Here is a 71,343-nt window from a genome sequence, read left to right on the forward strand (position 1 = left end):
GCCCTCTCTTTGTACTTATGGACCCTCCTGTTATTTGGATGCATTTATGAATCCCTAGGTAGAATTCCTTTTGTTTGCTCAAGCATCAGGTGTACACTGTGTTCTTGTTGCTAAAGTTTTGATTTAATCAACCCGTCTACACAGATCACTGACATTTTGTGAGTTCCTAGCCTTAGCTATGTGCGTTTTCTTTTAAACCTCACTCACCAACTTCATTTTCTCATCTCTCTCCCTTGCCTGTCTTCTGGTGTGACAAGGTGTGAATTGGGACTTATTATCTTGGAATTCCAGCTAGAGCTCATAGGACAAAAGATATTACTCCCACATTCTAAAGAAAGGACCTAGATAGTCTAAGTGGGACTTGATTAAAGACAACAACTGGTCTAGAGACCTTCTCTCCCAACAGCCCAAGAGGTCAAAAATTTGAAAGGAAATTCATAGAAAGGAATTCAAAGAGAATGTTTTGCTTCCTTTTATGAGGAAGGAGGTGCTTCCCTTCCCCAAGCCAATTCAGACTCTATTTAAACAGATAAAGGATTTTTTTCTCACATAACAGGAAGTCCGAGAGAGACAGCCGATACTTTCAGTTACCTGCACTTTTCTTGACCTTTCTCCCCTAGTCGCAAGATGGCTGCCCCAGCTCAAGCCAGAATGAAAAGGAGAAGGGCTTATCACAAGGGCATAGGTCCCTTTTACCAAGGAAACCACGTTGTTTTCATTGACTTGTCTATTTTTTTTGCCTATACCACACTGTATTGATTACCATAGTTGTAAAGTAAGTCTTGAAGTCGAGTAGTGTCAGACCTCCAACTTTGTTCTTCACTTTGTTTTCAGAAACACGTAAACAGATTTCTTTAGTGTCATTTGCCAATATTCACATGGCCACCCTGTGCTGAGAGGCTGGAAAAACCGTATTTAATGTTTTAACCCAACAGGCAGAGTTGGATATCCTCATTGGGTTAGCCATTTGATGGTATCTGCCATAACTGTAGATGTGGGGAAATGTTGCTATCCAGAGGTCCATGACATCATCGTGGTACCCACAAAGGTACCCTATGAATGATTCAGCACTGGACTTGCCATAGTAAAGAATATCAATAGTCAAAACAAAAGCAGAAACCCTAACCAACACTTGCTAACTAGAAGGCTTTTTGTTCCTCTTCTTTAATTTCTCTGCCTACTGTTTTGACCCTTCAGGACATAGAAGATGGAAGGTGCAGAAAATGAGGAGAGGCTGAAAGACCACGCCATGCCCCTTTCCCCCATTGCAAGTCTCTGGACTAGGCAGATCTGGATTGATGAAAGGGGAGAAGCTCTGAATTAGATGTAAGACTGACATTTTAACTGGACTGTACTTTTAATTTTTTATTTAGCTTTGTTTTTAGTATCTTAAACGATGAGGAAGCTGGTGGGATCTTAAATGGCATCTGCTGAGATTATGTTAAAGGATGAGAAGGGGAGATCTGACATAGGATCATGTTGGGGGCTTTGTCTACAGGAAGACAAATCCACTTCTTGATTGTACCTCACTGAGCTCAGCCCCTTCAGCAAACTGGTTATACTGGACACTACACATTCCTTTAATCCTGACTGTTGACCCATAGCTGACTCCTAGTGGGTCTTCTCGGCTCTCATCTGGTGGCCTTTCCATTGCTGTAGGGATGCGGGATCTGTCAGTAAAGTACAACTTTAGAAGTATTTGTGGTCTGAGGGACAGGAGAAAGCCCAGCAGGAGTACTTAGGGGAGAGTGATTGTAACAGGATAATAGCAAATCCTGGCCTGTCACTGACTGCCTTCGTGACCTCTCTAGCCCTGAGTTTCCTCCTCTGAATTAAACAGGCTAAAGAAAATGATTGTAATAGACACATCTTGTGATGGCTGCCTGGCTCCCTCCTTTCTCAGGACATTGCCTCTGATACCAAGGGATGCTGTGGGTCCATGTGCTGTGGGTGCCAGAGCTGAGTAACCAGGAGAGGACATCTAGCCCAGGCCAGGGCAGGCTCTATTTCCTGGCTGTAGGGAATGGGGGACACAGAGACTGAACAATGTTGACAGTGACTATTATTAGTGACTGAGAGCAGCCCACACTCACCGGCTGCTGCTGGCCCCAGAAATGCCCGGTTTCTTGCTCTTGGGCCTTGGGGGCTCAACTCTCCCTTGGCTTTCACGAGATTCCCCAAGAATCTTTCAGTAAATCCCTCACATTGCTTAAGCTGCCAAGAACAGTTTTCTATGATGTGCAATCCATGACACTTTTTTTAAAAGGGCCCATTCAATGTCCACAATTCTATTATTCTTTGATTTAATGGTGCCTGTTACTCTTGAACAGAGATGAATTGTAACCTTGAGTGTTGCTAACCACAGACACTTGGCAGCTATGGCACTGGTGAGCGACGGCAGTTGGGGCAGTCCTGACACTGATGAATACCAGACATATTCCAATTAATAACATCAGATTTTTAATTAGGTAAATTTGCACTTGTTACACATGGAAAACATTTTTGGTTTAACAGTTTATAGTACAGGTATAAGTGATGTTTATTGAAAAGGAGCTTAGTTTCCAGTTCAAGAAATAAGTGAGTCAAGTGAGATTTTGCAAGTCACCATATCGAAGGCACTCTTATTAGATACACACTGAGTCTAAAGAGTTGACTGTACACTTGAATTTGTTTATCACTTAAATCCGTGCACCAGCATCTCATTGCACTGATTGAATTCAGTGGGTTTTTTGAGGGCAATTGCTGCTCTCTAGTTAATTCTCTTTGATAAAGCTGAACATTTAAAAAGTTGAATTCAAATTAAACATACTTTTCTTAAATGTCACATATTGTTAAGCTATAATTTAATATGATCTAGTTATCAAATACCTATCAAAATAGCATTAGAATGGAAATGCCTAATGAGAATACTAAAGCTTAGAGGGGTAATTGGTCTCTTTAATGTGAAACTTCCTAGTCATAGACTCTTTACAGTCCTTTAAAAAGTTACTCTTATTGATTTCCCAAAGTGAAGGGCATGCAATTCAGTGGATAGAAAGCAGTATTGCAGAGAAGAAATAATTAGGATTGCATTTGTGACACTGGGTTTCAGGACATTGCCAACTTGAACCAGAGGATGGATGAACAAGCTGAGACTAAGAAGGGTTATGTGAGTTGTTTTAGAATTAACTTGATGATTAATATTAGTGGCAGGACCATAATGTTTATACAAATAGAGGCATATGCTGCTGAAAAAATAATTTATTCATTTATGACAGTAGTTCTGAACCAAGGGTGTTTTTGCCCATCCCGGGGGACGTTTGGCAATATCTGGAGACATTTTAGGTTGTCACAATCGGGGTGTGTGTGTGTGCGCATGCACACATGCATACGGATGCGTGTGTTACTGCATCTAATGGGTAGAGGCCAGAGATGCTGCTAAACATCCTATAATGCATAAAACAGTCCCCCATAGCAAAGAATTGTTCAGCCCAAAACGTCAATAGTATTGCTGCTGAGAAACTTGGTTTATAAAAATTAGTTTCACATGTTTTTGAACTCAATGCTTTGAACACGTTTAGACAAAACTCTTTTTTAGATGTTCATAAAATCAGACCAGTTTTGTTTTCTAATGGATAAGCACTGATTTGAATTCATTTTATCTGCAATAATTATGTAACTTTGTAAACCGCTTCCAAAAGTCAGGAAAAGTTTTAATTTTCACACGTAATTTCCCCAAATGTTGCCTTTCCCTGTTACCAATTCAAAGCCTTCCCTCTTTTCATTCACCATTTCCTGCTACTTGGCTCATTTCGTCACACTAAATAACTGAAGTGCTGACTAGAGGCAAATACAGTGAGCACATTTAAAATTCAGATAAAACTTGTGTTTTTGTGAGGTTACTATTTCATTTACCTTAGATTTTTTTTTTTTTTTAATTTCTTTAGGCTCTTGGTAGATAGGGACCCAGCTTATTCCTACAGTTTTGAAATGACACAAATTTCAGATTACTTACAGAGTCTGAGAGGATTAATTCCTTTCTCTGGAATTAATCTGTTTAGGTTAAGTAAGATGTTTGATTTACCTTTTAAAAAAAATCTCTGATGCTTTTCACTATTGCCCTATTGGTGTTAATAATAAATTTACTTATACCCCAGAATGATACTGGCATAGACATATGACTTAGAGATGTTGTAAAGATTACTTCATGTTTCATATTTTTTTAAGTCCAAGGACAAAACATATATTTTGTGGAATTTAAGATTGTTAAAATGTAAAGCCTTTTGGGAAATAATATCCAAGTTCTGCCTCTAAATTCATAACTCTATAATTCCAAGAATAAGGGAATGTTTAAAAAGTATGGAAAGAACCACTGAAATGTGAAAGTATAAATAATCACAGGTGTTGTTTATTCCTTTAGCTTTGCCAGAGGTCTAAAAACCTTCCTTTACTAGGAAGTGCTTCCTTAGAAAACCGCATACGAAGAGTATTTTAGCAAGTCTATTCTTTCTTGATAAGTAACGAAATGTGGAGATTTACTATAATTTCCCAACCTTTTGAACACTTAGTGTTTAGGGTGGGGCCTCTGACATCCAGCAAAATGTCTGGTACACAGCAGGCACCCAAAGTACATTTGTTGACTGAATTAAAATCCATGGATAAATATTCAGATAAAAAAATCAATGAAAGTCTCCCTTTGCAGTGCGTATTCCATATAGCGCTTACCTATCTAGCAACTCCTTATGTATTTCCAATTTCCTGGTGCCAGCATGATGTATTGACACATCAAATAAAAAGTGTACCAAGCTAAACTTGTGTTTTTCTCACCCAAACCTGCTTCTCCTTCTTGTTTGCTACTTCTCTGAATACAACCATAATCCTCCTACTCACCTATTCCCCATATCCTCCTTTGACAGGATGAGTTGACATCCAGCCTATTCTGCTTCTGTTGCATCTTTCCCCATCTGGTCCCAGCTTCTATTGTCCTCGCCTGCACTACCTTTTGCTTGGACCAGTGAGTACGGTCTGATTTCCCTGTCTCTAGTCTTCTCTTCTCACCAATCTGTTCCTAATCTTGTTGCTTGATTGCACCTTCTCCCAAATCCCCCTCAAAAACAAAAACCCAGCGTAGCATAATGCATGGTTAAAAGAGTGGATTCTGGTTCTGATTTGCCTGAGCAACCGGTAGTAATCAAGAGGTTAGATTCTAGAGCCAAACCGCCTGGTTTATGGTCTGCCAAAGACTTCTTTTCCAACTTCATTTCTCACTTCCTAGTCTAGCCCAAATACCTCCCTCCATCTCTCACACAGCTTTTAAAGGCCAGTTCACCTTATCGCTTCCCGGAAATAGTTTTCTCCTCGGAAATGCCTTGGCACGGCGCCTACACTGTTCACTACCTGCTTTGTACAAACTGTGTACGTCCTTTTAAAAAAAGATTTTACTCTCTCCTCGGAAAATACAAGTTTCTTGAGGGCAGGATATTATCGTATTCTTTTTTCTATCTTCAATGAGTCATGGTTTGATTTGCACACTGTGGTTGCTGGAGAAATGTTAGGTGAATGACATCAATTTACAGAAATAAATCTGATACTGAGCGTCTCCCCTTCCAGACTGAGTGTGTTTATCCAACATCACATAACTTTACAAAGGGGAATAAAATGTATGTAAATAAAACCTTTAAAAAAGCCGACACAAAATTTCTTGAGGACTCCCAGAGCGTCCTTCAGACTTACGTGGGTTACGTGTCAATACTTAGCATATTAGAAATTATAACTGAGAAAAATTTAAAATACTTTTTATGTATTCGTTTTAAAAATAATAAATGCACTACATGTTAACATAAATAGTGTATTTTTTATTCATGATTTATGTTTCCTTCATCCGCCCCTTCTCCCGGGTCTGGCGCAGCTGCGAGCACGGAGTTGGCGCCGGACCCTTATCAGGAGAAGCAGAGGACAGCCGGGAACTCGCTCGCCCCGCCTACCTGCCAACCGCCCGCGCGCCTGCGGCTCCCAGGCTCGCGGCCCCGCCCCTCGGCGCGCCGGCCCCAGGAGCTAGGGCGCATGCGCAGCCTCCTCCAGGCCGCGCCGGAGGGCGCGCGGCCGCGGTTGCCTCCGCCTCCGCCTCCGCCGCTGTCGGCTCTCGCCGGGAGCCCGTCGTCGCGGCTTCCTGGGCCGCTGTGGTGGCTCGTCGTCATGGAGTCCGAGTGGGAGAGGCTGACCCTTGCCTTTTCTCGCACGTCTATGTTCCCCTTTTTTGACATCGCCCACTACCTGGTGTCGGTGATGGCGATGAAGCGTCAGCCAGGTGAGTGCGGCGCCGGGACTGGCCCCTCGGAGGTCCCCGCTCCGGGCGAGGACGGCGGCGCCGGGTGACCGCCGAGCTGGAGGGGCGCCCAGAGATACAGCTCGTCCGACCCCTCGAGGACAGATGGGGAAACCGAGGCCGGGAGGGAGGTGGTCCGGGTACTCGTCAAAGGAGGCGCGACCTGGGGTCCGCAACGCCGCCTCGGGGGGTGGGGACCTGCCCTGCAGCCACGGGAAGGCCCCCGGGACAGGGGACAGGGAGGCCGGTGCCCGCCAGGATTTGCGCGGTCTCCTGGCGGTGCCGGCGCTTCCTTGGAAAGTAGTTAAGTCACTTGGGAACAGAGGTCCCTGAGACGCGAGTTTGACTCGGGCGCGTGGGGTCGTGAATGGCCGTGGACTGCTGTCCGCTTAGGAAAATTGTATAAACGCTTAAGCAAAATGCCTCCAGGCGACCCACCAGTCTTCCCCTCAACGCCTGTTCTGTCACCTTGCTTCGCACGGTCGACAGAATGATTGTTGAGAAGAGAGTGGCTTCCCGTTTTCCGTCCTGCGGGTGACACTGTGCAAGAGTCGTGGGGCAGTTTCACTCTCTGGTTGGGGGTCTAGTCGTATACAGCGTCGTGGGTTCTTTTACGTATGCGATCAACCAGCAAGACTTGTATTTCCCGTTCAAGATATGTTTGCGCTATATTGCTTTACTTTTGCAGTTCTTTTCCCCGCCTGTAGTTTTATGGGTCTCCTCTTTCTCGGAAGTCAGGCATTTTCTTTGTCTACTTTCTGTGTGTTCGTGCTGCCTTTAATCCGCCTGGTCCTGCGCAGAGCTAATGAGTGAGGGCTGGAGGATGCTGCCGTACCTCTATGGACTACTGGTCTTTTAAACCCTTGGCCCTCAGAAATATTTTTCGTTTACATTGCAAGTTTGTAAGTCAGTCTCAATTATTGTTTGGTAGAAGTTTTGACCTGGATAAGGAGAATATTATTGTATTAAATCAGGACAGGTAATCTGCATAACATGCAGCTTCCTTGATTTGAAAACAAGTATATTTTATTATTATGCCATATTCAGTATTTGATTTTCTTGTATAGGCTCAATCAGATGTTCTCAAAGTGTGATCCAGGAACCCCGGGGTTCCTGACACTTGCAGGTCAAAATTGTTTTCATAATAATGTGCAGAGGTTGTTTGTCTTTTTCACACTCGTTTTCTCACAAGTGTGTGGTGGAGTTTTCCAGAGGCTACGTGACCTGCGATACTGTAACAGATTGAATGCAGAAGCAGATATGAGAATCCAGCGGTTTTCTGTTTGAAGCCAGATGTTAAAGAGATTTGCTAAAATAGAAAAGTGTGACTTTTCTCACTAAGTGTTTTTTGCTTGGGAAAATTAACTATTTTTCATAAAAATACGTTGTTTTTGTTAACATTTAGTGCATTTATTATTTTTTTATTGAGGTTATGATATTTTACAACATTGTGAAATTTCAGTTGCATTATTATTTGTCAGTCACTGTATAGGTGCACCTCTTCACCTTTTGTGCCCAACCCCCAACTCCCTTTCCTCCTGGTAACTACTAAATAGTTCTCTTTGTCTGTGTGTTTATGTTCCACATATGAGTGAAATCGTACGGTATTTGTCGTTATCTGATTTATTTTGCTTAACATAATACCCTCAAGATCCATCCATGTTCTTGTGAATGGGATGATTTTGTCATTTTTTTATGGCTGAGTAGTATTCCATTGTATATATATACCACATCTTCTTTATCCAGTCATCAGTCTGTGGGCGCTTAGGTTGCTTCCACGTCTTGGCTATTGTGAATAATGCTGCAATGAACACAGGGGTGCGTAAGTCTCTTTGAATTGCTGATTTCAAGTTGTTTGGGTAGATACGCAGTAGTAGGATAGCTGGGTCATATGTTATTTCTATTTTTACTTTTTTGAGAAATCGCCATACTGTTTTCCATAGTGGCTGAACCAGTTTGCATTCCCGCCAGCTGTGTATGAGGGTTCCTTTTTCTCTACAACCTCTCCAACGCTTATTTTTTGTCTTGGTGATTATAGCCATTCTAACGGGTGTAAGGTGGTATCTTAGGGTAGTTTTGATTTGCATTTCCCTGATGATCAGTGATGTTGAACATCTTTTCATGTGCCTCTTGGCCATCTGTATATCTTCTTTGGAAAAATGTCTGTTCATATCCTCTGCCCATTTTTTGATCAGGTTGTTTGATTTTTTTGTTGTTGAGATGTATGAGTTCTTTATATACTATGGAGATTAACCCGTTGTTGGATATATGGTTTGCAAATATTTTTTCCCAGTTGATAGGTTGTCTTTTCGTTTCCGTCCTGGTTTCCCTTGCCTTGTAAAGCTCTTTAGTCTGATAAAGTCCCACTTGTTATTTTTTCTTTTGTTTCCTTTGTCCGAGAAGACATAGTGTCTGAAAATATCCTTTTAAGACTGATGTCAGAGTATACTTCCTATATTTTCTTTTAGAAGTTTTATTGTTTCAGGTCTTACCTTCAAGTCTTTGATCCATTTTGAGTTTATTTTTGTGAATGGTGTAAGAGAATGGTCTACTTTCCTTCTTTTACATGTGGCTGTCCAGTTTTCCCAACACCGTTTACTGAAGAGACTTTCCTTTCTCCATTGTATGTTCTTGGCTCCTTTTTTGAAGGTTAACTGTCCGTAGATGTGTGGTTTTATTTCTGGGCTTTCAATTCTGTTTACGTTGATCTGTGTGCCTGTTTTTGTACCAGTCCCATGCTGTTTTGATTACTGTAGCTTTGTAGTATGTTTTGAAATCAGGGATTGTGATGCCTCCAGCTTTGTTCTTTTTTCTCAGGATTGCTTTGGCTATTTGGGGCCTTTTGTTGTTCCATATAAATTTTAGGATTCTTTCTTCCAGTTCTGTGAAGGATGTCATTGGGATTCTGATTAGGATTGCATTGAATCTGTCAATTTCTTTCAGCAAAGTCTTGTAGTCTTTCATTGTATTGGTCTTTCTCTTCCTTGGTTAAATTTATTTCAAGATATTTTATTCCTTTTATTGTGATTGTGCATGGGATTGTGTTCATGAGTTCTCTTTCCGTTAGTTTGTTTATTAGAGTAGAGAAAAGGAGCTGAATTTTGTAAGTTGATTTTGTACTCTGCAACTTTGCTGTAATCGTTGATCATTTCTGATTGCTTTCTGAGCATTTATTGTTTTTAAAATGAATACATAAATAACTTTTAAAGTTTTCTCAGTTATGATTTCTAACATGCTAAGTATTGATACATGTAACCCATAGAAACAAAAACTCTTCAGAGTCATGAATTTTTTTTAAGTCGAGCTTTTTAAAGGTTTAATTTACATGCATACATTATATTCACCCTTTTCAAATATAAAGTTCTGTGAGTTTGAACAAACACATACAGTCATGTAACTACCACCACAATCAAGATATAGAACAATTTCATCACCCACCCCGTATTCCCTCTTGCCTCTTTGTAGACAGCCCTCCCCCAGCCCCTAGCTCACTAATTTTTAGGGATGCAGAGGAGTCCTGAGACCAAAATATTTGAGAACCACTGAACTAATTGAATGCTAATACACATGGTGTGAAAAATATTTTACATTCCAGTACCAGTACTTGTAAATAGGTAAAAATGATAGAATTTACATGAAAGAGTGTACCTATTTAAGCTTTTACCACAAGTGTGTTAGACTCCCTGTTTCCTTTGACAGTATTGGCTGTTATTGGTCTTAAATATCTTGTCATTCTAATAATCAGAAAACATAGTTTTCATTTGCATCTGTCATGGTTACTAAGGAGTTTGTGCTTAAGTTTATTGGCCATTTGTACATTTGTGTTTTTACTCCTATAAATCTGTTGAGTTGATCATATTGTTTTTCCTATTTAAAATGTAATACATTTTTAAAAACGATGAATCATCCTTGTATTCTTGGAATAAGCTCTACTTGTTTGATGTATTATTTTAAATCATTAGGGATTTTGATTTGCCAATACTGTTACCTGCCACATACATACATTCTTTACCTGCCACACAAGAGGGGCCAAATAAAACTGGAACACCAGGCTTATGTCAAGGAAGGGGTTTTCTGTTTTGGGTGATATCACCTGGGAGACGAGAGTGAGCCCTCAAATTCGTCTCATCTCCCTGAAAGATGGGAGGCCAGGGGTTTTAAATCTTACAAGGAATGTGGCTGCTTGGAGGGAGAGGGGAGCCTGTTGCCTTGCTAGCTGGCGTTTTCCTGCCAGCCTGCATTTGGCCTTGTGAGGCTGCTTTCAGGGAGGAGAATAGCAAGATACGGGAATCCGGAGGTGGATGTCCTGGGTTTTCTGCCTCCATGGTGGATGGTGGATTCTGGTGCCAGGAAGCCGAGGAGTAAGTAGGGAAAGGGGGTGAGTGTTTTGATTTTAACCCCATATATGCTGGGTTTAATGTAGGGGAACTGATATCAGGGCTGATATCAAGACTTTATATACATTTTTACCTAATTGGCAACTTTTCTGTGCCCCCCCAGTGACTGATTCTCTGAAACTCAGATGTGTAGTACAATAAAACTGCAATTCATCTATGTACTGTGACCAGGGTTCTTGTCTTTTCCTTTCAAACATGTTACTCCTTGAGACTCTGACTTTTGGAATGTACTCTACCACTGTCAATACCTCATTCCTGCTCTCCCACCACTTATGTCTTGTGATTTGTGGTCTTTGTCTAGATCCTAAAACATGCCAGTGGAGGCAAGAGGGTGAAGGAAATTGATTCTGTCTTTGGTCTGGATAAAGATAGCATCCCTTTTTTGTTTGGTTTAGGTTGTAAGCCTTCAAATCTCAGGAAAGATGATGGTCTGCCCTATCCCTTCCCTTTTCCATGTGACTTGTTTTTCTTAAGCAAAGGCATCAGGGTATTTAATAAGTTGGATTGTTTTTTATTTCTTAGTTTACCTCCATTTGTCTTATAATAAGCTTTAGTTTCTCCAGAACCCTGACATCTGATTATCTATAGTTTTTAGTTTTGGCTAGTAATGCAGGGTTTTTCCCCTTCTTTCTTGGGCATTTTGTTAGGAAATTGGAAAATGCTGCTTTCAGAGCTGTTAGAAACCATTTTAGCAGAAAATTTACATCATCAATTTTAATCTCTCTTATCTTAACATTTTAAATCAGTCTGCTCTGTCTCTTTTCTATTTAAATCTTTGTTAAGATAAACACATTTCTTCAATCCTACATTCATATCCAATTGTTTTTTTCTGGAAAACTTTCTGAAAATTTAATCTACAATTATTTCTACTTGATTTTTATACACAAAATCTGTTATTTTGCTCTTAATTCTCCCACCACTATCTTGCTAACCTCTCTCAAATCACGTGTAGTTCAATTAATAAAATATTCATTGACACTCTATTGCGTATGTTGAGGATACCAAGATGAAAGATACTGTTACAGCCCTAAGGAAACTCAACTGTGCTGTTTTTTGTTTGTTTTGGTAGTGTCACATCAGGTTGCACTACCTTTCCTGCACAATAATAATATTCATTCGTTTCAGATTTCAGATACATGCATCAGTATCTTAATTCTGATCCTCACAAATCCTTTTAAGGTAGGTATTATTGAACTCATTTTACAGATCAGGAATAGTCTTACAGGAATAAAATAACCTTTGTTAAGTCACATAGTTTCATAAATTATGGGGCAAGTTCTTGGATTAATTGCAAAGTTCTCAACTATTCTGTGCTCTCTCTTTGTAGGTCCATTTAATGTTCCTAGTTTCTCAGTGTTTAGTAATTTTTCAATAAGTTGTCATTTGACATGGTTATTTTCCCTCATGATTTCTGTCTTTTCCATATCACCAATCAGTTTCTCCTTTGCTTTCAGGAATTAAATCCAGCAATAAAGTTTGTCATATTCCTTCCTCTAATTTGTGGGAGATGAAAGGATTAGTAAGTCAGGAATTTATCAGTTCTGGGGATTCTGGAAAGGTGGCAGCATAGTTTTGCTGTCTTTCTGAATCCCCACATAAAAACATATGGAAAAGTAAAAAATTATAAATGTACAGCTCAATACATTTTCAGAATGAATACATCTATGTAATCGACATCTGGATAAAAATAGAACATTCATGATACCCCAAAAGCCCCCTATGTTATATGATGCTTTAAAAATCCAGAACAGGTTCTGCCCAGTGTGGGATGGAAAAGATATCTCAGAAATGACAATCTGTAATTTACTACTGTGAGTTTAGGGAATCTTATTTAAATATCTTATGTGTGTGTGTGTGTGTGTGTGTGTGTGTGTGTGTGTGTGTATATATAAAAATAAATAAATATATATATAAATTTTTTCTCCCCAAAGTCCCACTAAATAGTTGTGTATTCTGGTTGTAAGTCCTTCTAGTTCTTCTATGTGAGTCGCTGCAACAGCATGGCTACTGACAGATGAGTGGTGTGGTTCTGCAGCCAGAACTGAACCTGGGCCACTGAAGCAGAGTATGCTGAACTTTAACCATCAGTGCTGGTTCTAATATTTTTTTAAGTGAAAGGAAAGTTAGAATATTGAGTGGCTTGACGTAAAATATTGGTCAGGGAGCGTAGTGTGAGAGAAAGAGCTCATAAAGTCAGGAGACCAGTGTTTAGTTCAAACTCTACCACTGCCTGGGTGGTTTAGGATAAGAACTTAAATCTCAATATTTTATTTGTGCAGGAAGTGAGCTGGATTAGAACTCCAGCTGAGCAGTGTCCCCTCCTCAGGAGTCTCAGTTTTGGCTCTAAAGAGCTTTTCCTCCAAGCTTCTAAGTTTAAATAATTTCAGCCTATCTTTTGTTCCTCCAGCTGTGGTAATTGCTTTCTGCAGTTGATACCTCTGTGATAGCATAGTATTTACTTTTTACCTTTTCAACAATTAACAGTTTTATACCTACTTACTTCTCTATATTAAATTCTCTCTGTTAAAATAATTATGTATTTTCTGTTACCTGACAACTCTGACTGGTACAGAAACCAACAAGTGGGGTTTAATTTCTCTTTCTAGTTTGCATGTGTCATATTAAGATAGCTAAAGTTCTGGCTACTTCCTGCCCATAGATCCTGTCAGTATAATGTCTCCAGTGTAGTGGGCCAGTGTGATCTTGTGTGGACTCAGTAGGATCAAAATCTTTGTGGCCTTTTTGGAGAGCAGGAGAATTGACATAGATCTGAGGCAAGACGGTGATAGTATACTGTTAACCTTGCCAAGTACGATCAAAGTGTTTCTGGGATTCTTTGCAAATTAATATGGAGAAAAAAGCATTTGCTTACCAAGTTACAGGGGTTCTGTTGATTTGTTCCAGTAAAAATATGGTGTCTTCAATACCAGCTGCAATTGGAATCATTACCAGTCTGCATTTATGATAACCCACAGTCTCCAAGATCCATCTGCCTATGTATAGACCAAACAGGAAAGTTAAATGGGATGTGATAACCATCACCACCTTTTCATCTTTCGTGTTTTTGGTTATGGCACCCGTTTCTGTGGTATTGCATTTTAAAAATGTCTTAGTGAGGAGAAGAAACTCTAGGGGCTTCTACTTGACCATTCCTACCAGAATGACCCTTACTTCATGGATCAGAGAATCAAAATGGGGATTGTGCCAGTCGTCAGAAGTGTCTGTTCTAGTTATACGTTAAGGAACTGGGGAAATAACCACAGAGTGGGTCTTAGATTTACTTGGCCCACTGTGATTCAAACTTGATCCAAAGCTCCCTGAATTATGTCACAGATAATCTCTAAGCCTCTGTTGCCTACATGATTATTTTTTAATAATTTTGATGAAAAAGCATACTTGAGGCATATAAGATAGATATGTTGTTAATTTTTCTCTTTTTCTTTTTAAGGAGATAAATCTATAAGGGGAAATACTAGGGCAAAGTTTTACTAATACAGTCGCGTGCTGCGTAATGACACTTAGGTCAACGACAGACTGCATATACGATGGTGGTCCCATAGGATTAGTACCACATAGCCTAGGTGTGTGGTAGTCTATACCATCTAGATTTTGGTAAGTACACTCTGTGATGTTTGCACAACAACAAAATTGCCTAACGACACATTTCTCAGAACGTATCCCCATGGTTAATGACACATGACTGTGTGGGATTTAAAAATACTTTAACTTTTAGAAGGCTAGAACATTCCTCTGCTGCTTTCTGGAAGTCATATCTACTGCCAGCAAGCTGAATGTTAACTGTTTTGAAAATAGCTACAGTGTAACTAGTTCTTAAAAATAGGGACACACTGCAGAACTAAAATAGACTAAGTGCATCAAAATAAAGAAGTCATGTATGCAGTACATCAAAAGATATCTTTCCAACCTTTGTTATAACCAAGTCAACGCAACTATTTGAAACATCGTTTAATGACTCATTTTGGCCAGAGTGTGAAATTATTCTTATTTTTTTTTCCAGTAATTTTATTGAGATCATAATGGTTTGTAACGTTGCATAATTTTAGGTGTACATTATTATTTATCAGTTTCTTAATAGACTTCATTATGCTCACCACTAGTAGTCTAAATTTTATCCATCACTGTACATATGTGCTCCTTTAGCCTTTTCACCCGCCTCAACCCCTTCCCCTCTAGAGACTACTAATCTGTTCTCTTTATCCATGTGTTTGTTATCTTCCACATATGAGTGAAATCATGCAGTGTACGTCTTTCTATGTCTTGCTTATTTTGCTTAACATAATATCCGTAAGGTCCCTCCATGTTGTTGCAAATGGGATGATTTTGTCTTTTCTTATGGCTGAGTAGTATTCCATTGTATATATATATATATACCACATCTTCTTTATCCATTCATCCATAGAAAGGCACTAAGGTTGCTTCCATGTCTTGGCTATTGTGAATAATGCTGCAGTGATCATAGGGGTGCATAAATCTCTTTGGATCATTGATTTCAAGTTCTTTTGATAAATACCCAGTAGTGGGATAGCTGGATTATATGCTATTTATATTTTTAATTTTTTAAGAAATCTCCATACTGTTTTCCATAGTGGCTGCACCAGTTTGCATTTCCATCAGCAGTGTATGAGGGTTCCTTTTTCTCCACATCCTCTCCAACTTTTGTTGTTTTTTGTCTTAGTAATTATAGCCATTCCGACCCGTATAAGGTGATATCTTACAGTTTTGATTGGTATTTCCCTAATAATTAGTGATGTTGAACATTCTTTCACGTGTCTCTTGGCCATCTGTATATCTTCTTTGGAAAAGTGTCTGTTCATATCCTCTGCCCATTTTTCAATCAGGTTGTTTTTTTGTTGTTGAGTTTTTTATATATTTTGGAGATGAACCCCTTGTGGGATAAATGATTTGCAAATATTTTCTCCCAGTTGGTGGGTTGTCTTTTCATTCTGTCCATGGTTTCCTTTGTTTTGCAGAAGCTTTTTAGTCTGATGTAGTCCCATTTGTTAGCTTTTACTTTTGATTCTTTTGCCTGAATAGAAATGGTATTTGAAAAATCCTGCTAAGACCAATGTCAAATAGTGTACTGCCTATATTTTCTTCTAGGAGTTTTATGGTTTCGGGTCTTACATTCAAATCTTTAGTCTATTTTGAGTTTATTTTTGATTATGGTGAAAAATAATGGTCTACTTTCATTCTTTTGCATGTGGTTGTCCAGTTTTCATAACGCCATTTGTTGAAGAGACTTTCCTTTCTCCATTGTATGTTCTTGGCTCCTTTGTTGAAGGTAACTGTCCATAGATGTGTGGTCTTATTTCTGGGATTTCAATTCTATTCCAGTGATCTGTGTGTTTGTTTTTGTGCTAGTACCATGCTGTTTTTTTAAAGATTTTATTTTTTTCCTTTTTCTCCCCGAAGCCCCCTGGTACAGAGTTGTGTATTCTGAGTTGTGGGTCCTTCTAGTTGTGGCATGTGGGGTGCCACCTCAGCATGGCCTGACGTGTGGTGCCATGTCTGCACCCAGGATTTGAACTGGCGAAACCCTGGGCCACGACAGCGGAGCGCGCGAACTTAACCACTCAGCCATGGGGCCGACCCCCATGCTGTTCTGATTACTATAGCTTTGTAATATATTTTGAAGTCAGGGATTGTGATGTCTCCAGCTTTGTTCTTTTTTATCAGGATTGCTTTGGCTATTTGGGGCCTTCTGTTGTTCCATATAAATTTTGGAATTCTTTCTTCTATTTCTATGAAGCATGTCATTGGGATTCTGATTAGGATTGCATTGAATCTGTAGCTTGCTTTAGGTAGTATGGACATTTTAACTATGTTTATTCTTCCGACCCATGAGCATGGAATATCTTTCCATTTCTTTATATTGTCTTAAATTTCTTTCAATAATGTCTTACAGTTTCCAGTGTATAGATCTTTCACTTCTTTGGTTAAGTTTATTCCTCGATATTTTATTCTTTTTGTTGCGATTGTAAATAGGATTGTATTCTTGATTTCCTTTTCTGCCATTTCATTATTAGTGTATAGAAATGGAACTAATTTCTTAAAATTGGTCTTGTACCCTGCAATTTTGCTGTAGTTTTTGGTTATTTCTAATAGTTTTCTGATGGATTCTTTAGGGTTTTCTATATATAGAATCATATGTCACCAACAGCAAGAGTTTCACTTCTTCCTTTCCAATTTGGATTCCTTTTCTTTCTTTTTCTTACCTAATTGCTCTGGCCAGATGGCCAGAACCTACAGTACTATGTTGAATAGGAAGGGTAAGAGTGGGCACTGTTGTCTTGTCCCTGTTCTCAGAGGGATGGCTTTCAGTTTTTCACCATTAAGTATGTTGTTGGCTGTGGGTTTGTCATATATCGCCTTTACTATGTTAAGGTACTTTCCTTCTATACCTATTTTGTTAAGAGAGTTTTAATGATAAATTGATGTTGGATCTTGTCAAATGCTTTCTCTGCTTCTGTTGAGATGATCATGTAATTCTTATTCCTCATTTTGTTAATGTGGTGTATCACATTGATTGATTTGTGGATGTTGAACCGTCTCTGTGTCCCTTGTGTAAATCCCACTTTATCATGGTGTATAATCCTTTTAATGTATTGCTGTATTTGGTTTGCCGATATTTTGTTGAGCATTTTTGCATCTATGTTCATCAGTGATATTCGCCTATAATTTTCCTTCTTTGTGTTGTCCTTGTCTGGTTTTGGTATCAGGGTAATGTTGGCCTCATAGTATGATTTAGGAAGCATTCCATATTCTTCAATTTTTTGGAATAGTTTGAAAAGGGTAGATATTAAATCTTCTTTGAATGTTTTGTAGAATTCTCCAGAGAAGTCATCTGGTCCTGGACTTATGTTTTTTGGGAGGTTTTTGATTACTGTTTCAATCTCTTTACTTGTGATTGTTCTATTCAGATTCTCTATTTCTTCATGATTCAGTTTTGGGAGGTTGTATGAGTCTAAAAATTTATCCATTTTTTCTAGATTGTCCAATTTATGGGCATATAGTTTTTCATAGTATTCTTTTATAATCCTTTGTATTTTTGCAGTATCTGTTGTAATTTCTCCTCTTTCATTTTTAATTTTATTTATTTGAGCCTTCTCTCTTTTTTTCTTGGTGAGTCTGGCTAAGAGTTTGTCAGTTTTGTTTATCTTTTCAAAGAACCAGCTCTTAGTTTTGTGAATCCTTTCTTCTGTTTTTTAGTTTCTATTTCATTTATTTCTGCTCTGATTTTTATTTCCCTCCTTCTGTTGACTTTGGCTTTTGTTCTTCTTTTTCTAGTTTAGTTAGGTGCAGTTTAAGATTACTTACTTGATGTTTTTGTTGTTGGGGTGGCCTGTATTTCTGTGAATTTCCCTCTTATGACCACTCTTGCTGTGTCCCATAAGAGTTGTTATGTTGTGTTTTCATTTTCATTTATCTCCAGGTATTTTTTAATTTCCTCTTTGATTTCTTCATTGATCCAGTGGTTGTTCAGTAGCATGTTGTTTAGTCTCCTCATATTTCTGACTTTCCCAGTGTTTTTCTTGTAGTTGATTTCTAGTTTCATAGCATTGTGGTTGGAAAAGATGATTGAGATGTTTTTAATCTTCTTAAATTTATTGAGGCTTGTCTTGTTTCCCAACATATGGTCTATCTTCGAGAATGATCCATGTGCACTTGAGAAGAATGCGTATTCTGCTGTCTTTGGATGGAATGTTCTCTGTATATCTATTAAGTCCATCTGATCAGGTGTTTCATTTAAATCTACTATTTCCTTGTTGACTTCTTCTGGATGGTCTGTCCATTGATGTAAGTGGGATGTTGAGATCCCCTACTATTATTGTGTTGTTGTTAATTTCTCCCTTTAGGTCTGTTAATAATTGCTTTATGTACTTTGCTGCTTGTGTATTAGGTGCATATATTAATAAATGTTATGTCCTCTTGGTAGAATGTTCCTTTTATCAATAATTACATACTGCTCCTCTTTGTCTCTCATTGTCTTTTTTTAACTTGAAGTCTATTTTGTCTGATATACGTATATGGCAACACCTGCTTTCTTTTGTTTGCCATTAACTTGGAATATTGTCTTCCATCTCTTCACTGTGAGCCTGTTTTTGTCTTTAGAGCTGAGATGTGTTTCCTGGAGGCAGAATATTGTTGGATCTTTTTAAAAATCCATCCAGCTACTGTGTGTCTTTTGATTGGAGAATTAAATCCATTCACATTTAGAGTGATTATTGATATATGAGAGCTTAATACTGCCATTTTATCTGTTGTTTTCTGTTTTTTCTGTTTTCAGTGTTTCTCTTCCTTTGTACTTCTGACTGCCATTTCATATTGGTGGTTTTCTGATGAGATTTTCTCTCTTTTTGTGAATTGTGTCTCTGCTCTAATTTGTTGTTTAGTGGTTATGTGGGGTTTGTATAAAAGATCTCATGGATAAAATAGTCCATTTTCTCATAGCCTCTTATTCTGTTAACCTCAGCAAGTTCCATCCCTTTCCTCTTCCCCTTCTGAGTTCCTGCTGTTACAAATTATTGTGTCTAATGTTGTGAGTTTGTGACTAAGTCGAAGTGTCTATAGTCACTTTTGATGCTTTCTTTCCATTTGTGTTTTAAGTTATAATTATTTACCTCCCTATTCTGATAGAGAGCTGTGCTTTTCTGATTATGTCTGTCTATTTATTTCCTTGCTGAAAGCTTTGTAGACCTTTGCCTTTTTCTTTCCGTTGTGAGGGCATCTTTAATTATTTCTTTTAGGGGAGGTCTTGTGGCAATGAACCCCTTAGCTTTTGTTTATCTGGGAAAGCTTTTATTTCTCCATTGCATCTGAAGAAAAGTTTCACTGGATAGAGTATTCTTGGCCGAAAGTTTTTGTCTTTCAGTATTTTGAATATATTATTCTGTTTTCTCCTAGTCCATAGAGTTTCTGCCAAGGAGTCTGCTGAAAGCCTGATAAGCTGTCCTTTGTAGGTTATTTTCCTCTGCCTTGCTGCCCTTAATATTTTTTCTTTGTCCTTGGCTTTTGCTAGTTTTACTATTACATGCCTTGGAGAAGGTCTTTTAGGATTCATGTAATTAGGCCTTCTATTAGCTTTGTGTATTTGTAAATCTGGTTCCTTCCCCAGGTTTGTGAAGTCCTCGGCTATTATTTCTTTGAATGAGCTTTCTGCTCCTTTCCGCCTCTCTTCTCCTTTTGTAATACCTACAATCCCTAGCTTGCTTTTCCTAGTTGAGTCAGATATTTCTCAAAGAATTCCTTCATTTAAAAAAAATTTTAGTTCTTCTCCTTCTTCACTTCTAGAATGGCTGTATTTTTGTCTTCTAAATCACTAATTCTTTCATCTATAACATTAGCTCTATTTCTTAAGGACTTTAGATTATTTTTTATTTCATTAATTGTGGTTTTCCTATCCACAGTTTCTGCTTGATTTTTTTTATAGTTTCAACCTCTTTGGTGAAGAGATTAATTTTATTCCTGAGCTCATTGAACTCTCTTTCTGTGTTCTCTTGTAAGTTGTTGGGTTTCTTTATGACAGCTGTTTTGTGTTCTCTGTCATTTAGGTTGTAAATTTCTGTGCCTTCAGGGTTGGTTTCTGGAGAATTGTCATGTTCCTTCTGGTCTGAATTGTTGCTGCAGTTTCTCATGGTGTTTGATGAACTAATCTTTTGTCAGGGTTTTTGTGGCAGTATTAGTTCACAGATTACATCTTCTACCACTAAGAGGAAGCAGGAGCAGAGTTTCTGCTCCCCCCCGTCTGCTGGAAGCTATTGGGGTACTGTTGGCACTTGTGCTGCCCTGGGAAGCTCAGTGGCTTGTATGGACTGTGCTTGGAGAGCAGGGCTTCCTCCTGAGACCGAGATTGGGCCACTCCTTGGGGCTGCAGGGGCACAGTGCACTCCCCCCACCCCCTGCCAGGAAAGTGATCATGAGCGAGCTAAGGGCTGCTGCCACCTCTTCCTATGGTTGCCCCACACATGTTCCCACTTTTGGGGTGCTCCTGCCAGGCTGGAAAGCTTTCCTATGTGTGCATAGGGCACTGGGGGAGGGCAGGGAGTGCTCACCTATGTCCACTACTTCCTGGAGGGCCAGTCTATGCACCCTCAGATGTAGAGCTGTGTGTGTCTCTCAGGCATCCTGTCGTGCTGTGTGGGCTTCCTCCATTGGTCAATGAATGTCCATTTAGTTGTAGTTCAAAAGGGAGAGAGACAAAGGGAACAGCTCACTCTGCCATGTTGCTGATGTCACTCTCCTGGAATTATTTTGTAGACGGGATTTTAAGTGAATTTGTGGGGGTAGAATGTGACTTTATTTTTTAGTCTTCATTTCATAGTGAAAATATTTTGATGTTAAAGTACTTTAAACATCTTATACTTTGAATTAGATTTAGGTCTCAATGCAGCAAATTTTGCTAAGGGTTTTGGGGAAAATCTATCAATAGCACATCACAAACATCTTAACTCTAGGTAGTATAGAGAATATTTTTTTCTCTTTTAAATCTTAGTATATTAAAAATAAAATAATGTATCCTAATTTATGACACAACTTTTTCTCTAGCTAAAAGGAATACATCTTTGTTTTAAAATTGAAAAGAAATTAAAGATGTATTAGCTATTTTTTCCAACTAAAAGTTATTTACATTCCCTAAAGATATACCAGCTGTTTCTGGTTAACTTTATATATTTTCATAGTTTAACTTCACATTAAACTAATTCTGCTACTAGCGTGATTCATACAAAGGAACATAACACCCAAAAGAACTTTGTCATAAGATTGCCTCATAAAGTAAACTGTATTACCATCGTGTGTGTACTGAAAAGAGCTTTATAGAAAGGCATATTTGAGTTATAGAAGTTCTTCTGACTGACATAATTTTGAAAATTAAGTGAAAAGACTTATGTAAGGGAGATCCTCCCTTTAACTCTGTTCTTTTTTTTGGTCTAATAAAATCTTAGTTTTATTGATTTAAGACTGTTGGAGTTATGAGTGCTTTTTCAGTACCATATGTGGTGTTCTCATCCTAGCATTGCAATGAGAACTCAAAAGAATTATATCTTGGGCTCAGAGAATTGAGTCAGAAGCAGCCCAGGGGTTGCACTTTGCCTGTTTATTTTCCCTGCTGTTAGTCATCAATCCATTCAGCAGATAAATCAACAGTGTCTACCGTGTATAGTGTGTGCTGTGTGTTTTTATGTGTATTCTCTCATTTTAAATCCTTATCTGTTATATAATTCCCATTTTATGAAAGTTGAAATTTAAGTCAAGATAAGTTAAGGTCCTCCGAAGAGGTCACAAAACTGGTATGCAATCACAACTGCCTCTCTGACTCACTGCAATACTAAGGAAAATTAGTGGAAAAAAAACTTGTAATACTTATGGGGCCGGCCCGGTGGTGCAGTGGTTAAGTTCACACGCTCTGCTTCCCAGTGGCCCGGGGTTCACTGGTTTGGATCCTGGGTGTGGACATGGCACCACTTGGCATGCCATGCTGTGGTAGGCGTCCCACATATAAAGTAGAGGAAGATGGGCACGGATGTTACCTCAGGGCCAGGCTTCCTCAGCAAAAGGAGGAGGACTGGCAGTAGTTAGCTCAGGGCTAATCTTCCTCAAAAAAAAAAACAAAACAAAACTTGTAATACATAAACTCCTGAAATATTGTACATGTATTTTTCTGTGATACAATAAACATTTATAGAGCACCCACTTTATGCCAAAGTCTCTTCAAGTCTCAAGGGGTAACAATCTTATAATGGAGCTAATACTTGTGAACAAAATCTAGAATGTGATATGTCTTAAGAGGAAAGAATAAGACAATGAGAAAGTTGAGAGAAAAGGAAAGTTATTTTGACAGACTTAATTAGAAATGAATATTTCGTGAGTTAGTAATTTGTGTGAAACGATTTAGTAAATTTGATTTGAATTGTTTTAGTGGTCAAGGAAAACCTGGATATATTTGAATTTGGCTAAGCCAGTGAGTGGTGAGTGTCAGATGGATGAAAGCCTTGTAGGACATTTGGTCCTGTATGAAATGTCCAGGAGTTTTACCGAATGGTTTTGGACAGGACCAAATATGAAGGACCTTTTGACATGGACCAAATGTCTTATGGATGTTTTGGACAGGACCAAATGTTAAGGACCTTTTGGTATGGATCAGATGTCTTATGGATGTTTTGAATAGGACCAAATGTCTGCTAATCAGATGAAAATAACTCTAAATCTTCCATTAGAACAGTACTAAGGAATATAGAGGATAGAGACATGAGCCAGTATTCCTGTATTGTATATTTATCAGAAGTAATCAGTTACCTAGGAATGTGTCTTCATAGTGACTGCTGTGATGGATGCATTATAGCTCTTATATGGTTAGAGCTCCCTCCCATTTGCAGACTGTGTCCCCAGAGCTAACCAGGGCATGCCTGTGAGAGAGAGACACACACACGCAAACACACATGGAGTGGGGTTGGGGGAGAGAAAAGACAAGGGGCAAAAGGAGTGTGTATGTGTAAATAAGCATAGAAAAAAATATGAAAGTGTCACTCCTCAGGAGAGGAGTGTGATTGAATGGTAGAAGTAGAGAGGAAAAAGTAATTTTGCTTTTTATTTCTATTTTCTTCTGTAGTCATAGTGATAGCTAATATTTATTGCTTATTATGTGCCAGGCATTTATTCTGAGTGCTTTAAATGTACCCACCTGTAGTCAGTCCTTGCAGGCCTACCTTGCTATGAGGTAGGATATTTTTTCCCTGTTCCTCTTTTATCTGTGTATCTAGATCTGTATGCATATCTCTGTCCGTATATCTATATCTATATCTTTATCTATTTTAAAGATGTAGGAAAGCAAAGTGCTGGAGCCAGGATTTATACCTGGGCAATTAAGCTCTACAGTCCACACTATTAAGCACTCTACGTTGCCTTTCAACATGAGGATGGCTCATTATGGCAGCTAGTGTCCACTGACCAAAAAAAGATCATACTCATTAACTGCGCTGACTGACCAGTGTTATAATCAATCACCTGTATGGGGTACATCGTATGGGGCAATAGTGAACAGAGCCTATACACATACTTAGATAGATAACAATATATGTGTGCTAGAGACATAGTGGTGTCGCATCTTACATAGAGATTTGGCTCTAAAGACTATGACCATGTATCATCAAAATAACTTGAAAATTCTTAGATTTAGGGGAAGATGCTACACTGGAGATTGACATCCTTTCTTTTAGTAAGTTTCTCATAACTAATTTTTCTTCCAGATTGGAACAGGTCACCATTTCTTGAGTTATCACCAGATGCTTATCATTAAACCTTGGCATCACTTCACTTGACAGGATGTGTACACCACAGAAAATTCACGTCTGCCAACTCATGTTCACTCCTGGGCACATTTTGTTGTGTGGAATGATGGGTTGTGCTATTTAAATTTTTACCTCCTTTTTTTTTTTTCTGAGCACATATAGATGAATTTCCATGTTAATAAAAGTATGATGATGTTACTCTGCTGAACCCCCGCATACATTTGCGTAGTTGTTTTTTTGTTGTTTGTTTTTGCATGAGTGGGCCTCTTCCTAAGAGGTAACAACAGTTAACAGTTTGTTTGTATGTTCGTGCAGACTTTATTTTATGCATTACCTGCATGTGTATGTACCTAGAGAAATATCTAGTTTTCTGTTTTTCCCCTTTAAGTGATTTTTTACTGTACATACTGTTTATATACATATGGTTGCCTTTTTTGTCAGGTCAGTGCATGTAAAGCTGCCACCTGTTTTTGAATAAATGTGTTGTATTCCTCAGATTGGATGTGACCTAATTTGTTAAGATTTTGTTTAATTATACAATTAATAAATGGACATTTTATTTTAAAGAATTTAAATATAGTTAAATAATATGATGAATATAATTAAGTACATTTAAAGCCCCTTTGACCATCTTTCCTAATTCCAGGCTTGTCTCAAGAGATAATAATAGTTAACATTTTGGTGTATTGCAGACCCTTTTCTGTGCATTCCATGTATATGTATGTGCCTATAGAAATGTGTGATCTTTGCATTTTCGCCTGTAATGATTCCATGCTGTAATACTGTTGTCCAACATGATTGTATTTGGTTTTTTGTTTTTACTCAACAGCATGTCTTGGGGCTCTTCCCATGTTGGTATTGATCTACCACATTCTTGAGTTGCTCCTGTATAGTATAAGTGATCATGGTTTGTTTAACTGATCCTCTGATGATGGTCACTTAGATTGTTATCATTTTTTCACAGCATTATAAGCAGCATGGCTTTAATATTTATGGAACTTCTTGGGCACTTGAGTCAATTTTAAATTTAAAATTTTAGTTGATATTGCCAAATTGTTCTTCAAGATGGTTTACCTGTTTATACTTTCACAAGAGTATATGAATTGCTTCACATCTTTGCCAATTTATTAATATAAAAATTTATTAATATTAAGCTGTAGGGTTTTTTTTTTTTTTTGCCAATTAGATGTGTGTGAAATAGCCTCTCGTTTTCCCTTGATCACTGATGAGTTGAGGACTTTCCTTTTTTTGGTATGTTTATTAGTCATTTATAGTTGCTGCTTTGTGACTTGCCGATTTTTCTATTGTGTTGATTGTCTTTTTCTGTTGATTTGTTGGAATTTGCCTTATGTGTATTGAAAAAACATTCTGTCCCAGTCTTTTGTAATATAGAAGTTTTAAATTTTGATGAAGTCAAATTTGAAATCTTCTCCTTCATGGCTTTATTCAGGTTAAGAACTTATCTTTCTGTTCTCAGATTGCTAGATTTTTTTTTTTTTTTTTTAAGATTTTATTTTTTTCCTTTTTCTCCCCAAAGCCCCCTGGTACATAGTTGTATATTCTTCGTTGTGGGTCCTTCTAGTTGTGGCATGTGGGACGCTGCCTCAGCGTGGTTTGATGAGCAGTGCCATGTCCGCGCCCAGGATTCAAACCAACGAAACACTGGGCCGCCTGCAGCGGAGCGCGCGAACTTAACCACTCGGCCACGGGGCCAGCCCCGCTAGATTTTTTTTAAAAATCAATAATGTGAAATTTTTATCAAGTGACCTTTTACTGTCTGACCAAGGGAGTGATCATAATAATTTGTTAGTATAGTGAATGATTTTCATGAATTTCTGAATATTGAACCCTCCTTAAATTCTTTTGGTAAAATCTACTTGGTTATGATTTATTATCCTTTCAAAAAACTACTGATTTCAACTTTTTATTAATATATTTGTGCATTATACTCATAAGTTAGAATTATAGTGTTTCTCTCTTTTTTCCTTCCTCCGTCCCTCTCTTCCTCCCTCCCTCCGTGTCTCTTTCCCTTCCTTCTTTCTCACTGATTCTCTCTTTTTTCCTTTCTTTATAACTTTTGATGTTGGCCTTATGTGTTTCATGGAATGATTTAAATTTTTCTCCTTTGCTAAATTCTATAATGGTTATATAGCATAAAAATGAGTAATCCAAAACAATTTGGTAAATGTTTTCTATGAATTTATCTGAGTCTGGCAGCTTTCTTAGGATAGATCTTTGACTGCCCTGTAGTTTTTTTCCATAGTTATTTGTATGGTCAGATTTCTATCTGTTCTTAAGAGAATTTTGCTAATTTATAGTTTCTTAGAAAACTGTCCATTTCAACTATACCTTCACATTTACTAGGTTAAATACAGGTTATTTTCCTATAATTAAAAAAATCTCTGACTAAAATAATTTCTTTCTAATGTTAGCATTATTTGCATGCCCCCTCCCCTTCTGAAACTTACTGAGCAATGATCTGTTTTATTGGTCCTTTCCAACAACTGCTTTGTGTTGGCTTTATTGATTGCCCATCTCTACCTCCCAATTTTAGCATCTATTTAATTAGTTTCTACTTTTATTTTTATAAATTGCTACTATTTCTCTAGCTGAATTTATTTTTGTGTACTTTTTCCTTTGATAATTTCAAACTTAGAGAAAAGTTGCCAGAGTAGGTCAAGGAACTCCCATATACTCTACCTAGGTTCACCAACTACTTACATTTTGCCCAATTTATTTTTTTTCCCAACTTTATTGAGGTATAATTGCAAAAATGATATGTATTTAAAATATACAGTGTGGTGATTTGATATACATATACATTGTGAAGTGATTACCACAATCAAGTCAGTTAGCGCCTTCATCACCTCACATAGTTACCTTTTTTTGGGGGAGGGAGTGATAACACTTAAGATCTAGTCTTAGCAAATTCCAAGTATACAATACAGTATTATTAACTATAGTCACTATGCTGTACATTAGATCACCGGAACTTGTTCTTATAACTGGAAGCTTGTACTTTAGCATTTTCTCTCTCAATGTTTTTATTTATGCATATTACTTTTTCAGAACCACTTGAATGTAAATTGGAGGCATTTTACGCAGTTTCTTCTGATTACTTAAGTGTGCTAATTTTAAGAACCATGGTACAGTTATCAAAATCAGGAAATTTAACAGTGATACAATGCTGTTATCTAAGCCACAATCCATATTTAAATTTCATCAGTTGTCCAAAAAGTTTTTATAAATATTCTTTCTACTCCAGTATATGATCTAGGATATGCACTGCATTTAGTTGTTGTCTCTTTAATGTCATTTAATCTGGAACATTTCATCAGCCTTTTCTTGTGTTTCTTGACCTTTACATTGTTAAAGTATAGGCCAGGGTTTTTTCTCTTTTATTCTTTTCTTCTTTTTTGAGGAAGATTAGCCCTGAGCTAACATCTGCCGCCAATCCTCCTCCTTTTGCTGAGGAAGATTGGCCCTGAGCTAACATCCATGCCCATCTTCCTCTACTTTTATATGTGGGATGCCTACCACAGCATGGCTTGCCAAGCGGTGCCATGTCCGCACCCCGGATCCGAACTGGCTAACCCCGGGCTGCTGAATCGGAACATGCGCACTTAACTGCTGTGCCACCAGGCCACCCCCTTTGTCTTTGTTTTTAAAAATTTATTTAGAATAGCCCTCAATTTGGGTGTGTCTGCTTAGATTAGTTCAGGTTATACATTTTTGGTAGAAATACCACAGAAGTGATGATACGTTCTTAGTGCGTCATATCAGGAGTCACCCGATGTTGTTTGTTTACAGTGACGTCTGCACGATTTCTCCACTGAAGTTATTTCCTTCTGTAATTAATAAGTAATTTCTTAGGCAGCGTTTTGAGATGATGTAAATTTCTATTCCTCATCAGCCTTTCACCTCTGGGTTTGTTTTATTGTTTGCTTTCTAGCCTGTCCATGTTGAAGGCTTATTTTATTTATCTCACCTTTTATTTTTGAAGTACTTAAGATTATAAATTTTTCTTAATGTATTGCTTTGACATACTGACTAGGAGTACTTACAGTAGGATTGGGAATGAAAGGAGACAGTAAATGGGGAGATTGTTTATAATAATCTACTAGTAAGAAACTGGCAATAAGAGCCTGAACGGAGTATTTTAAAGGTGCCCAATCATCCATGTCTTAACAAAATGTTTCTAGTCTTGATCTAAAGAACAAAAGGTATGGTTTTTGATGATTGTGATTGTCACACCTATGAGTAATGTTAAGTTCCTGAAAGTTATGAAGTTAAGAAGTTTGTTTCTTTAGTGCCACTGATACCTGAGACTTGTTTCGTGTACAGCTGTCAGACCACGTTTTTACTTTACCGTTTCAGGAGCAGCAGCAGAGGCCCGGAAGAACCCTTTTTCAAGCTGGTTTACTGCGATGCTCCACTGCTTTGGTGGAGGAATCTTATCCTGTGTGCTGCTTGGCGAGCCTGTATTGAGGTTTCTTGCAAACAACACTAATATATTACTGGCATCTGCAATCTGGTAAGCTGCCATTGTGGTGAACTATGAGTCATTTTAAAAATTGTTTTGTAAATTATTAGTAAATGGAACTTTTTGCTTTAAAAAATATTTTATCTTCTTGAAAGTTAATGCATGTGCAAGGGAAGGAACCCAAATGCCAAAGGTTTTAAGTGTAAAGTATGTCTCTTTCTAACCCTTCTCCCTTGCCCTCCCAGAGACAGTTATTACCATTATCTAATGTATCTGTAGTGGAGGCATTCAAACATGAAAGAGCATCAAATATTTGGCCCCAAACAGTTTATCTTGTGAACCTAACCCATACATGCAGATATACAACAGGATAAAATCAAGAATGTGACCAACCACACGAAGTCTAATTGATTATGATTCATATGCAATAATTATTCCTGTCATACTCTTTGTTGGATCTGTCAGAACTTTATGAAATTTAACATTAATTTTGTTTTGAATTTAGTTTTGAAGTGAAGAAAAAATGTTAGGAATTACTTTGGAGTTTTGCACACCCAAATTCAGGTATCCTTAAGGATTGATCCATCAAGTTAAACAGAAGCATAATACAAATCACAGTACTTGTTATATCTATAGCAAAAACTATGCTTTTCATTAAAAAACTCTATCAATGAAATATATAACATGTTAGGAACACTTAAAGTTCATTTTTATTGGGATAATTTTTAAATGAATATATAACCAGTCATAAAAGGAAATATTATAAATAGTAGTGGCAATGGGAAAAAGTAATAGTGGGAACCTGTGGCAGTGGAAACTAGTAGGAGTAGAATAATAAATTTGATAGCTAATATTTGTTGAATTATTACTATATGTCAGCTAAATTCATTATATTCATTTTTCATGTTTAATCACAATTCCTTTGAGGTAGCTATTATTAGTAGTATTCCCAATTGACAAATAACAAAACTGAGGCATAGTGAAACTTTGCTAAAATTTTCGTATTTAGTAAGTGATTGAGCTAGGATCAAAACCAGGAAGTTTGACTTTAGAGCCTTGACACTTCTCTCATAGATTTGTTTAACCATCTCTTAAAGTATAGTCTTCCAGGTGCTATGTGTTTTGAAAGACTTTCTTAAGGACTTTTATTTCTGTAACAATATTTTTAAAAGATTTTAGCATTTTGGAGAATGTTTTTATGTGTGTAGCTACTGAAACTATGTAAAGAGTAGGATATGGAGAATCTGACAGTTTCCATTACTTCTTCTACTCCTGTAGACCAACCACCACTGTTTCTTGCATGACAATTGCAGTAGCTTCCTAAGGGGTCTAGCTGCTTCTTTCATTATACCCGAGGCTATTCTTCATGTAGCAGACGAAGGGATTATTGTAAAATAAGTTAGAACATAATATTCCTATGCTCTGTAGTTTCTTATCTTAAGAACAAAATACAAAACTCTTACCGTGGCCTATGAAACCCTAGGAAATCTTCCCTTCCACTCTCTTTGATGTAATGTCTTTTCCACTCTACTCCTGTTCAGTCTCCTGTAGTCACATTGGCTTTGCCATTTCTTGAACACATAAAGTGTTTTTCTACCTCAGGGCCTTTGTGCTTGCTGTCTTTTCTCTATAATGTCCTTTCCCCTGAGGCTCATATTTTCTTTTTTTAGAGAAGTCTTCCCTGACTAAAATAGCACCTCCTCTCCCATGACTATCACACATCTTTCCTTATTTTTCTTCTTAGACTTATTATTACCTGGCATATTATCTGTTTATTTCTTTTTATGTTGGTCTGTCTCACTCCACTAGAATAACACCCTATCAGAACAGGGACTTTGTTAACCATGTTCCAAGTACTGTTCTAGGCTCAGTAAATACATTGCTAAAGGAATAGACTGCTATGTATTGTCATATTATAAGGGATTTCTGTAATTGAGTAGCAAGGAATTATAAATCTTGATTAGAAATGGAAAATGAGAAGTACATTTTTATATAGTGAATTAGTAGTATTAGTATTTGATTTTTATTAACCTCATATCTTTTATTATCCTCGTTTTATTTATTTATATTTTTTTTGGTGAGGAAGGTTGGCCCTGAGCTAACATCTGTTGCCAATCTTCCTCCTTTTGCTTGAAGAAGATTGTTGCTGAGCTAACATCTATTCCAATCTTCCTCTATTTTGTATGTGGGACACTGCCACAGCATGGCTTGATGAGTGGTGTGTAGATCTGTGCCCAGCATCTGAACCTGTGAACACTGGGTCGCCAAAGTAGAGCACACGAACTTAACCACTATGCCACTGGGCTGGCCCTGATTATCCCCATTTTAGATAAGAGGAAATTGAGGCTTAGAAAGTTGGTAAATGGTGGGGTCTGGATTTCAATTCAGCATTTAGACTGTGATCTTAACCAAGAAGAGTTTTCATTAAGAACAATGTTTTTCAATTAAAAAATTTTAGTTTAGGGCCAGCCCCAGTGGCCTAGTGGTCAAGTTTGGTGCACTCCACTTTGGCGGCTCAGGTTCAGTTCCCGGGTGTGGACCTACACAACTCGTCTGTCAGTGGCCATGCTATGACAGCAGCCCACATACAAAAAGAGGAAGATTGGCAACAGATGTTAGCTCAGGGCAAATCTCCCTCAGCAAAAAAAAAAAAAGAAAGAAGAAAAAGAAAGTCCTTCTCTTTTAAAAATTTTTTACTTTGTATTGAACAGGTACAAAAAATATTTATAAAATATATGCAAAGTATAAATAATTGTGATATAATAAAAACTTGTATATCTATCATTTAGAGTAAGACAAAAATTACCACTTAAAGAAATCTTTTTCTTATAAAGTGAAAATTCAGAAAACCACAAAAAACAAATATATGGCCTAATGGATTATTGTAAAGTGTATCCTTGAAATCACTACCCAAATCAAGAAATACGGCTTTGTCATCCATCTTAGAAGTCCCTTCTGTGTGTCCTGTTCAATCACAACCCCCGTCCTGCCTTAGGTAACCCTTACAATAACACACCATTATCGTGACTTTTATGGTAATCACTTCTTGCTTATTTTTATAATTTTGTCATCCAAATGTTTGTCCCTGGACACTATAATTTAGTCATGTCCATTAAAAAATTTGATGTCTCTTAAGTCTTTTTTACTTTATGGGTCCCCCCTCCATTCTTTTTTTTTCCTTATAATTTATCTCTTGAAGAACCAGTACCATTTGACACGTAGAGTTTTCCATAGTCTGGAGTTTGCTGATCGCATTCTCATAAGTGCAGATCGTTATATTCCTTTATTCTCTGTGTTGCCTGAAAATTGGCAGATTGATCCAGAATCCAAATCAGATTCAGGTTAGATTCCTTTAGCAAGACCATAAGAGGCCCCAAATGGCTGATTAGTTCTCTTTTTGTTGACATTAGCACCCTTTTATACTTAATGACTGTATCAATTAATTGGAAATAGCAAAATGTTAATAGTCTAATTCTGTCTTTTCTCCTTATGTGTTAGTTGGAATAGAATTGTAAATAGATACTTCTCACTAATCATCTCTTATTTGGTTACCCAGTTGTACAATTCATATAGGAAAGGCAGGATAAATACTTGATTCTTTCCCTTTATTTACCAGTTTGTTTGTTTATTTACCTGCTGAGGAAGATTCTGCCTGAGCTAACATCTGTGCCAGTCCTCCTCTATTTTGTATCTGGGATGCTGCCACAGCATGGCCACTGACGAGTGGTGTAGGTCTACACCCGGGAACTGAACTCGGGCTGCTGAAGCAGAGCATGCCAAACCTAACCACTTAGGCCGTGGGGCTGGCCCCTACTTACCAGTTTTTAAGATAAGAATTGGTCTCCTGTCATCCTCAAGAGGTGACCAGTTTGGTTTTTTTAAAAAATAATTATGAGTGCATTCAAGCATTTTCATAGGGTTCAATAAATTGCGATTATTGTCATTATTGAAGCTCAAGTTGTTTCATTTTTGGCCAGTGGGAGCTTCTTCAGACTGGCTCCTGGGATTTTGATTAGCTTCCCTGCTACTTAATATAAGATTCATCTTGTACTTTTCTTCTGGAATCACTCATTTCTCTAAGAAGCTCTGGTTTCTTTTAGTGAGAAATAGCATTTCAAGACCACACTCTGAGCACTAGAGATGTTCATTATTGGTGGATTGATTATTGTTTCTAGGCCTTTTTAGGGGACAGAGTTAGGAAAAAATAAGGATAAAATAACGCGGGTTCATATTGATATTTGTAATGCATTCAAGACCCTTGAGCTTTTATTTAACCTCTCTCTGTTACATATGTATCTCCTTTTTTCCACTCTAAGAATTTTAGTACTTAAGGGCACAAGACGTGATAGAATTAGAATATTCCAACATTACGCGTTTGTTTTATTCTCTATTATGCACGCAATACACAATAGTTTTAGAGTAACCGTACTAAAACTACTACCTTATGATTACTGAAACATTAATTTTTTTGCATACCTCTTCTGATCCTCTTCTCATTTTTAAAATAGATATACTGTTCTACACTATCATAGTTACAGCTATTACATACTATACTCTTCCCTTTTTTTTTTTTTTGTGAGGAAGATTGTCCCTGAGCTAACATCCATTGTCAGTCGTCCTGTTTTATTTTTTTTTGGCTTGAGGAAGATTGTCCCTGATCTAACATCTGTGTCATTCTCTCTTTGTTTTGTATGTGGGATGCCACCACAGCATGGCTTGATGAGCAGTGCCTAAGTCTGCGCCCAGGATCTGAACCTGCGAAACCTGGGCTGCTGAAGCAGAGCGTGTGAACTTAACCATTGCAGTATTCAGCCAGCTCCCCCTTCTTTTTTCTTTTGAGGAAGATTGGCCCTGAACTAACATCTGTTGCCAGTCTTCCTCTTTTTTTTCCCTCCCTAAAGCCCCAGTACATAGTTGTATATCCTAGTTGTAAGTCAGGGAAAGTGATTTTTAAACTCTACTAGATAATGTCAAATCACTTCCAAAGTGGTTATGCTAATTTACATTTTTACTTCATTGCACCCAACCCGAGAACTGGACTTTACCAATAACCTACATATACTCATGTATCTCTTCCCCTCCCTCATCTCTCGTTACTTTTCCCACAGATAACCTCTATCCTGTTTGTGTTTATCTTACCTTTAAAAAAAAGATGTATCGTATGTATGAATATCAAAATAATAGATATTTAGTTTTATTTGTTTTCAGCCCTATTTTATAATGGGGTATCATACTGTATATTGTTCTCTGGAACTTGTTTTTTTCACTCAACATTATGTTACTAAGATTCATCTGTGCTTTTGCACGTAGCTATAGTACGTTCCTTCTCACTGCTATATAATCCATTATATTAGTATCTATATTTTATTTATCCTTCTGTTGATGAGCATTTTTACTGGTTCTAGTTGTTTTGTTGGGCATTATAAAACAGCAACAACGATAGCACTGCTGTAGTATTTGCTGTGTTCCCAGACACTTTTCTCAGTGCTTTGCATATATTATTTCACTTAAACCTCACAAGAACCCTGTAAGGTAGGTGCTGTTTTATTCTCATTTAACAGATGATATAACTGAGGTAAGAACGGTTAAATTAATTAACTTGCCCAAGGTATCACCGATTTCCAGTAGTTGGAGCCAGGATACGAACCCAGGCTGTCTAATCCTTTAATCTGCTCTTGTGCAGTGTGTTGTTTTCAACTCTGGAATACAAACATTGTCTCTGTTCTCACAGACCCTTAAATATGAAAAATGATATTTGTCTTTAAGACACAGAATATTTTACTGTTTCCCTTTTTAAAGTTTTAATGTTGAGAAGAAATTTGTAATCTTTGCTTTATTTGATTTTATTTTGGGACATAAAATGGCGTTTGGAATTACTTTAATCTCCAGCAAGCTAAACTAAGGGCTTCTGTGCGTGCGCTTGTCGGAAAGGTCGTCTTTGGCACAGTAGCTCATCGTGCTCACTCTGGAGATCAGCACCATCTACTGGCAGAGGGAAACAATAACTGGGCATGTCGTGGTGTAGTATTAGTATTGTTTGGAAGACAGCAGACACTTTCATAGGATTTTTCTTGTTGAAAACTGTTTTTGGGGGAGATAAATATTTTGTAATTTTTCTGTGTATTGATTTTTATGTCCCAGTTTGTTTTCCTTAAACTTACAAGTATCAGTTATTATGTATTGCACATTTGCGTAACTGAGACGGCATTTTTATGAGGAAAAAGACAAGATATAGTTTTATAGTTCTGTCGTTCAGCAATAGTCTTTTTCAAAACATATACATAAAATTATTAATTTGTTAGAGTAATAAGAGTAAGAGCAAAGCTGTCATATTGGACTAATATGAACTGTTTTTAGTTTATCGTTCTGTTTTGGCTTAGTTAAATAATACTATCTTTGATAGAGGAGTAGAATTAATAGCAGGGTGAAAACAGAGTTCTCAGTGACTAACTGTAGGAAGCTTCTCTCTGCTCAACTCTTGATATTAACCTAAATTCTACTTTCACCTTTCCTACTTAAACTGGTTTAGCTTTCAGTTGTCAGTGGCCTAGCATCCTGTTTGTACCCTGTTTTAGATTAACTTCTATTATTTGGCACTATTCTCTGTTGTTTTCGTTTCTCCATTAACCTAATTGACTTAAAAATGTATAAGAAATCGTCTTTTCCTTCCATTTCTTGTCAATATGCCCCATTTCTTCTTCTTTTCCAATATGTTTTCTTTAAGCATTTTACAAGTTAAAAGTTGCTTAGGAGTGACAGTTTTAGTTAAAGGTAGAATTATAATCTTTACAGAAGGAAAGACATGATGATTGCTTAATGAGCGTTGGTTGAGTGATTCATTAAAGGAATTTAAAAAGCTCCCTTGGATTATAAGCAGGAATGGTTGTTTGGGGAGCCATTGATCTGATATGTTTACTTTTAAGTCTACTGAGCACAATCAACAATTGTCCTTTTGCCCTGTGGCTATTTAACACTTGAACCAAGAACTGTTTTCTGTTTAAAATGTTAGCTTATTATGGAGATGCTTTAGAAATATCTGATTAAAGACTTTTTAATTCAAAAACAGCAATAATTATAAATTTTAGACTGTATGCCATAATGTCACAGAGTTGAATATGAAAAGTCTAAGATTGCTCTGCCACTAGTATAAATTTTTAACTCATGTTGAAGATAGTTTTGGTGTAGAGAATGAAAATGGATCATTTGTTTTCTTTTTGTTTGAGTGTTTTTGCTTTTGAGCATTCATTACTGCTCAAGTGAAACCAAATCCTCCTTTCTTAATTTACAGTGGATACCAACACATTTTTGTTTTATTTAAAAATACATTTTCAAATTACTCATTGAAGTGTAACTCCCCTCCCCCCCCAATACGTAATTGGCTTCCTGGAGATTTAGTCTATATTTAAAGATAGAAGTGTATGGAGGCTTTCAAAATATTATATGAACATGTGAAGTTTTAAAATCATGCCAGTTATTTTCATAAAGGTTTTTACTACTCTCAGATAATTTTTTTCTCTCAAACTCTTTAATTATCAAGTGGTTCTTTGATTTGGTATATTTTGTAATTTGCCCCCACATTGACTGCTAATAAATGACTTAATTCAGGGCCGCTTTTCATCGTGCTGGGCTTTAGGTGACGGGGTGACAAGATGAGTGAGTCCTGCTGTCTAAGGACTATTATAATTTGTTATGAGCGTTACAGCCTTTGTATATTATAAAGAAAAATGTATAAAGAGCTATGTTGGGGCATAGGAACCAAATATTTTAGTTGTACAGAGCCGTCAGAATTTAGTTTGAACAGAGAATATTAAATAAAACAAAACTCCCAAAGTCAATGTATATGGTAGTATTTGAGCGGGACATTGAAGAATAAGAACGAATTGGTAAGTGGAGATGAAGAAGAAAAGGTGCTGCGGGCTGAACAAACCATTGCATCTTGTATTGGTCTCTGAAGCCGTATTTTGGCAAATAGATTTCATATTCCATGAATGCTTTTGGGAATTCTGACTTTATGAATCATGAATTGCAATAAGATTAACAACTTCTTTTAGAAGAGATATAATACTTCTTTCATGCAGTGTATACCATAGCACTCCATTAGGAAGAAAATATATTCTGCTTTAAGCACGAAATTGTCTACCAGAGAGTATTTTAGGAGTGGGGGAGAGAAAACTAGTGTGTTTTTCAATTAACAGTACTGCTAAATTGTTTGAACAGATGCTTAGGACAAATGAAACTTCAGAAAATAATTCACCTGAGGAGGAGTGAATTGTTATTATTATTATTTGTTTGTTTTGTTTTTTCCGTTTCCAAATGATCCTTTATTGAAGTATTGTCCTCGGTGTGTCTTAACTAGCCAGGCATACCACCACACCACTCTTGATGTCATCGATGATGTCATGAGTGTGGTGGCCATTAACATTGCGGGCCACAGACTGGGCAGTCCCCAGGATCTGTGTAGTGGTTCCAGAGAGTTCTCTGGCCAAGGACTGGTGTCACATCTGTCGGGCAGTGTTGAGAGTTTTGTCAAAGGTGATATTTCCACTGTGCTTAGCTGCAGAAAACAGCAAAAAACTGTGTTAGCACCTATGGCCAGAGCAGACCACAAGGAGTGAATTATTATTAAAGTAATGTCACAATTTAATTGGTTAAAACTTAAGCTTACTCACCTAAATTGAGAAAGAAGCTCCATATTCTTTCAGCTGTGTGAAAACATGTTTTTCCTTAACACAAATGTGTCTCCTTGAGTGCTCTAACCTTTCTTTGCTTAGGTTGCAGTTTATGTGCTGCGCAAAGGGGCACAGGTGAAGATGTAAGTGGGGTTAAAATGTAGCCCTTGCTCAGCTACCAGGGCCCTTTTCTAATTCCTTTTCTTGCAGGACAAAGACATTCTAGCTAGAGAAGTCCCTGCCTGAGAAGTGATTGTACATTTTGCTTTATTTAGTTGGTGGATTCAGCAGTTAGCTTTTAGAACAGTATAGGCACAAATTAGGAACTCAGTAAATACTTTTTGCATAGAGTATTCAGAAGTCCAAAATTTACATTCTCCTTTGATCATGACTTTTATGTGCTTCGTGAAATTTAAAAAAATTGACCCAATCTGTGGTCTTCTTGAAGTCAAATTTCATGTTTATATGGATAATTCCATTTGTTGGATTTGCCAAATTGTTATTGCTGATATGCTGGATTTTAATTTTGTTTTTCTGACTCCATTTTTATATTAAAATATTTGAATTTTAATTTCAGGTATATTATATTTTTTTGCCCATATGACCTAGTTTCCCAGGGCTATTCTTTCCTACCTGTTGAAGTCTTGGCTGCCGGAATGAAGGAAGTAACCAGAACTTGGAAAATAGTAGGTGGAGTCACACATGCTGATAGCTATTACAAAAATGGCTGGATAGTCATGATAGCTATTGGATGGGCCCGAGGTAATATTAACGATATGTATTCATAAATGTTCTGTTATTGGTGAACTGCGACTACCGAGTAACTCTCTAATTACATTACAGGGGACCACATACTTTAATAACAGAATCTTTTTTGGAGGATGGAAGCCTTGTTTCTGTTGGCTAGTAAAGTTAATCAAAACTAGCACTTTTCACTATTATTAGTCATCAGCTATTATTTTGAGCCTGTCTTATAATATAAAATTTTTATGATTGGCTTGATTAGCATCCCCCGAACCAGAGAAATTCATAGTTAATTAAGGTGTAGTGCCAGTATAGATAAAACAAGTTTACATAAGAAATTATGTGGTACATGTAGATAAAAGAAACATTGCTCTGTTTTCTTGTCTTTTTTTCATCCTGAATAACTAGAAATAATAAATATGATTGATTATGGGTTCATGTTCACTCTGTGTTGCTTACATTTATTGTTGAGTTCTTTTGTACGTAGGAATTGAACAAATTTCTCTAATCTCTTGTTATAGTATACTGCACCTAAAGCTAATATCAGGGAAGGAAATGATAAAGCAGAGGATTTTATTTTTTGGGTCTGAAACCTCTAGCCACATCTCTGTGCCTGAGGTCCCAATTTTAACCTTAATTATGGTACAATAGACAGTTGCCGTGCTGGTGAAAGAGAAGAATTGCAGTTGTTTCAGTATCATAAATGTACAAGGCAACTTTTTTCTTCCTCCCAAGAATTATATTTTGGGGATCTTCTTTGGCATTTTAAGTCAGGGGATAGAATTATGGCTTCATTTCAAATATTTTCTCTAGAAAATTTGAATAAATATTATTGTTTTATTATCTTATTTTTAGGTGCAGGTGGTAGCATTGTCACAAATTTTGAACGATTGGTGAAAGGAGATTGGAAACCAGAAGGTGACAAATGGATGAAGATGTCCTAGTGAGTTGGTATAAACTGTACTGAGACCCGGCTTTTTGTCCTGAGATCTTACCATATTTCTTTTTAAGAACATTTTGGGGACTCTAAATGTGCATGAAATGTAGCTAAAAAAATAAATAGGAAAGTTACCCTTTCAAAAAGTGTGCTCTCTCAAACGTAGTTTTTCAAATCAATATAGATTTCTTTCTCTTTGGGTTTCTCCTCTTAGAAAATAAAACCAAACAAAACTTCTGGATGGTTGAAGAATTGTGGGAAGAGTGTGTTTATGGAGTGAGAATGACCCAGGAACAGACTTCTCTGTATGGAAGTGAATCAGTTGCAGGCTCTTGAAATTTTCATTAATGACTGCATCACCCAGATTTCAAATTATACATAGTTCTGCTAGTAAAATGTCAGGCTTATAGGAACAATCAATACATTATCATAAAGCCCTGTTAGTTGCTTTAAGAATGAGAGTAGAGCTTAATTCCATATAAAAATAAGAAAAAGATTAGAGGAAATAACTCACTGTGTACTTGTACAATGCAAACTACCTTTTGCATCCATGTAATCATTAGATGTTCTCTAAAGATAGACTCAATCTTAAATGTCACAAATGTCCCTGATGCACCTGAAAATGAAATAGAGAAATAAGAGTTACTGTTTCCACAACTCAAGAAGGAAAAGACTAGTGAACAGTGGCTATAAGTAGGGTGAGGAAAGACCTTATGTGAAAATAAGCTTATTTGAGTGGATTAAAAATGAAGGTTGAGAAGCAGTATGAATGGTGAAGTATCTGTTTGTGTGAATCAGCAAATTCCAGGATACGCCTTAAAGTACGCCTTAAAGCTTGAATGAGGTAGTTTAGAAATAGAATAAAGGAGGTTTTGATTGATAATAAGTTATAAATAAAGCATTAGTGATATTCAGGGGAAATTTTTCCCATTTTGAGTATATGCTTGAAATGTACATTCCATAAAACATTTCTTGGGGCTTTTATAACCTAAATCAAATTGTCTCTCTCCTCTGTTTAAACCCTTGCGGTAACTCCCCCAGATGGTCTATATAAGACCCTCTAAACAACCAGAAGGACCTACAGCTAGAGTATGCAACTATGTACTGGAGGGCTGTGGGGAGAACAAGAATTAAAAAAAAAGATTGACAACAGATGTTAGCTCAGGTGCCAATCTTTAAACAAACAAAAAAAAGAGACCCTCCAAGATCTGCCTATCTGCCACACCCTATTTGCCTTGACTTCATCTCTTACTATCTCTCCGTGGCTCACTCTGCTCTGTCTTTGAATGAGCTAGATGTGGTCTGGTTTAACGCTAGCTTTTCTCTCTGCCTAGAATCTTTTTCCTCAGGTGGCTAACTCCCTTATTGGCTTTGCTCAAAGTATTTTCTCAAAGCTTACCTTCTTTTTCTTTGTGAGGAACATTGGCCCTGAGCTAACGTCTGTTCCCAATCTTCCCCTTTTTGCTTGAGGAATTGTTGCTGAGCTAACATCTGTGCCAGTCTTCCTCTATTTTGTATGTGGGATGCCACCACAGCATGGTTTGATGAGCAGTGCTAGGTCCGTGCTCCGAACTTGTGAACCCTGGGCCACCGAAGTGGAGCACACGAACTTCACTACGCCACTGGGCCGACCCAAAACTTACCTTCTTAATGAGGACTCCTATGCTTAAAATTGCAATACCTCCCCCTGTTCCCCCCCCCCCCCACAGCATTTATCATATTCTAGAATATGATATTATGTTTATTTTCTTCTCTCCTTGGCTTTGCCCCACCCTTCAAAGAATACAAGATGTCAAGGACAGGGATTATTGTCTTTTTTGGTTGCTCTTGTATCCCAAGCACCTACCACATATTAGACACTTGATAAATATTAGCTGAATGAATTAATTATCAACAATTGGTCAGGCAAGATAGATCACTGGTACATTAGGATAGTTTGTGTATGTGTGTATATATGTAAGGTTTCATTTACCTGTTACCAAATACTTTTGTATAGTAGAGAAAGCCTATATGGTCTTAGAATACGTTTTTTATCATAAATAGAATATTGGTAGAAATATGAACGGTAAAGGTTCTGGTGAATGCTCAAAAGGAAATGAGAAACATGATGTTGGAAACTGGAGAAGAAGTGATAGAGTTTTATAGTGACAGAAAACTGCTGAATTGTGTGCCACAGTTGTGTGGAAAGCATAACTCATAAGCAATGAACTTGGATATTTACTTGAGGAGATTTTGAAGCAAAGTGTTGAAAGTCTGGACTGGTTTCTTCTTGTTGCTTATGGTAAAGTGTGAGAGGAAAGAGTTGAATTGAACAAATAACTGCTAAGTGAAGAAACCAAGATTTAATGATTTAGGGAATTCTCAGGCTATCCATATTGCAAAAGAGGATAAAATATGGAGATTCATTTTTAGGACAACCTGCTATGGAGAGAAGGTCAAAGATGTGGCTAGGCAACTTCTGCTAGTGTTAAGCAGATTAGGTGTGGGACTCATGGGTCCATTCAGCTGTCACAGCAGAAGCCAGCAATAGAGATGAGATTATTCAGGAAAGTTAGGTGGAGGACCATCCTGACTAATGGCATGGATTCCTCTGTCTTACACAGGAGACCCACAAGGTTTTTGAAAATGTTATGCCAGCAGAAACACTACCAGCTTGGACTGAAAGGGACAGAGACAAGATGAAATAAAAGAAGACTGTCAGACTCCCAGAACTCTGTAGGCAGGAAACAGGCTGATAAAACTGCTCTGCTGCAAGCGTGTAACTACCTTTCAGGGAAAAGGAGGAATGACTTTCAGCTGGGAGCTGTGGGCCTCGAGGCCTGAGGCCAGGCCCACAGGCTGGAGTTGCAGGTGCAAAGGCCAGAGTCATGAGTGCAGGAGTTGGGGCTGCAGACTCAGAGGATGGAGCCTGAAGCCACAGAGGATTGTTCCCAGGTCTCGAAACCTAGTGGAATTTGCCCTGCTGGATTTTGAAATTGCATAGGATTAGTGACCCCTTTCTTCCTTCCGTTTCTCCTGTTTGGTATGGGAATGTCTGCAACTGTTACCCTGTGCTATTCCACCGTTGCATTTGGGAAGCAGATATAAGCTTATTTTCTAGTTTCTCAGGAAACTAGAAATGCCTTGCCCCAATTTATTGTCTACAAAATCTTTGCTCCTTAGATTCAAAACTTCTGAATTTATGCTTGAAGAGAATGCAATCCAAAAAGGAATGTGAGTATGCTAAGGAGATGCCCATGATGAGGCACTATGGTGCAGAAACCAAACTATTAGAAACAAAGAGTAGCAAAATGACATTAAGACAAACCTAAGACATGTGTTTTTTATCTTATCTTTTTAAAATGTCAATTTGGTGTATGTTTTATAATACAGCTGTACATGTATATAGCTTATAAATTAATTGATAAACCCATACTAGGGAGTGTCTTTTTTTACCAATAGGGATGCACAGTCAAAAAGTGTAGATAGCACTGTTCCAGAACATGAATGTTGCCCAGTCATATTGTTAAGCGAAGTCCAAATCCCTGTTGCCCAAACCTAACTCTCTTTTGAACTTAGTCCTTAGCTTGTAATAATTTAATAACTAATTTTTCATAAAATGGCTTATAGGGGCTTTTAAATTTTGTCATATTTTGCAATGTGGCATTCTAAGAATTTATCATTTTTCTTTTTCTAGTTGTAAGCATAAAGAGCTGGATAATGATCTGTTACTGAGATAGACGTTAATTATGTGGCAAATATATAGTATAAAAATAATGCTTACTTGTAGATTAATATCTTACTATAGACTTTAAAATTTCGGCATTAATTTATTTAGGTATTAGTTAACGCTAATATTCTGTGCTGGAGTTAGCTAAGTAATGTGCTGGAGGTGGCTTGTACTGTTTTATGAGAGCTGATTTGTGTATCCCTTCTCCATTCCACAGCAGCCTGAAATTGGCTGTGATGGGAGTATTTACACCATGGAAATGGGAAGACGCTACACATCAGAGCTTTTTTTTCCCGCCCCACCCCCACCAAGGAGCTTGTTTAGCACTAAAGTTTTTCAGGACTGATCTGTTTTTTCCAAATCACCCTATGGAACGTCAAACTTCCAAATCTTTTTGAAAAGGTTTTATATAGTCAAATGTGTTTCAGAAATATTAGCATATAGAAATGCAATCTCTTTATCAGAGTCACAATATGTATGAACATTCTAAAGTTTCTGATACTTTATGCTGTAAAGAAACGTATTTAACTTTATATAACTTAGCACTTATAAAACTTTATAAGTATATTCACAGAACTCATTTTTGTCTGTGTAATAACTCATTAAATTGATATTTTGTAGAGTACTCTTTGAGATATATAGAGATAGACCATGTTTATTACCTACTAACTTAAAATGTGTTTGATTTTCAGTGCAGCCAAGGTTACCCTGCTGGGGTCAGTTATCTTCACGTTCCAGCACACCAGGCATCTGGCAATATCAAGGCATAATCTTATGTTCCTTTATACCATGTTTATTGTGACCACAAAGGTAAGAGTTCAAAGTAGCTATAAATCAGTATTACAAATTCTGTATAACCAGAATTCTGCTCACTAGGCAAGTAAAAGGAACATTTATTTTTTACTGTTATTATAGTCTAAAAAGATAAATTTGGTGGATTTTGTTCAGCACGTCTATGATTTTCTGAAACACAGCTCTTCTATGTTTCCTCGTTTGATTTAGTCCAGGCTATCAGGAAGGGTTTGCAGATAGTCTAATAGTGTATTGGAGGCTAGAGAGTAGTGGAAATAGCCAAAGCTGATCCGAGACTGCAAAGACAGTGTTGTCTCATTTGTAAAAGGAGAGACTTGGGGTAGATGTTCTCTGAGGTGCCTTTGAGGTCTAAAATTTCAAAATTTTACATTAGGACATGTTTGTGCTCAGTCTATATTATTATTGCCTGGTTGGAAGCTTTATTCTCTCTTGATAGGAGGTAGTATGGTATAAGATTATAGGTTTTAGAGACGAGCAGTCTTAAATTCAAATCCCAGCTTTGCTATCTCATCCTTGAAGAGGTAAGTCTATGGATCTCGATTTCTTCGTCTTCATTGTACAAGCGTTGAGAAGATTGGAGCTGATACATGTCATTCTGTCACTGTGTCTGACACATGTTATGAATTTTATTTGTAGCTGTATCATGAGGCTAGTCCTGATTATTATTATTCTTACCATTATTAGACATTGTTCCCTCTTCACAGGTAGACAGTTGATTTTAAAGTAAGATTGTTTTTAAGTGTAGAAAATTTTATAGCTGACTCTGTCTCAGCCTAGATATTTTTGACTAAAAGCTTATCCATGGGATTCTTAAAAGGAAAACTGTATATATTATATAAATTTATGTCTTAGAAAGAACGAAGTCACTGTAGGGATCATTTCCTTTTGTTGGCGTAGTCTCTGCAGAGGAGGTGGTCTGTGGCTGCAATTCAAGTTATTTTAAATATCTGAGGCAAAATCTCCTCACATGGGCCCTCCTCTTCTAGTTCTCAAATTTTAAGCTGTAATGTATTTTTCTGTAACAGCTTTATTGAGATATATTTTACATACCATACAATTAATCCATTTAAGTGTACAGGTCAGTGGTTTCTAGTATATTCACAGAGTTGTGCAGCTATCACCACAATCAATGTTAGAACACTTTTATCACCCCCAAAAAGAAACCTCATATCTTTTAACAGTCGCTTCACATTTTCCCTCAATCCCTCCAACTGTAGGCACCCACTAATCTATTTTCCATCTCTCTAAATTTGCCTATTCTGACATTTCATGTACATGGAGTCATATAATATGTGGCCTTGTGACTGTTGTTTTTCACTTAGTATATTTTTGAGGTTCATCCCTGTTGTTGTACATGTCAGAATGTTACTCCTTTTTACTGCCAAATAATATTCCATTGTATGGGTATACCACATTTTATTTATCCATTGGTTGCTGGATATTTGGGTTGTTTTACTTTTTGGCTAATATGAATAATGAGCTATGAATATTCACATACAAGTTTTTTGTGGACATATGTTTCATTTCTCTTGGGTTTATTGTATGGGGATGGAATTACTAGATCATATAGTAATTCTCTGTTTAACTTGTTGGGAGACCAACAGACCGTGTTCCAAAGCAGCTTCATTTTACATTTCCACCAGCAATGTATGAGAATTCTAATTTTGCCACACCATCACCAATGCTTGTCTTTTTTATTAGAGCCATCCTCGTGGGTGTGAAGTGGCATCTCATTGAGATTTTGATTTACATTTCCCTGATGACTGATGGTGTTGAGCACCTTTTCATGTACTTATTGGCCATTTGTATATCTTTGGAGAAATGTCTATTCAGATCATTTGCCCATTTTTGATTGTCATTTGTCTTCTTTAATGTTGAGTTGCAAGAATTCTTTATGTATTCTGGATACTAGACCCTTATTAGATTTCTGATTTCTGAATGTTTTTTTCCCATTCTGTGGGTTGACTTTTCACTTTCTTGGTGGTGTCCTTGGAAGCACAAAATTTTAAAAATTTTGGTGAATTCCAGTTTATGTATCTTCTCCTTGGTGTGTGTGCTTTTGGTGTCATGTCTAGGAAGTCATTACCACATCCAGGGTCAAAAAGATTACCTCTATGTTTTCTTCTAAGAGTTTTATAGTTTTAGCTCCTATATTTAACTCTATGATCTATTTTGAGTTAATTTTTGTGTATAATATGAGGAAGGGTCCAATGTCATTCTTTTACATGTGGATATCTAGTTGTCCTAGCATTATTTATTGGAAAGACTTCTATCTAATTTTCTTTCCCAGTTGCCCTGGCTAGAACCTCCAGTACAGTGTTGAGTAAATAGAATGAACATCCTTTTCTTCTTCCTGATCTTAGGGAAAAGGTAGTCAGTTTTTCACTGTTAAGTATGATATTAACTGTAGGTCTTTCAGAGATGTCCTTTATCAGATTGAAGCAGTTAGTTCCTTTCTACTGTTGATTTGTTGAGTGTTTTATGAAGGAGTGATGGGAGCTGTATAACTTTTGAGAGTTTCTAACTTTAAAGAAAATGAACATGTATTGTGGGTTTCGTAAGAATAAGTAGTACTGATATGTGCTAAATTTTTGAATTACAAGGATCAGTTTTTGTTTAAGGCCTAATTTGTGGAATAAAAATTAAGTTTTATGATTGGTAATGAATTAAGGGTCAGGTTTATTCTTCCCATAAGAAAATGAACTTGTTCTGGCACCATGTTTTGGAAAGATTATCCTTTCCCTCATTGAATTATCTTGGCTCCTTTGTTGAAAATCAGTTGGCCTTAGTCTATTTTGGTCTATTTCTGAACTATATTCTGTCCCATTGATTTACATGTCTGTCCTTAGCCGATACCAAACTGTCTTAATAACTGTAACTTTATAGTAAGTCTTGAAATCAAGTAGTATAAGTATTTCAACTTTGTTCTTTTTCAAGATTTCTTTGGATATTCTAGGTCTTTTACATTTCCATTAAAATAATATGATTAAGGTGTCACTTTCTACTAAAAAAAAGGCTTCTGGGATTGTGATTGAGCTTGTGTTATGTCTATAGATCCATTCGGGAAAAATGACATCTTAATATTGAGCCTACCAATCCATGACTATGATATATGTATTTATTTAGGTTTTTTAAGATTTCTCATAGTAATGTTTTGTAGTTTTCATTGTTGTACATAGAATTTGTTAAATTTAAATTTATACTGAAGTAGTTCACATTTTTGGATGCCTTTATGTAGTAATTTTAAAATTTTCAATTTTGAGTTTTGTATTGCTTGTATGTAGATTTACAGTTGATTCTTGTATATTATTCTCCTGTCCTATGGCCTTGCTAAATTTACCTGTTGGTTCTGGTATCTGTTGTGTAGATTTTAAGCATTGTCTACATGCACGATCTTGTTGTCTATAATAAATAATAAAGATACTTTCACTTTTTCCTTTTTAATCTGGATGCTGTTTTTTTCTTTTTCTTGCCTGTTTTCCTGCCTAGAACCTCCAGTACAATGGTGAATAGAAATGGTGAGAGTGGACATTTTTGTTTTCTTCCTCACCTTAGTGGGAAAAGATTTAGCCTTTTACATTAAGTATGATGTTAACTATAAGTGGCTTACAGATGCCCTTTATCAGGTTGAAGAAATTCCCTTCTGTTCCTAGTTTGCTGAGAATTTTTGTAGTGCATTGGTGTGGAATTTTGTTAAATGCTTTGTTCTGCATTGATTGAATATGACTGCAATGCACTATATTCTGTTAATATAGTGGATTGCATGATTTTTTTAAGTGTTATATCAGTCTTTCATTTCTGTGATAAACCTCACTAAAGCATGGTGTATCCTTTTTATATATTGCTAGATTCAATTTGCTAGTATTTTTCAAAGATTTTTTTTTCCCTGATGTGTTTATGAAGGATATTGTTTTATGGTTTTCTTTGTAATTTCTTTCTCTGGTTTTTGTGTCAGCGTTAACACTGAGCTCATTAAATAAGTTGAGAAGTGTTTGATTCTCTACTCTGAAAGAGTTTATGTAGGTTTGATATTATTTCTTGGTTAAATATTTGTTATAGGAGTGTTCAGATTTTCTGTTTTATTTGTGTTCATTTTGGTAAGTTGCATTTTTCAAGAAATCTGCCATTTCATTTAAGTTTTCGATTTTTTTGGTATGAAATTGTTTATAGTATTCTCTGTTACCCTTTTAATATCTGTAGAATTTGTAGTAATGTCTCCACTTTCATTCCTGGTGTTGGTCATTTCTGTCTTCTCTTTCTCTTTAAATCTGTCTAGCTAGATGTTTATCAGTTTCATTGATATGTTTGAAAGACCCAGCCTTTGGTTTCATTGTTTTCTGTTTTATATTTCACTAATTTCAGGTCTATATTATTTCCTTCCTTGTACTTACTTTAGGCTTACTTCATTCTTTTTCTATAAATAAAAGGTTAAGTTTGACTCCATAACATTGTTTTTAAAGTTGCTTGACAAAAAACGTCATGGACTAAAAATACACGTCAAACTGTGATAAAATACTTGCAACATGTATCACAAAGAGCTTGTATTCCTAATATACAACAACCTCTTAAAAGTTAAGGGATAAAGGACCAAAAACCTGAAAGAAAAATTAAAAGGAAGTTATCAACAGACAATTCACACAGAAAAGATATGAAGATGTCTCTCAAACATATGAGGAATTGTGAAACTCACTCATAATTTGAGAAATAGTATTTAAGATTACACTCAGATACTATTTCTTATCAGGCTGGCAAAAATTAAAAGTCTTGTTACATATTCTATTTATGAGACTGTGAAGAATCAGGCACTTGCAATTTTTTGTTTTCAGTGTTTTCTGGACATTCTTGCATGTTCATTTTTCTTTTCAGTTTCTTTCCCAACTGCTTTTGCACTTTGATATGAACTTTAATAGCAATTTGTCTAATTCCATAAAAAAACTTATTTTTATTGAGATTGTATTACATTTATAAATTAGGCAGTTATTTACATAGGGAGAAAAGCATAGAGTGAGACAGGAGTGAGGACAGAGCCATGAGATTCTCTAATATTTAGACAAGGAAGATTCAGAATGGGAATCTGGAAAGAAAGTGGCTGATGAAAACCAGGAGATGGTTTTAAGAAGGATGGACTGGTCAGTGTGCTGAATGCTGTTGAGAGGTGTATTCAGATAGTAGATTGTTGAATACATGAATGAAGGGCAATGTTATTAGGCTCTTTGGGGGATACAAATGGGCGTAATAACTTTGAATAAGACCCAAACTGTGTCCTCAAGATGTTATTGTCTAAAAAGAAATATGATACATATACACTATACTTTTAAACTTGATGAGAATAAGGACTAGGTTTGTTTTATGCATCACTCCATCCCTAGCACTCTGTCTGGTATATGTAGTAGATTTTTAATATATATTTGTTGACTGACTGATAAATGACCAAAATGCTCTTTCACAGGTCTCTCTGTATTTAATTCTCCCGTATTTATTTATCTAAAGTTCTACTACCAGAAATGAATAATTCGTTTTTCCACCTTATTGGAAAGGACATTTATAAAAATGGAAATCTTAAGATTATAATTTATTTGACAGTCATTCAGGTTAATGATTATGGATGTCTGAGTGGGTGATATCACCAATGAAGAAAGCATAGATGACTAGAAAACCTGGTTGGATATGCCACATGCCATCAGGAGTTCATTACAGGGCAAAGTGACTTTCATTGGAGGGCATCAAGGAAGGTTAATGGAGTAGATACTTGAGTTGCACTGCAAAGGATTGTCTGGATTTGGGCAGGTAGATTCAGGAAGAAGCATGTTCTGGGTAGAGAGAGATTAATTATGTAAATTTTGCTTATATACATATATTGTAATAGTGTTTGAATTATTCATGTGAGGTAGAAGTTATGTTTAGTCAGTGCTAGGCAATATAGAGGATATTAAACTACTTAGGTACTATTTTTGCCCTTAAAGAACTTATTTTGTAAGTCACATTTTTCTGGGTATTTTTGAAGTAGTATAACATGAGATATTATGTAAAGAATGTGGCAGAGCTTTAAGCAATTTCTTTAGCTGAATAAATTTATATTTTAGGATATGTTTTAAATATGAGATTATCCTTGAGACTTCTGCTTTCTTTTGTTTCCTTCCCTTTTTAAGCAAGAGACCATTAAGTCAAATGCTATTTAATTTAGGTAATATGCTTTTTCTTTTAATAGTTTGCTAAATATAGAGACAGTTTTATATTTTATTTGTAAAAGAATAAGGGTTCATTCTATTTGTCACCATTATATTTGTGTCACCTTGCTGAATCAGGGCCTGATAAGAGGCTGAATTCAGAGAAGTCTGTCCTTGAACCTCGTAAGTCTGTCCCAGCAATAATTTCTGATGCCAGCAATAGTCCTCAGCTGAGTGATGAGTCTACTCAGAGAGGAGAGTCTATTAAAACACTCAACTTTGAAAAATGCCATAGTTCATGTTCTCAGGAGATACTTTAGATCCTGACACTCTTCTCTTTTGGATTTTGTAAAAACACATTGCTGTTTTCCTGACAGTGGACCAGTGTTTTTATCTGAATTCTTTTATCTTTTTTTTAATTTTAATTTTTTTTATTGAGTTCATAATGGTTTACTTCATTGTGAAGTTTCAGTTGTACGTTATTTCTTGTCCATCCCCATGTAAGTGCTCCCCTTCATCCCTGTGCTTACCCCCTACCCACCTTCCCCTGCTAACCACTCAACTGTTCTCTTTGTCCGCACGTTTATCATCCACATATGAATGAAATCATCTGGTGTTTGTATTTCTCAGTCTGGTTTATTTTGCTTAACATAATTCCTTCCGGGTCCATCCATGTTGTTGCAAATGGGATGAATTTGTCCTTTTTTCTGACTGAGTAGTATTCCATTGTATATATATACCACATCTTCTTTATCCAATCGTTGGTTCATGGACACTTGGATTGCTTCCATGTCTTGGCTATTGCGAATAGTGCTACAATGAACATAGGGGTACATAGGTCACTTTGAATTGTTGATTTTAAGTTGTTAAGCCAGTAGTGGATAGCTGAGTCATATTTGTTTTTCCCCTGAGGAAGGTTAGCCCTGAGCTAACATCTGTTGCCAATCTTCCTCCTTTTTTGTTTGAGGAAGATTAGCCCTCAGCTAACATCTGTATGAGTCTTCCTGCACTTTATATGTGGATGCAGCCACAACATGCCTGATGAGTGGTGTAGGTCTGCACCCGGGATCTGAACCTGCGAACCTGGGCCACTAAACTGGAGTATGCCGAACTTAATCACTTTGCTACAGGGCTGGCCCCAGAATTCTTTTATCTTTTATTGGCAGTCCCTGAAGTCAAGCTATGACCAAGATAATTATGCTGGTACATTTCATTGTAACTATTTATTCTAAAGAATAATTTAATATAAGGAAGTTCTTCTTAGATCCTACCCAGTAATGGCCTAAACTTGGAGGTTAACGTTATGTTTAGACTCTTCTCACTCTGTCTTCTCTCTCCAGGTGACCACATTCATATTCATACCTTTACCTTGTACTTACGTGGCAATGACTTCCAAATCTATATTCCTTACTTCAGGGTTGCTGGGCAGACCTCTGTTACTGCGTGTACTCTGCTGTTCTGTAATTACTTATTTACTTGCCTGTCTCTGACTAGTCTGTGAAGTCCTTGAGGGCAGGGACTGCGTTCAGCATTCTTCTGGCAGCCAGGTGAAGCACAAGCAGATTATTTTAATCACGTTGATGGTTGGTTTTAGGTTTCATTAGTGATGTTCTGTTTCAGGTCTGCCCTTCTACAGTGTGACCGTCTTTGGGTCTCAACTTAAGCCTGAAGTATATGCCTAGGCAGTTCTACCTTGGCTGGCCTTGAACGCCAACCTGTCCTCCTGGCACCAAGCAGCTGGCTGCTCAAGTGTCTGCTCAGCTCCTGGCTTCCCAGCTGTTGCTCTCTGCTAGGTTTTGGAAATCTCTTTCTATATTTGCACAGTTTAGGGTTGGTAAATTCCTCCAGGGCAGATTGCTCATGGATTTTTGGGCTCACTTCCATGTGGTTGCCTCCTCTTTGAGCTGTCTTGCCCTCAAGTCCTAGATGCTTTGACCTCAGAATGCAGCCTCTGTCTCCTTAGCCCATTTGGTGACTTGCTGTTCCCCTATGCTGCAGATTGACATCTATCATTAAAAGAAACTGCCAGGGCGAATGTGGAGCTCACCATGCTCAGTTTCCTTTCTCTTAGGAATCATAAGGTTCTGCCATCAAGTTCTGCCTATATTGATTGTTCTCCAGTGCTTTTTAACAGTTGTTTTATGTATTTCTATCTTTTATATTGATTTTGGTGAGAGACTGAGTCTGATATAAGGTATTTAGTCGTGGCTGGCCTGAAGCCCATGTGTGTGCATTTAAAAAAAAGTTTATTTATTTTTTTGGTGAGGAAGATTGGCCCTGAGTTACCATCCGTTGCCAATCTTCCTCTTGTTGCTTGAGGAAGATTGACACAGAGCTAACGTCTGTGGCCGTCTTTCTCTATATTGTACGTGGGATGCCTCCACAGCATGGCTTGATGAGCAGTATGTGGATCTGCGCCTGGGATCCAAACCAGAGAACCCTGGACTGCTGAAGCGGAGCGCATGAGCTTAACCACTACACCACTGGGCTGGCCTGTTGTTTATTTTTTTTTTGAGGTCAAATTCACGTAAGAAAATCAACTATTCAAAGTATACAATTCAATGGCATTTAGTACATTCACAGTGTATTGTGTGCATCACATTTTTAATTTATATAAATGATAGTACACTATAGCTCTTGTTCTTTGTCTCATTTTCACCTAACAGTGTGTTTTAAGGATTTTTCTGTGTTACTTTTCTATTTATTACTTTTAACCGTTGCACAGTATGCATTTCATTTGTCCGTTCTTCTTGTGACGGACACTTACTTTGTCTCCAGCTCCCCACTACCTAGACTATATTACAGTTAATAAGATTGACTCTTGACTCCCTTTCCCTCAAACAAGTGGATTAGGTAGGGGCCACTTGTGGAAATTTGATTCCCCAAATTTCTAGTTTGATTTATTATCTGAGATCTGCTGGAGGAATTGACGCTTTGAAAATCATGGGCTTTTGGAACCATTCCAGTCCTTAAAGTTCTCTCCTCAGCCCAGATCCATTTTGGCACCAGTCTGATTTCTTGAGCAAATCTAAACATCTCTGAACACTGCATTTTGCCAGATAAAGATTTGGTAGCATTCTCCATTCCACCTATCAATGTCTCAGTTCCTTTTATACAAATATATATATATATATGGAAAAAATTGGATGATAGAGATTTTCTACAGTCTCTCCTACGGGCAGTATTCTGTAATTCTGAAAGTCTGTGACTAGATAATGATAGAATGCTGTGTATTTAGTGATTGAACCCAAAATCTGAGTGTTCTAAACTGTTTTACCACTTATCAGCTCTGTGCCTTTGGTCAAGTTACTCAACCTGTCAGAGCCTTAGTTCCACATCTCTATGATGAGAGTGATAATAGAGTAGTTGGATGAAATTTAAGAAGAATAAGGTAATGCAGAACACTTATCACAGTTCTGGTGTATGTTAAGTGCATAGTAATGATAGCTGTTATTGTTTGGTGTAGACTATAGATGATATTTCACTTTGAATAATGTGTTTTTGTGGTTATACTGCTCATTTGGCACCTAAAAGTATGGTACCTTGTACCATAGTTATTGTTAATGAGTGATGTTCTTTTCCATTAAGTATAAGCTTGTAGAGAAAAGAGATTTCCCAGATCCTAGCTTAGTTTACTTCTTCTGAAGATCACATTAAGAATGCATTTTAGCCCAGAAACCCATGTATATATGGTCAATTAATTTACTACACAGGAGCCAAGAATATACGATGGGGAAGCGATAGTCTCTTCAATAAATGGTGTTGGGAAAACTGGACAGCCACATGCAAAAGAATGAAACTGGACCACTATCTGATACTGTACACAAAAATTAACTCAAAGCAGATTAAAGACTTGAATGTAAGATCTGAACCCATAAAACTCCCGGAAGAAAACATTGGCAGTAAGCTCCTTGCCATCAGTCTTGGCAGTGATTTTTTATATCTGACACCAAAAGCACAGGGAACAAAAGCAAAAATAAACACGTGGACTGTATCAAACCAAAAAGCTCTGAAGAGCAAAGGAAAAGGCAACTTACTGATGTGAGAAAATATTTGCAAATCATATATCTGATAAGGGTTCAATAGTCAAAATATATAAACACCTCATATGACTCAATGGCAAAAAAAACAAACAATCCAATTAAAAAATGGGCAGAAGATCTGAATAGACATTTTCCCAAAGAAGATGTACAGATGGCCAACACATACATGAAAAGATGCTCAGCATCACTAATCATCAGAGAAATGTAAATCAAAACCACAAGGAGATATCACCTTACACCTATCAGAATGGCTATTAGCAAAAAGACAAGAAATAAGTTTTGGCAAGGATGTGGGAAAAAGGGAACCCTTGTGCACTGTTGGTGGGATTGTAAATTGGTGAAGCCACTATGGAAAACAGTATGGAGGGTCCTCAAAAAATTAAAAATAGAACTACCATATGACCTAGCAGTTCTACTCTGGGTATTTATCTGAAGAAAATGGAAACACTAACTCGAAAAGGTATATACACCTCTATGTTCATTGCAGCATCATTTACAGTAGCTAAGATGTGGAAACAACCTAAGTGTCCATTGATGGATGAACAGATAAAGAAAATGTGGTCTGTCTATTTATCTATCTATCTGTCTGTCTATCTATGTATATACAGTGGAATATTATTTAGCCATGAAAAGAATGAAATCTTGCTATTTGTGACAACATGGATGGACCTCGAGGCATTATGCTAAGCGAAATAAGTCAGATGTAGAAGGGCAAATATCATATGATTTCTCTTATATGTGGAATCCAAAACAAACTAACAGAAAACTAAGCTCACAGATACAGAGAACAGATTGGTGGTTGCCAGAGATGGGGGTGAGGGGTTGGATGGGGAATGGGTGAAATAGATGAAAAAAGTCAAAAGGTACTAACTTGCAGTTCTAAAATAAAGTCATGGGGATGTAATGTACAGCACAGTGACTATAGTTAATACTAGTGTATTTCATCTTTGAAAGTTGTTAAGAGAATAGTTGTTAAAAGTTCCTATCACAAGAATAAAAAATTTGTAACTGTGTGTCATGACCTATTGTGATCATTTTGCAATATATACAAGTCTCGAATCATTATGTTGTACGCCTGAAGCTAATATAATGTTATCTGTCAATTATACCTCAATAAATTTTTTTTTAATTTAAAAAAAGAGTGGGGAAAAAAAAGAATGCATTTCGAATCTTTGTTTTTTGATTTACTTTCTCCTCTCAGTTTTGAGAAACAGAAAATATTTGTATTTAAATTCCAAATTGAACTTTTTTTACAGATAACCATGATGCTCACAGAGACCCCTACTGTGTCTTTCGCCCCTTTTGAGGACATGCTGAGCCGGATGCTGTTTGGCTGGCAGCAGCAGTTCTCACCATCTGGAAAGAAAAGTGAAACGAAGTCATCTTTTAATGGCACTGGTTCATCCACCTCAAAGCCTACAGCTGATGCTTCAGATAAAATGAAAAAGAAACATGCTAAGAAGACTGAGTAAATTTACTTGATGAACTCTAGAAGGCAAAAAAATTTTTCTTATTTCCTCTCAGGTTGTGGTAAATATTTCTATGTAAATGATATGAAATAAAGATTATATATAAGGAATGGAGGTGACAAAAAGAAAACTTCTTTCTGTTTCAGGGAGACTATCCTTTTTCGGATTGTAATTCTTGAGTGTTAAGAGAGTATCATGTGAAATTGTTTTTCTAAGTTATATATAAAAGATTCTATTGTGACTAATAGTTTTAGATTGATAAAAGAAGGCTAGATGTTTTTAATGTTAGAAAAAGTAAACTTACTATCATTGAAAAATATTAAAGCCTTTTTGTTTTATTTAGGTATTTTTGTATATATTTTTTATTTGAATCTCTTTGAGCTTTAGTTCAGGAAAATTAAACTTTTACTTCACATTAACATTATAGTTCCTAGACATGGAAAACAATTCCTGTTTAATTTTGAGCAGTGGGAAGAGTAAACTTTACCTAAATCAGTTTATATTATGAATGAAAATAAATTACTAGTTTATATCTCAGATATAAACATTGTGTTTTTTAATTTATTTTCGTTTTTTTATTTTTTAATTTTTGTGAGGAAGATTGGCCCTGAATTAAAGTTGCCAATCTTCCTCTTTTTGCTTGAGGAGATTGTTGCTGAGCTAACATCTGTGCCAGTCTTCCTCTATTTTGTATGTGGGATGCCATCTCAGCCAGGCTTGATGATCAGTGTGTAGGTCCACACCTGGGATCCAGACCCTGAAGTCCAGGCCCCAGAGTGGAGAGCACAAACCTAACCGCCACACAACTGGGCTGGCACCTAAACATTGTATTTATTACCCACATTAAATGGAAAATATATGAAATTTTATTTTAAATTTTGTTAGTAGTATTTTTCAGTGAGAAGAGAATATTTGTATGAGTCTTAATCTGAAGTTTATTTCATGTCCTTGTTTATATTGTTTCTTTTCTCAAAAGAATATCGGGTGTAATTTTTAATAAATCCTTAAGCCCATGTTTTGCTTTGTAAGTTTCATTTTAGGAGTTTATTTTTTTGTCTCTTCTTAAAACACATTCATTTTAACTGTAGGAGAAATTATTCTTCTCAGCATTTCACATCTTCTTTCTGATCCTAGTTGGTCTGGATACGTTGATGATGGTATCATCTTAATGATTCAACAAAAGTATTATTTCACTTTAAAAATTTCCCCTTTATGTCTCTTTTCTAGCGGAATTCCTTCATTCTCTAGTTGAATGTCTCTTGCTTGTTTGCATATGTTTATATTTTAATCTACATGTACATGTATTATTTTTATTTTAAATTGAAACTAATTACCCTTATGAAAATGCTCAGCCCTAATGAGAGTTGTCCTTTGACATTTGATAGTAACCAGCTAACCAAGAAGAAACAGAAACTAAAATCTCATATGGTAGTTCATTTGAATGAAGAATGATGACATTAAATCTGATTCCTTATTGACAAAAAGAAAAGAAGTACCAAATAGTGTTAAATTTTCTTGCTTTATTTTATAGTTTAAAAGGCCAGTTATAACTTTAGAACTCTGACTAATATGATTTCTTCTACCAAGACCATAAACCTGCTACCTACAAAGAGTTAGTTATGTTCCAGGCGTTTTGGGATGTCCTAGAAGTACTCAAATCACATTGAAGTTAGAAGTTTTTGTTTTTAAAAATTTTTAACAAATACACCAGCAGTTACTAGTTAAAACAAAAGATTTTTAGGGGGAGGAGCTTTGTAGCCTTGAGATGCTAAGAAGTTTATTTTTAATATTGTGACAAAATGCATTAAATATTTAAGAGTTCTGTATTATATTTGATACTCTTGTAGTTAAAAACTTTTCAAAATTAATGTTACTAATTGTTGACAGTTTTGAAGTTTGGGTTTAACTATAGTTGAAATGGTAGGAATCTTGTTTTACACTTGTATTAAAGACAAATTTATTAAAATAAGTTATCTAGCACCAATGGAGTATTACATTATTTTAATGTTTCTTCTTTTCTATTTTGGCATTTTGAGTGATATATAATCAAGACATTTTGACTGATAGATATTCAATGATTACTGTTCAAATGGGACATTGGTACAAACTTTATTAATCTAGGCAAGCATCTTGTAACGTTCAATTCAAGATTCTTAGGAAAAAGCTGTATTGGAGAATATGGCTTAGGCTTGAACCCCCACTGAATCTACGCATGCTTCCTACGGAGACGCGACTGGATTTGCGAAGCGGGTTGTTAGACTCCTTGCCCAACAGGTAGCTTGAATGAGGCCTGTGGGCCTGCTTCACACGAACAGTCAGAGGTGGCACTGAGAAAGTCAACACCTGATAGATCTCCTTATAAAAGGAGACAAGAAGCTGGCAAAAACATGGTCTGGCTTAACTCAGTGATCTCATCCTCTAGTAAAATGTGGCCAAATTAATATCAAACTCTGATTTTTCAGATTAGTCACTTTTCCTTACTGAGGGAGTAAGGCTGGAGAGGGAGCAGATATTTGGAGTAGATAGATTTCAGTGGAAATCCAGCTTCCCTGTGGGCAGAGACCAAAGAGTGGAGAGATGAGAGAAGAGGGGAGACATTTACTGTCTCTCTATTGTATTTTTTGTCTGTTCCTTTAAGAGCAGACACCATTCCATTAAAATCTACCTCAAAGCACAAGTTGATTGCAATTGAGTGATATGTTGGAAATGGAATAATGTGCTCAAGAATGCTCTCCCTCCTGCCACTGCTCCCTTGGAGTTTACATTCCGCTCGTGGGGAGACAGTAATAAACAAAGATGTTCTTGTGGTGATAGTAGAGGTTATGAATAAATACTAAGCAGGACACATGGATAGAAAATGGTGGGGGTGTGTATGTTAAAACAGGATTGTTAGAGAAGGCCTTTCTGTTAAAATTGCGTTTTAGCAGAGACCTGAGTATGTGAAGGAGCAGGCCAGGCAGAGACATCTGGGTAAGTGCAAGAGTCATTCTGTTTCTTCTTACACTTGGGTTAGATTATATATTTTTTTCGAAAAATTATTGGATCTATTTTTCTTACTAAGTAAAACTTCACTCTTGTTTTTTTCAGACATTTCTTTAGTAGAATTTATTTTTCTTTTTACAGTTGTTTCCTCTTTTGTGGTAAAATCTGCATACAGTGAAATGAACAAATTCTAAGTGTACATTTAAAAACTTTTGACAAATGCATGAAACTATGTAGCCTAAACTACCAAGGTGTACAGAATTACCAGCACCTGAGGAAGTTTCTTTCCACTTAATCCGCCCACTCCTCCTCTAAATAGAATATAAACAGAATCATGCAGTATATTCTCTTTTGCATAGGACTTCTTTCAAACTCTGCATAACGTTTTTGAAATTTTGAAATTCATCTTGTGTTTGTGTTGCATCTTTTTTAGTTGCTTAGTAGCATTCTACTAGATGAATAGGACGGATTTTGTTTATCCTGTTGCACATCAGGGCTGTTTCTAGTTTGGGATGTTCTGAATAAGCTACCACGAACATTTTTGTACAAGTCTTTTGGTGAACATAAGTTTTTATTTCTTTTGAGCAAATACCTAGGAACAGAATTACATTTAGTTTTATAAAAAACTGCTGGACCTTTTTTCCAAAGTAGTGGTACCATTTTATACTCCACAGCCATCTATGACAGTTCCAGTTGCTCTACATCCTTACCGAGGATTAGGTTCAAACACTTAGAATTTGTCTATTTCCAGTGGGTGGTTTGTGGTTTTTATTGACATTTCCCTGATGATTAATGACATAGAGCACTGTTTTGTGTACTTACTGGCCATTTGTGTATCTTCTTCTGTGAAGTGTCTGTTCAGATCTTTTGCCCATATTTTGTTGGATTTGTCTTTTTATTATTAAGTTGTAGGAGTTCATATATTGCAGATACTGATCCTTTGTCAAATATGTATTTTGCACATATTTCTGATATGTGGCTTACCTACTTATTTTTTTGATGATGTCTTAATGAGCAGAAGTTTTTAATTCTGAAGTCTAATTTCCTTGTATGTTATAGTTGTTTTCTGTGCCATAAGAAACTTTTGCCTGCCTCCACGTCATGAAATGTTTGCCCATCTCAGGCACCCAAACAAAGGAGTACCCAGCCTTTATTCTGAGAAATGCTTAAAAGAGAAACACTTTATGCTATTATGTAAAGTAATAATTCTGTTACTTAGCAAGTCTCTCAGCCCTCATTTTTGGTTCTGCTTCTTGAAAGTCATTGTACACTTTACATATGCGCTCGCTTTTTCTGTGCTTGTGCTATAGGTTATGCATTACAGGAATTTAGGACTTTTCTGTCTATGTCTAGGGACTTTCTGTGGGCAGGTTTGACCTTGCTGCATCATAACTAATGTTTAGAAGAGCTGGTGAATAAGAATGTGATAATACAAAATATTTAAAAATGAAATAGACTAACAATAATGTACAACTGAAATTTCACAAGGTTGTAAACTATCATAATCTTTATAAAAAGTTAAAAAAAATGAAATAAAAAATCCCCTAAGCTCAGTTGTAGGTATGTGATTAGTTGAGGAGGTAGTGGTCCATATTGAAATATATAATCTAAGTGCATATTTGTGGTGACAGAATGTGGCCCAATGATCTGGTATGAAAATCCGTAGACCTTAGATTAATTTACATGGCAGACTGTCAGATGATCCATGATAATACAAAATTTTGTGGCGCACATAACTAAAATGAGAACTATTACTTTCTTCTACATTTAATAAAGAGATTTAAGACTTAGTTGGGATCAAGAAGAAATTAAGCAATTCACATGGTGGAATTATTATCAGCAAACAATGGTTTGGTGGGGGGAGAGGCAGGAGGGACTCCTGCCAGACTAATTTAACTTCAGATATATTTTTACCCCTGTAAAATTGTAGTAATCATGCATGTTTGACATAAAAATTCAGCCTGCTCTCAATAAAAATAGACTATAGACAGAAACCTTCCTTGAGAATAATACAAAATGAAATGAGTCTGCTACAGTGCCTTATAAACAGCATTTATATTTGACATCTTAATGAGCTGTGAGAGAAAGCACATAGCATCTTAGTTAAATTTGCAAAGGACCTTAGGTGTTAAGAAAACCTGTGACGACAGGAAGAATTCAAAGGATAATAGTTATGCTTGGAAAATGGTGTGACTTAAAACCTAAGTATATAGCAGGGAAGAATTATGTAAGACCCAAACCTAAAGAAATATGCATGGATTTTGTAATGTTGAATAATAAAAAGTAATGAAACATTAGCATGTTGTCTTTATTTTGAGCAGCCTGACATTTTGGGGGTTATATTGAGGAAGAGAGAGAAATTCATGTTAGAGGACGAGTTACAGTCTTTGCCACGACTGCTTACCTTAAAGGACTGTTTTGAAAATAAGATAATGTATGTGAAAGTGTTTTTAAACAATATTCACAGAGAAGAGTCTAGTTAATTTATGGATAAAACCAGAGTTGTACGTAGTTTGGAATACAATGAATGTGCCCCAGTCATTTCCCATGTATAATACTTGAATCCCACAAGCCAGTAAGACAGAAAGTTCAGAAGTCCATTCTCCTCATTGTACTGTTGTTATGTTTCATTGTTATGGTTATGATGCTGTCGTGATGTAATGGTATTATGGAGGAGCTGAGTCACTGTAGATGGCATCCTGACTCATGCATTTAAACAATTCTATCATTTCCATCACTGCACTACTATACCAGTTATCACATTCACGTTCAGTCTATGTCTGATCTTGCATATTCTCAGAAGTCCTCAAAAGCTCACATTATTCTTCCCTGTGATTGCAGACTTATGATAAATTTTGTGTTAATTAAATCCATTTGAACACAATCTTCAAGTCCCTTCTTTCTTCCTCCAGTCTTTCACCCTTTGTGGTTGTGTGTTCAAGGGGCTTCAGATTTGGTCCTGCCTCTTTATTTTGAGCAATGTTATTAATGTTACTCTTAGTAAAGGAGACTTGAAGCCAAACTATCCAGAATCTTTAAAGTAATTTCTATTCCCTCTCTGAACTAAATCTGTGGGATGCTAGGTCACCCCAGGGCAGTGGGAATGGCACAAATTTAGTCGATGGTCACTCCCCATAGGTGGCAGTGATTTGAGTCAATAGATAGTGGGGCAGAGTAGTTGAGAAATGTGCAGAAGGTGTGGGCAGCAGCAACAAGGTTGAGAATTTCCTGGGAAAATATGAGACTCCTCAGAAAGGCTCCAGGGGGGACAAGGATAAGATGGCAGAGGCCAGATCTTCTGCTTTAGCTGCCATCAAGGCTGCCAAGGTGAAGTTCTTTCACAGCAGTTGTTTAAAGGAGGACAATCACCCCGGGTCATGATGCATTTGGGGCGTCTTAATTTCCTAGTAGACCTCCTAGCAATTGATTCTCTTTGTTTCACTCAACACTACCTTCCAGCTCACAAATCTATAATGGTTATTCCTAATTCCTCCTTGATGAGTAACTACTTCCGCAAGAGATCATACTTAGGGCCATATTTTTGCTAAGCCTCTCTCCGAAGTCAGGAACCCACTCACAAGGTTCTTTGCAGAAAAAGGAAGATCTGCTTCGAGGTGACTCTTAGTTCTTGACCATATCAAAATGCAGCTGACAACTCACTGGAGAAGAGAAATGAAAATCATTTGGACTCTGAGGGGACTCCCCTCAGAAGGCACTGCACTCCCTACAGGAGACAGATAAGTTCAGTTCTGTTAAGGATGAGAGGACTGAGGTGACACCTCATTGTAGTTTTGATTTGCGTTTCCCTGATAGCTAATGATGTTGAGCATCTTTTCATGTGCCTGTTGGCCATCTGTATATCTTCTTTGGAGAAATCTCTGTTCAGATCTTTTGCCCATTTTTTAATTGGATTGTTGGTTTCTTTGTTGTTGAGCTGTATGAGTTCTTTGTATATTTTGGATATTAACCCCTTATCCGATACATGGTTTGCAAATATCTTCTCCCAATTGTTAGGTTGTCTTTTCATTTTGTTGATGGTTTCCTTTGCTGTACAGAAGCTTTTTAGTTTGATGTAGTCCCATTTGTTCATTTTGTCTTTTGTTTCCCTTGCCCGGTCAGACAGGAAACAACAAATGTTAGAGAGGATGTGGAAAGAAGGGAACACTTGTTCACTGCTGGTGAGAGTGCACACTGGTGCAGGCACTATGGAAAGCAGTATGGAGATTCCTCAGAAAATTAAGGCTAGGTCTACCATATGATCCAGCTCTCCCACTGCTGCGTATTTATCCAGAGAACTTGAAAACAGAAAGGCATAAAGATACTTGCACCCCTATGTTCATTGAAGCATTATACACAATAGCCAAGACTTGGAAGCAATCTAGTGCCCATCAAGGGACGAATGGATAAAGAAGATGTGGTATTTATACACGATGGATTACTACTTGGCCATAAGAAATGATGAAATCCGGCCATTTGTGACAACATGGATGGACCTTGAGGGTATTATGCTGAGTGAAATAAGACAGAGGAAGAAAGTCAAATACATATGATCTCACTCATAAGTAGAAGATAAAAACAACAACAAACAAACACATAGCATTGGAGATTGGATTGGTGGTTACCATAGGGGAAGTGGGGGGAGGGCAAAAGGGGTTATTAGGCTTTCATGTGAGGGAATGGACTATAATTAGTTTTCAGGTGGTGAACATGATGTAATCTACACAGAATTTGAAATATACTATGATGTACATCCGAAAAAAAAAAAGGATGAGAGGAAACTGGCAAGACAAGTGATCTGTATTAGAAATGGTAACATTTCTTCAAAATAACATCAGATTTAAAGTTTTTAATTGACGTATAACATTCAGAAAAGTGCACAAATCATAAATGTGTGTCTTGTTAAATGATCACAATGAGAACATACCCATGTAACCACAACCCAGGTCAAGAAATGAAATATTATTAGCATCTCTGTTTTCTAATCAATACTCTTCCCTTCTCAAAGGTAACCAATGTCCTGACTTTTAGTCCTGGATGTTCGTTTGACTCTTTGAATTTTACATAAATGGAATTAGACTGTATTTATCTTGGTGTATCTGACTTATTTTGTGCATGTTGTTTGTGAGATTCATCTGTGTTACTTTATGTAGCTTGTGGTTTACTCATTTTCATTGCTAATATTGTATTCTATGACTATACCTCAATTTATGTATCCAAGCCATTGTGTTGATGGAAATTCAGATTGTTTTTAGTTTTCAGCTATAAATATTCTTTTGCATATCTTTTGGTGCACATGTGAACACATTTTTGTTCTGTATATTTTTAGGAGTGAAATGCTGGATCATGCAGTTACTTCCTCCACTGAAGTCTTGAACCTCTCAAAGTCATCCATGAGAGTTGGAATCAATTTCTTCCAAACTCCTGTAAATGTTAATATTTTGACTTCTTCCTGTGAATCATGAATGTCCTTAATAGCATCTAGAATGATGAATCCTTTCCAGATTTTCAATTGACTTTGCCCAGATCCATCAGAGGTTGGCAGCTATCTATCTCTGTGGCAGCTATAGCCTTGTGAAATGTATTTCTTAAATAATAAGACTTAAAAGTAAAAATTACTCCTTGACCCATGGGCTGCAGAATAGATGTGTTAGTAGGCACGAAAACAACGTTAATCTTGTCCATCTCCATCAGAGCTCTTGGGTGACTAGGTTGAGCATCATATTTTGAATCTTTTTTTCTGAGCAGCAGGTATCAGCAATGGGCTTAAAATATTCAGTAAACCATGTTGTAAACAGATGTCATCCAGACTTTGTTGTTCCATTTATAGAGCACAGGCAGAGTAGATTTAGCATAATTCTTAAAGGCCCTAGGGTTTTTGGAATGGTAAATAAGCACTGGCTTCAACTTAAAAGTCAATAGTTGCATTAGCCCCTAGTGAGAGTCAGCCTGTCCTTTGAAGCTTTGAAGCCAGGTATTGACTTCTCCTCTCTAGTTATGAAAGTCCTAGATGGCGTCATCTTCCAATATAAAGCTGTGTCATCTACACTGAAAATCTTTAATGTAGCCTCCATGATTAATTATCTTAGGTAGATCTTCTGGATAACTTGTTGCAGCTTCTAGATCAGCGCTTGCTGCTTCCCCTTGCACCTTTATGTTATGCAGACAGCTTCCTTCCTTAAACATCGTGAACCAACCTCTGCTAGTTTCAAACTTTTCTTCTCCAGCTTCCTCACCTCTCTCAGCCTTCATAGAATCGAAGAGAGTTAGGGACTTGCTCTGGATTAGACTTTGGCTTAAGGGAATATTCTGGCTGGTTTGTTCTTCTATGCAGACCACTAAAACCTGCTCCATATTAGCAATAAGGTTATTTCACTTTCTTATCATTCATGTGTTCACTGGAGTAGCACTTTTAATTTCCTTCCAGAACTTTTCCTTTGCCTTCATAGCTTGGCTAACTGTTTGGCACAAGAGGCCTAGCTTTGGGCCTATCTCAGCTTTCAACATGCTTTGCTCACTAAGCTTAATCATTTCTAGCTTTTCATTTAAAGTGAGAGATGTGCAACTCTTCCTTTCACTTGAACACTTGGAGGCCATTGTAGGGTTATTAATTGGCCTATTTTCAATGCTTTCGTGTCTTAGGGAGTAGGGAGGCCCGAGGAGAGGGAGAACAGTCAGTTGGTAGAGCAGTCAGAATACACACAATTTATTAAGTTCGTCGCCTTATATGGGTGCGGTTCATGGAACTCCAAAACAATTATAATAGTAACATCAAAGATCACTCATCACTGATCACCATAACAAGTATAATGAAAAAGTTTGAAATATTGTGAGAATTACCAAAATTGACACAGACGCAAAGTGAGCAAATGCACTTGGAAAAACAGCGCCTATAGACTTGCACACCTCAGGGTTGCCGCAAACCTTCAATTTGTAAAAAAACACAAGGAAAAAAGCACAATAAAACGAGGTATGCTTGTATGCTATATATGCATTGTCTTAACTACAGTGGCTGTTTAATCTTCATATCTGGTAGAATAAATCCTCCTACTTTGATCTTTTTCTTCTTCAGAATTTTCTTATCTGTCCTTGGTCCTGTTTGCTTCCATACAAATTTTGGAATTATCTTGTCAATTTCCACAAAAATAACTTACTGGAATATTTATTGAGGTTTTCAAAATTGTGATTTAAAAAAATTGATTGGGATTTTAATTTTACTGTCACTTACTCCTCCTTGAATGCTCTTGCTTTCTTTATGTAGATCTGAGTTTCTGACACACTATCTCCTTCTCTCTAAAGAAGTTCTTTTAATATTTCTTGCAAGGCAGATCTACAATTTCCCTCAATTTTGGTTCATCTGAGAAATTCTTTATTTCTTCACTTTTGAAGGGTAATGTTGCAGGGTACAGCAGTCAAGATTGGTGGTCTTTTTCTCTCAACATTTAAATATTTCACTCCACTCTTCTTGCTTGCATAGTTTCTAAGTCAGATGTAATTTTTATCTTTCTTCCTCTATAGGTGAGGTCTTTTTTTCCTCTGGCTTCTTTCAGTATTCTTTCTTTATCTTTGATTTTCTGCAATTGAAAAATGATTTGCCTACTTGTTTTTTGGCATTTATCCTGCTTGGTGTTCTCTGAGCTTCTGGGATCTGTGGGTTGCTATTTGACATTAATGTGGGGGAAATTCTCAGTCATTATTATTTCAAATGTTTCCTCTATTTCTTTCTTTCTTCTCCTTCTCATATTGCCACTACATGTATGTTATACCTTTTGTGGTTTCCCCACAGTCCTTGGATATTTTATTCCTTGTTTTTCAGTCTTTATTTTCTTTGCTTTTAGGTTTTTGTTCATGTATCCTCTAGCTCAGAGATTCTTTCCTTAGCTGTGCCCAGTGGAAATAAGCTCATCAAAGGCATTCCTCATTTCTGTTACGGTGTTTTTGATCTCTAGCATTTCTTTTTGGTTCTTTCTGATGTTTTCCATCTCCCTGCTTACATTGCTGACCATCTTTTCTTAACGTGTTGTCTACTTTATCCATTATCGCCCTTAGCATATTAGTCATAAATTCCTGGTGTAATAATTTCAACATCCCTGCCATGTCTGGTTTTGATGCTTGCTCTGTCTCTTCAAATTGTGTTTTTGACTTTTGGTATGCCTTCTAATTTTTTCTCAAAAGCCAGACATGATGTATCAGGTAAAAGAAGCTGTTGTGAATAGGCCTTTCATAACATGGTGGTGAGGTGTGGGGAGAGGGAGCATGGTATAGCCCCATGATTAGGTCTTAGTCTTTTAGTGAGCCTGTGCCTCTGGACTGTGAACTTCACAAGTGTTTCTCAGTTTTTTCTCCGACCTGTAGGTAGGACAGGATGGCTAGAGTGGACCAAATGTGGGCTTTTCCCTTCCCCAGGTCAGTTAGGCTCTGATGATACCCCAGCAGTTTAGGCTCTGGTTATAGATTCCCCTTAGGGCAGGCCTTGCTAAGAACAGAGCGCTCTGACTCATTTCAAAATGGTTCCTTTTCCTCTCCCCCTGCTGGAAGTCCAAGGGGATTTTTCTGTGGTATTTACTATGGGAATCTAGTTGAACTCCTGCAGTAAATCTCACAATTATTGTAGGGGCACGCTTATGACTGGGTTCCCCTGCAGTTTTTAACTCAGAGTTGTCCATGCTGAGCCTTCAGCAATTTGTCAAGTGCGGTTCAGATTTTTTGACCTGGGCCTGGTTTTGTTGGTGGTTTCGCTGGTGAGTCTCCGCTCCTGTCAACTGTGACTCCCTCTATTCGCCTGTCTCTGCAATTGGTTTACCCTATGTCCTCCCCTCTCTTACCGATCCAAGAAGAGTTGTTGATTTTTCAGTTTTTCCAGCTTTTGTACTTGTTGTTGGGACAGGGCAGCGACTTCCAAGCTCGTTCATGTGGAACTGGAAATCGGAACTCCCTGCTTTTTTAAAAAATTGTGGTAAATACACAAAACATATTTACCCTCTTAACCATTTTTAATTGTACAGATCAGTGGTATTAAATCTATTCATAATGTTGTGCAACTGTCATCACCATCCATCTCCATAACTGTTTTCATCTTGTAAAACTGAAACTCTATATATCCATTGAACAATAACTACTTATTTTCCCCTTCTGCAGCCCCTGGCAACTGCCATTCTACTTTCTGTCTCTGTGAATTTGACTACTCTAAGCACCTTATATAATTGGAATCATGCTGTATTTGTCTTTTTGTGACTGGCTTATTTCACTTAGCATAATGTTCTCAAGATTCATCCATGTTGAAGTATATGTCAGAATTTCCTTCTTTTTTAGGGCTGAATAATATTCTGTTGTGTGTATATACCACATTTTGCTTATCCATTCATCTGTCAGTGGACACTTGTGTTTCTTTCACATTTTAGATATTGTGAATAATGCTACTATGAACATGGGTGTACAGATATCTCTCTGAGACCCTATTCTCAATTCTTTTGGGTATATACTCAGAAGTGGGATTGCTGGATCATATAGTAATTCTATTTTTAATTTTTTGAGGATCTGCCACACTGTTTTCCACAGTGGCTGTACCATTTTATATTCCCAACAATGGTGGGTAAGGGTTCCAATTTCTCCACATCCTAATCAGTGTGAGGTAATAGCTCATTGTAGTTTTCATTTGCATTTCCCAAATGATTAGTGATGTTGAGCATCTTTTCATGAGCTTATTGGCCATTTGTATATCTTCTTTGGAGAAATATTTATTCAAGTTTTTTGTCCATTTCTTAATTTGGTTGTTCTTTTTTGTTGTTGAGTTTTAGGCGTTCTTTATATATTCTGGATATTATTCTTTATCAGGTATATGACTTGCAAATATTTCATCTCATTCTATGCATTGCCTTTTTACTCTGTTGATATTATCTTTTGATGCACAAAATTTTTTAATATTCATGAAGTCCATTTTGTTTATTATTTCTTTTGTTGCCTTTGCCTTTGGTGTCATATCCAAGAAATCATTGCCAAATCCAGTGTTGTAAGTTTTTGCCTTATGTTTTCTTCTAAGAATTTTATAGTTTTAGGCATTACATTTAGGTCTTAATCCATTTTGAGTAATTTTTGTATACAGTGTTAGGTAAGGGTCCAACTTTTTTCTTTTGTTTGTGGCCATTCAGTTTTCCTAGCATCATTTATTGAAAAGATTGTCCCTTCCCTGAATGGTCTTGACACCCTTGTCAAAAATCATGTGACCATATATGTGAGGTTTTGTTTCTGGGCTCTCTATTCTATCCAATTGTCTATATATCTATCTTTATGCCAATACCACACTATTTTGATTACAGTAGCTTTGTAACAAGTTTTGAAATCAAGAAGTGTAAGTCCTCTAGCTTTGTCCTTTCTCAAGATTGTTTTGGCTGTTTAGGGTAGCTTGAAATTCCATATAAATTTTAGGATGGGTTTTTCTCTTTCTGCAAAAAAGAAAAAAATCACTGAGGTTTTGATAGGCATTGCACTGAATCTATTGATCACTTTGGGTAGTATTGACATCTTAACAATATTAAGACCTTCAATCCATGAACATGAGATGTGTTTTCATTTACTTATGTCTTCTTTAACTTCTTTCAGTAATTTATTGTAGTTTTTATTGTGCAAATCTTTCATCTCTATAGTTAATTCCTAAGTATTTTATTCTTTTTGATGCTATTGTAAATGGAATGGTTCTTGTAATTCCTTTTTCAGATTGTTTATTGTTGATGTATAGAAATGCTACTGATTTTTATGTGTTTTCACTGTATCTTGCTGCTTTGATGAATTTATTTATTATTTTTAACTGCTTTTGGGGGACTATTTAGGGTTTCCTACATATAAGATCATCTGCAAACAGATAATTTTACCTTTTCCTTTCCAATTTGAGTGACTTTTATTTCTTTTTCTTGCCTAATTGCTCTGACCAGGACTTCCAGTATTATGTTGAGTAGAAGTGGCAAAAGTAGGCATCTTTTTCTTGTTCCTGATCTTTGAGGAAAAACTTTCAGTCTTTTATGATTAAGTATGATATTCTCTGTGGGTTTTTCATATATGGCTTTTATAATGTTGAGGTAGTTTCCTTCTATTCCTAGTTAATTGAGTGTTTTTATCATGAAAGTGTGTTGAATTCCATCACATGCTTTTCCTGCATCTATTGAGATGATCATGTGTTTTTTTTCCCTTCGTTCTGTTAATGTGGTGTGTTACATTGATCAGTTTTCATATATTGGAACTTCTTTGCATTCCAAGAATAAATCCCACTTGGGCATGGTGTATAATCATCTTAGTATGCTGTTAAACTTTGGGAGTATTTTGTTGAGGATTTTTGCATCGATGTTCAGAAAGGATATTGGTCTGTAGTATTTTTTTCTTGTGGTGTTAATGTCTAGCTTTGGTATGAGGCTAATGCTAGCCTCATAGAATGAGTTAGAAAATGTTCCTTCCTCTTCAATTTTTGGAAAAGTCTGAGAAGGATTGGTACTAGTTCTTTTTAAAGTGTTTGACAGAATTCATCAATGAATAATTCATTAGATTGGGTCCAGGGCTTTTCCTTTTTGAGAGATGTTTTATTATTCCTTACTAGTTATAAGTCTTCTTAGATTTTCTTTTAATTTCTGTTTTAATATAGTAAACAATGTTTCTTTTTTATTTTTTTAAAAGGTTGGCACCTGGGCTAACAACTGTTGCCAATCTTTTTTTTTTTCTGCTTTATCTCCCCAAACCCACCCTGTACACAGTTGTATATCTTAGTTGCACGTCCTTCTAGTTGTGGGATGTGGGACGCCGCCTCAACGTGGCCTGATGAGTGGTGCCATGTCCATGCCCAGGATCCGAACCCTGGGCCGCTGCAGCGGAGCGCGTGAACTTAACCACTCAGCCACAGAGCCGGCCCCTAGATTTTCTATTTCTTTATGATTTAGTCTTGGTAGGTTTTGTGTTTCTAGAAATTTGTCCATTTCATCTAGATTTTCCAATTTGTTGGTATAGAGTTGTTAATAGTACTCTCATAAATTTTTAGATTTCTTTAGAATTGGTAGTAATGTCCCTACTTTCATTTCTGATTTTAGTAATCTGAGTCTTCTCTTTATTTCTTAATCCATCTAGCTAAAGTTTTGTCAGTTTGTTTTCATTGCTTTTCTCTATTATTTTTCTATTTCATTTATCTCTGCTGTAACTTTTATTATTTCCTTTCTTCTACCAGCTTTGGGTTTAGTTTTCTCTTCTTTTTATAGTTCCTTAAGTTGTAAAGTTGCCAGCCCCAGTGGTCTGGAGGTTGAGAGCTTGTGCTCTTGCTGCTATGGCCTGGGTTTCTTTTCCAGGCAGGGAACCACACCACCCATCTGTTGGTTGTCATACTGTAGCAGTTGCGTGTTGCTGTGATGCTGAAAGCTATGCCACTGGTATTTCAAATACCAGCATGGTCCTCTATGGGGGACAGGTTTCAGTGGAGCTTCCAGACTAAGACAGACTAGGAAGCAGGACCTGGTCACCTCTTTCCGAAAAAATTTGTTGTGAAAACCCTATGAATAGCAGCAGAGCATTGTCTGATATGGTGTTGGAAGATGAGAGGATGTCACAAAAAGACCTGGCAGGGTTCTGCTCTGCCGTATACAGGGTTGTTAGGAGTCAGAATAGACTCAATAGCACTAACAACTAAACAACAAAGTTGTAAAGTGAGATCGTTGATTTGAGATCTTTCTTATTTTTAATACATAAGCCTTTATAGCTATAAATTTCCCCCTTTGCATGGCTTTCATTGCATCCCATAAGTTTTGGTATATTGTGTTTTTATTTTCATTCATCTCTAAGTATTTTCTAATTTCCCTTGTGATTTAGTCTTCGATCTATTGGTTGTTTGAGTGTGTTGTTTAATTTCCACAAATCTGTGAAATTTTCAATTTTACTACTGTTATTGATTTCTAACTTCATCCTGTTGTGGTCAGAGAAGGTACATCGTATGATATCTACCTTTTAAAATCTATTGAGACTTAATTTGTGACCTAACATATGGTCTATCCTGGAAAATGTCCCATGTGCACTTGAGATGAATGTGTTTGTGGTTGTTAGGTGAAGTATTCTATATATGTCTGTTAGATCTAGTTGGGTAATGGTGTTGTTTGTCTTCTGATCTTCTGTTTGGTTGTTATATCTGTTATGGAGAGTAGGGTATTCAAGTTTCCAAATATTATTGAAGAACTATTTCTGCCTTCAATTTTGTGAGTTTTTTTTTTAAAGATTGGCACCTGAGCTAACATCTGTTGCCAATCTTTTCTTCTTCTTCTTCTTCTTCTTCTTCTTCTTCTTCTTCTTCTTCTTCTTCT

At 36.8% G+C, this 71,343-nt stretch overlaps 1 protein-coding gene across 1 annotated transcript; it reads left to right on the top strand.

The window, feature by feature from the left end:
* The first annotated feature begins 6,080 nt into the window (after positions 1-6,080).
* TMEM38B (transmembrane protein 38B) lies at positions 6,081-60,186 on the top strand. The gene is made up of 6 exons (XM_046640601.1): positions 6,081-6,286; positions 28,386-28,542; positions 37,738-37,922; positions 38,760-38,847; positions 43,243-43,360; positions 54,830-60,186. The coding sequence occupies exons 1-6, from the start codon at positions 6,175-6,177 to the stop codon at positions 55,043-55,045; spliced, it is 876 nt and encodes a 291-aa protein (XP_046496557.1). The 5' UTR covers positions 6,081-6,174; the 3' UTR covers positions 55,046-60,186.
* The last annotated feature ends 11,157 nt before the right edge of the window (positions 60,187-71,343 follow it).

This window comes from Equus quagga, chromosome 1 (genome assembly GCF_021613505.1).
Source record: "Equus quagga isolate Etosha38 chromosome 1, UCLA_HA_Equagga_1.0, whole genome shotgun sequence".
In the NCBI taxonomy this organism is placed as follows: domain Eukaryota; kingdom Metazoa; phylum Chordata; class Mammalia; order Perissodactyla; family Equidae; genus Equus; species Equus quagga.

Bases quoted from the DNA above. Each gene is read 5' to 3' on its own strand.
- TMEM38B (XM_046640601.1), top strand. From the start codon at position 6,175: ATGGAGTCCGAGTGGGAGAGGCTGACCCTTGCCTTTTCTCGCACGTCT. The intron at 37,923-38,759 runs GTAATATTAACG...TCTTATTTTTAG, and splicing joins AGCTATTGGATGGGCCCGAG to GTGCAGGTGGTAGCATTGTC. The intron at 43,361-54,829 runs GTAAGAGTTCAA...CTTTTTTTACAG, and splicing joins TGTTTATTGTGACCACAAAG to ATAACCATGATGCTCACAGA.